Genomic DNA, 60,948 nt, shown 5'->3' on the forward strand with positions numbered 1-60,948 from the left:
GCCTTCTGACGGCCCAGACAAACAGCTGCTCTGTGGCCTTGCTTGCCACATGCTCTACAGATTGCAGAACGGAACCTGCAGTCAGTCCTCTTGTGGCGACCTCCACACCTGAAGCACTTGGGCACAGCTGAAGACTTTTCTTTGCCTTCCTTCTGCTTTCTCTCTCTGGATGAGTAGAGATGATCCACCTCATCTTCAGGATCTTCCTCTGAGCTCTCTTGGACTCCCTCGTGGTGCACAGAAACTGCTTCTGGGTTGTTCCTGATAGGCCTCATATTCTTGACTGCCCCACCTGCTGCCTCTTCTGCAGTGACCTCTCTCAAGGCATCTTGGAAGGAAATGTCTTCTTTTGCAAATAGTCTCTGTTGCAAGTCTCTTTTCCTAAGCCTGCATACAAATAGGTCTCTCAGCCTTTCTTCTAAATCTTTAAAGTCACAAGGCTTAGCTGCCCTTCTCAAGGCTGCAATGTATTCTTTGGCTGATTCACCAGCTCTTTGATCCCTCTGTTCAAACGTGTGTCTCCACGCAATAACAGACAACTTGGGCTGGAAATGTTCCTTCAATAACTTCTTTAAGTCTGTATAAGTGACAGACTCAAGAGGAGCAGGGGCAGCAGAAATGGCAAAAATTTCTGCTTATTTAAAGGATCATACACAAGAAAGATATATTACTGTATGGGGAAGGTGGATAGATTATATTCAGAAAAAATATGGAATTAAAAAGTTTTATTTATTTTATGAATGAATATCAAATATTATAGAGAATTGTTTTATAAGTTATGGAGTTAAAGGTTAATTATGATATTTTTTTCTTTCTCTCTTTTTTTTCTTTTTTCTTAATTATTATAATTTTCTTTTTCTTTTTTTTTCTTAACCCTGTATTCTGCTCTGGGAAGTGAAGGGAGGGGGGGTGGGGGTGGGAGGGAGGGTAAGGGGGGGGTTCTCTATTTTAAAATTTTATTGTATTTTTATAAATGATTGTATGTTTTAAAAAATAAAAATTTTCAATAAAAAAAAAAAAGAGGAGCAGGGGCTGCCAAATTTTCTGCAATTTCAAATGCATCTTGACCACAGACACACAGCAAAGTAGCGGCCTTTAAGCCATCTTCTCTAACTTGATTCACTCTGAAGTAATTTTCTACTCTAGCAACATAAGACTCCCATCTTACTGGGTGAGTAACATCGAATTCAGACAGTCTCCCTATCTTCGCCATCCTCGCTTCTTGCTCTAGGAAGGGGTCTATCAGCCAGCTTACCTCCAGCGACGCTGTACTGGCAGGCCAGATGCTGAGTTTAATGCCATCTTCCTCTCTCCAGGACTCTTGAGGTAAGCTTACAAGTCTTCTTCTTTAATCTTGCAAGCGATCCCACCCTCATCACCAGTGTTGAGTCCTCGAGTCAATGGCGAAAGAAGAGCACACATTCTGTTAATTCCAATAGCCTTTATTCTCAGTAGTTCTCTCCGACACTACTCTGAGGCTCGCAGGCCTCTCTGTCTCCTTTAATAGAATCCCCAGGCAAAAAGGTAACAATCTGGCGTGCTTCCGTGCCTTGCACATGCACGCAAGGCCGGCACCACTCAGTCTGGTCCCGGGCAGCTTGCAACAGTCCGGGACCATTGCAACGTCCCGAACCTGCCTTTGCAGGCTCAGGACACAACAGATGCTGTTTTGAGCTTTCGGTGAAAAGGCAGGTTATAAATCAGATCAATAAATCTTCTGTCTATGTCTTTTTGGAAGGATACATAGACAGTACAACAGGGGTCTTCAAACCTGGCCCTTTTATGACTTGTGGACTTCAACTCCTAGAATTCCTCAGCCAGGCACGCTAGTTGAGGAATTCTGGGAGTTGAAGTCCACGAGTCATAAAAAAGCCAAGTTTGAAGACCCCTGCAGTACAATATCTTTGGGTTTGTTTGTTTTCTTCACACCTGCCCAGCATGAATATCTTCATCCTGTAGACCAGCCTTCTCCAACCTCTTTTAGAAAGCAATACCCAGGAAGCACCATAGTGCACGGGAAATTGAAGCCACTCATTGGAAAATGCCCAGTTTCAGAAAATGTGTTACAGATAAAGAGCATAATTCAATACATTTCTACTGGGTAACTTAGCATACCGACTGCAGAAAACTCCTTTGGGAACTCCGTCAAGCCTGGTTTCCTTGTCTAATGCATCTCCATTCTACATTCAGCATTCATACATGGATTCAAGTCAAATGCTAATTCTTTTCAAAAGATTAATTTTTTCATATCTAACGGATCATTTTTCTCCTAGATCACGGGTGTAAAACTCGCCACGTCATGTGACGTGTCGTGACATATCACAATTCTTTTTGCATTGCTGGCAATGGGGTGGGCGCGGCTTTGGTATGATGAAACCGGCCCGTGGGCCAGCAGTTTGATACCCCTGTCCTAGATGCTAAATAGTACATAAGAGCTAAAAATGACTATACTCCAAAACAAGAGACATTAAGCAGTAGGGAAGGGAAAAGTATATGTGAGTCTGGGTGACTTGAGTGTAGAGGGGTCCAACCTTAGCAATTTTAAAATTTGTGGACTTCAATTTCCAAAATGGCTGGCTGCAGAATTCTGAGAGTTGAATCCACATGTTTTAAAGTTGCCAAAGTGTAAGGTATCTTATGTGTACACATAATGGAGAAAATTTATGTAGAGGAAAAAAAATGAGTTTGGCATCTAATGAGCATGCATTCCACATATACATTTTATTTGCAGGAAATAGAGGAATTTCTGAATGTGGAAATGTCCTTTGAGTTAGACTTTTAGAGGAACCATAAGTCATGAGAAAATTGGCTGAAAATTAAATCATAAGATTTTGACAATACTTTAATAAAGGATCTAGAATTTATAACTTGAAAGATCTATTAGATGGCCTCATTTATTGTTTCTTTTCAGAAATCCAATGAGCCAAGTTCAACTCATTTTGGAAATTGGTGTTGTTTTGCTTTTTCTAAGTCAACGTCTGGTAGTTTTATTTAGCCATCATTCATGGTTAAAGAGGTTCTGACTTCCAATGGGGACAATGGCAATTTAATCAACTCTAAAGGGAAATGGCATCACAGATTGTTTTGCCCCCTATTACTCAAGGGGGAGATGATGTTGTTGCTCAGGATTTAAGGAAGAAACCTGAAATCAAATGGTCTTTCTCTGGATTGTGATTCCTTGTAAGCAAGTTTCAGAAAAGGAGATTTCCCCGATCAGCTGGTGAGTTGAACATCAGGAAGGCAAGGTCTTCCATCAAGTTCCACCAACCTGCCTCCAGAAGTGGTGAATGCTCCAACACTGAAAGTTTTTAAGAAGAGATTGGACAGCCATTTGTCCAAAATGGTATAGGGTTTCCTGCCTGAGCAGGGGGTTGGACTAGATGACCTCCAAGGTCCTTTCCAACTTTATTATTATTATTATTATTATTATTATTATTATTATTATTATTAAGTTCACAGCTATGATACAGCCTATATTTATGTACACTTAAACAGGTCTTCTTCGTTTCTAATGCATTTTTGGATTATAATTTCTTCTTCACATACAGATAAATGTTTCTCTTTGGTGATTTTTATTATTTTTGCAATTATAACATTCAGAAACCTCTGAGAACTGATTTTTGCTTGCCTCACAGAAAGTTGAGAACTGAAATATTTAAATGGAAAGACAGAAAACTTCTCTTTTTGAAAAGTGAATTTAAAAAAACCCTCTTGTATGGGAAATGATGAAACAAACAAACAAATCCTTGAAAGTCAATTACCAGGGCACAAGATGGCTACCTTAAAGGAAATATTTGATCTATGTAAAGTGCTTGAACTATTTAGTCCTTTACTGAAACCAGAAGTTACTGATGAAGGTGAACAAATCCTTCTGGAGGCACTTAAGATGGATTTACAAATATAATTGGATGATCACTTAAAAATTGAAAAAGGCTTGTGGATTATCCTTTCAAGTTGAAATATAAGAGATTTATTGGTGTTAGTTCCTGAAAACTACAAGTGGACTTGAAAGATAAGAGTTTCAACAGAAGAGGAAATGATACTAGAAGAAAACAGAATCAGAATTTTATTTATGGGACTTAAGGATAGGGGGAGAGAGATAGAGAGAGAGAGAGAGAGAGAGGAAGGAAGGAAGGAAGGAAGGAAGGAAGGAAGGAAGGAAGGAAGGAAGGAAGGAAGGAAGGGAAAGAAAGAAAGAAAGAAAGAAAGAAAGAAAGAAAGAAAGAAAGAAAGAAAGAAAGAAAGAAAGAAAGAAAGAAAGAATATAAAATTGGTTTATGTGATAATGTCTGGATTGGACAGTGTTTCTTTTAGAAATGTCTAATGGGATAGTGGATTAGTCTTTGATATCTAAACAAATCTGGCTTTCCCCAATGATTTTGCTTGTCGGAGGCTGACTGGGAAGGTTACAAATGATAATCACATGATCCTGGGACAGTGCAACTGTCAAAAATACATGCCAGTTGCTAAGCATCTGAATTTTGATCACATGACTATGGGGATGCTGCAATAATCATACGTGTGAAAAACGGTCATAAGTCACTTCTTCCAGAGTTGTTGTAACTTCAACTTCAACTTTAACTTCACTAAATGGTTATAAGTTGAGGACTACGTGTGGTTTCAAAATCAGACACAAAGCAGTAGAATAAATTTATTCACAGTACTAATCTTTCAACTTTCAGCTGTGAACCGCAATTGAATGATAAACATTGTTCTTTTCCACAGGTTGCATCTGGCTGTAAGAAACATCAGAATAAGTTAAAACTCTGCAGTACAATGCAGACTAAAGATTAAGATATATAATTTAGGTGACAACCATGTTTCATTTGCTGTAAACGTGTCAGTTCACCCATCCCCCTTATCTTTATTTTGAATAATGTTCTTAGCACCAACTTGCCATCTCAACTTAGATGTTTATTGTGCATGGAATGAAATTTTCTGGAAGAAGAAAAAGAAGAAACAGATGATTTGCGATAGGATATAATAACTCAAATGGGACAAGTCAAGCAACTGCTTCTCCTTAGGTCTATAGGATCATTACCTTCACTGATCTTTTTTTTTTTTTTAACCAAAAGAACCCAGGAACAACCAAAGCTCTCTGCAGGAAAAAAATGTCCACTGGAATAATTTTTTTCCAAAGCACCAGAAAGCAAGACAGGAAACAATAGATGTAAACTAATCAAGGAAAAAAACAATCTAGAACTAAGGAGACATTTCCTAAGAGTGAGAACAATTAACCAGTGGAACGGCTTGCCTTCAGAAGTTGTGGGTGCTCCAACACTGAAGATTTTTTAAAAAGAGACTGGACAGCTGCTTGTCTGGAATGGTATAGGGCAGTGGTTCTCAACCTGGGAGAGTTGAAGTCCATATGTCTTAAAGTTGCCAAGGTTGGGAAACTCTGCCCTAGATCAATGGTTCTCAACCTGTGGGTCGCGACCCCATTTGGGGTTAAACGACCATTTCACGGGGGTCGCCAAACAACGCAGTCCACCATTTTTCCCCCTTTTCCTTAGCTGTGCTACTCCCTTTTATTCTATTGGCTTTTGAAAGGTCTCTTCCAACTGTATTATTGTGAAGTGAGTAATATTTTACAAAGTCTTCTTTATAGAGATATGCTGCTCCTACCACGAAGAGCTGCAATTAGCAAAGACCAATTGATTTTTGTGTTTCACATATGCACTTTATTTTCTGAAATACCTTAAATCAAAGAGTCTGCCATTCCAGAAATTGTTTCTCCTGTCCCACAATACACAACAGGCCCCAACTTTTGTCACCTTAAGAAAGCCTTTAAAACCTGGTTCTTTCCCCAGGCATCAGGGACTAGTTGAGTGGAAGTCCCCTGAGTGGTTGTTTGTTGTGTCCTTGGTCGCCATTTTACAATTTATATGTGTTTGTGTGGAGAAAGAGAGAGAAACAGAGAGAGATTATTATTATTTTGTAGATGGTTTTCTTTGCTATTTGTTTTCTTTTTGATTTATTCTCTGTTTATGTTGTATATTGCCTGGAGTCATACAGTCTGAATTGAGTGGCCTTATAAATCTTGAAATAAAAAAATAAATTCATTAAAGAGGCCAATAAGACTCCAGATGGGCTAGGTTGTTCCCTTCATGAAAGCCTGTTCACAAAGAAGGAGATACCTGCCATCAATGTATCTCTTCCATCGCCTGAGTTAATGAGTTCATCAAATTTTCTCAGAATGTTTAATAGTATATTGCCGAAAGACCATCTGGTCCTGTGGATTTATTCAATTTTAACTTCCTTTATCTTCTGTAATTGACTTCTTGAGTAATTTCTTTAGCTGGTTGTAAATTTTGTAACCTGTGTTGTATCTAAATACTGTGTGATTTTCTCCAAACCTAGTGTGGTTTTCCATATAGCCATGAACAGTATTTAATAAATTGATTTATCACCTCATCAGAAGTTGAAACATATTTCTTACCATCCCAATATGAAGTGTTACTTACTTTTACTTGTTTTTTTTTTCTCAGTTGATAATCATCAATTTATCAGGTTTTGTACCTTGGTACCTTTCTTGAAATATTTCTACTTTAAATAATGCATCTTCTTATAACTTTGAGTTATTTTCAAAAGATGTAGTTCAATGAATCTCAGTGTGTGGTCTGCAGATCCCTGGAGGACCGCAATGTCATCACAGTGGGTCCGTGAAGGCTTGAAGAAATGTTAAGTTTTGGGGGGCCTTGACTATGGTCGGTGGCCACAAAAGATATTTAAAGGGGATCCATGGTGAGGAAAAGGTTGAGAACCACTGTTTAGGAGCCATGGCAGCACAGTGGTTGGAATGCAATATTGCAGGCTAATTCTGCCGACTGCTGGCTGTTCAGTTCCCACTGGCTCAAGGTTGACTCAGCTTTCCATCTTTCTGGGGCCAGTAAAATGATTGTTGGGGGCAATATGCTGACTCTGTAATCCACTTAGAGAGGGCTGTAAAGCACTGTGAAACAGTATAAAAGTCTAAGTGCAATTGCCATTGTTATGTAGTTAATTACAATTCAATTTAATCTATATCAAGCATTGGATTCTACTTAGGTGTTAACTTTAATTGCTTCAAATCATTCAACATTATATCTCTCTGTTTTTGTATGATTTGCTTTCTGTTTGATGCCAAAGAAATAAATAATCTTCCTATAAATGAATAATAATAAAAAAAGCATTAAGAACTGAATTAGTTTGGAAGAAACTTTTTAACCCAAATTGGCACTTTGATTTGACATCTTGTAGTAATAAGAAAACATTTAATCTTCATTTTTAGGTACTCTGTGCAACTTTATAAAATTAAATTTTATTTATTTATTTGTTCATTAAATTTATCATTAAACTGTAGTCTATATAAGTAAATGCTGCAACTTCAATTCTATAAATTCTATAAATATAGGTAAGAGTGAAGTAGGCATCAATCCATATTCTTAAATAATTTTTATGGGAAGGAGAAAAATAAATGTAGCCTTCATTTCTCCCACAAATTTTGGCAACTTGCCAGAGTTCTTTTGGTATGAACCAGATTTATCAAGATTTGGGTAAATAATCCTATTCATATCTCCAAGAATCATACATCTCCTGCTAGAATTTGAAGAAAACTACTTTATAAAATGTTACTTTAATTTGGACCATGTTGAAGCAATTGTAATTTTTCTTGTTCAGTATGAAACTGTAGCAGTAAGAATCTAGTATAGTAGGAAGAATCTCCATGTTTCATTCTAGGTAACAGGAAGGAAGGAAGGAAGGAAGGAAGGAAGGAAGGAAGGAAGGAAGGAAGGAAGGAAGGAAGGAAGGAAGGAAGGAAGGAAGGAAGGAAGGAAGGCATTATAGAATAAGTGATTGGACTAATCAGAACCCGAAAATCAATTACAATGGTAACTGTTTAAGTAAGCATATGTAAGTCATTTAGGAGTGGTTAAGGACACTCCTAAAAACTGAACACTTCCTTCCCAGCATACACATTTATTTATTTCCCCATTTATATGGCCACCCAGCTCAGGCCATGTGACTTTGGGCAATATACAAACAGAGAAGGCAACGGAAAAAAGACACAATCAACAGCATATCTCATCAAAACAATAAAATGGCAGCCAGAACTGCAATCTTATGTTGGCCAATAGTTTCCCACAATCTTTGTCACATTTGTACCAATATGCCAGAATCTCAACCAAATCTCAGTTTACCCAAGGCATATTCATTCTAGGTTCTCTAATTTAGATATTTTCTTTCAAGTCCATGTACACATTCCAGAAATTAAGATGTATATATGATGTACTGTATTGACACACACAGTGTAATATGTTTTAGGGAATAAATTTGATGGGTTTGTATGTTCACATGAAAACATATTTATTCCTGCATGGTGTGAAAAATTGCTTAAAACATCATCTGTAAACAATGCATGGGAAGGACTGTAACTTGTATTTGAATATATTTTGTCATCTTAGATAATAGACTTTTGATGTTGTAGATATCAAATTTCCATCCTAAGGTAATTATTCTGGAAACTATTTCTAAGGAGGAAGAAGACTTAAAATATATAATTTCTTGATGAATACCTGAAAAAAATTAATTTCGCTTTGAAGGGGGTTTTTTGCAATAATTTTCTAGGATGATTTTTTTAAAAAAAGGATTTATATTCTGAAATAAATATAATAAAGTGCCATCATTTTGGGTTTGATCAAAAAAGCAAAATATTTATTATTGCAAGAATTGCATGTAGTGACAGTGACTCTTATCTACTAGCAAATATGAGAAAGATTAAACCGGTCCTAGTTCTCTTATGTAAATTTTCACATGAACACATTTACAGAGAGACTGATCAAATAATTGGTCTCAACTTCATCCAAGTCTTAATGGATGGGAATACAGCTAAACATATATAATAATAGAATAGAGCTGGAAGGGACCCTGGAAATCTTCTAGTCCAGCCCCTCACTTAAGCAGGAGAATCTATACCATCTCAGTGATGGAGCGCCCACAATTTCTGGAGGCAAGCTGTTCCACTAGTTAATTGTCCTGTCAGGAAATTTCGTCTTAATTCTAGGTTGCTTCTCTCTTTGTTCAGTTTCCATCCATTGTTTTTTGTCCTGCACTCTGGTGCATTGGAGAATAACGTGACCCCCTCATCTTTGTGGGAGCCCCTCAAGTACTGGAATACTGCTATCATGTCATCCCTGTTTCTTCTTTTCTTTAGACTAGCCAAACCCAAGTCCTGCAGCCATTCTTCGTATGTTTTAGTCTCCAGGCCTTTGATCATCTTACCCGTATATGCCGGCGTATTACGCGACCCGACGTATAAGACGGCCCCCGTCTTTGTCGCCGAGCCACATTCCTAGAACGTCATCTTATACACCGGAAACTACCAGTATTTCCGGCGTATAAGACGACTCAGCGTATAAGACGACCCCCGTCTTTGGCGCCGAGTTTAGCGCTTGCGGAAGTCGTCTTATACGCCGGCATAGGAAGTTAACTACAATGCAAATCAAGTTAACACGAATATTAACTTGTAAGATCAACGTGTGAGCAGTGAATGAATTGTCACTTAACTTAGAAAAAGCAGCCTGCAACAGCAAAGTCCAGCTGAGAAAGAACAGATGCCCAGCCTCTTTTTTCCTCTGCTACTGCACTCTGTAGTTGATAGTACAAGAGAAAATATTCATTCACTGAATGTTCATTTCTGCTTTAAGGTGGTAAATAGCAGCCTCTGTAACGTACAAGATCTTAGTGGCATGACTCCAATTAATATACGTGGTGCTGTTTAAAGCTAATTTGTGAAACTGGATACAGTTTAGCCTCATATTTTTAAAAAGATATGGGCTTTGATCACTAGCAATTACAATTATGAGCTGAAGTTAATTGTTTCGAACTACAGCTCTGCACAGGGATTTTGGATGTGCTTTATAGTTGCCTTTTTAAGGAGACCTTCCCTTCACATCACCTTTCTCTCACTTTTAAGAGAGAATCATGGCATCTATGGCCTGGCTTAACATCTATAACCAAAGGAAATTTGGACTGTTGTTCCTTCCCTCCTAAGATACATAATTAAACCCTTTTTTCAAATTGAAGGGTTTTTTTAAAAAAAGCAGCTGATTATGGTCCAGAAAAGGCAAATGCTGGTTTGTGTCTTCAACACTCTTCAGCCTCACAGAGTATTGCTAAACTGGCTGGGAAGGGAGTCAAAATCATCTGCAGAATACCAGGTTAGCTGTTTCAGCTTCAGAGCATTTATTTATTTATTTGTTTATTTATTTATTTGATTGATTGATTGATTGATTGATTGATTTTTATCCTGCCTTTCTTACTTTCATAAATGGCTAGCAATAACATCTTATTGACAACATCTTATTTATTTATTTATTTGATTTTTATCTTGCCTTTCTTACTTTCATAAATGGCTAGCAATAATGTAGAACCATTGACAACATCAATGAGCTTTTCAAATTTCACCCTAGCAACATACGAGTCCTATGATGAGTCACGTGATCTATAGATTACAGTGATCATAAAGCTGAAGAGGATGGATTGAAGTCAATTGCTGGAATCAAGAAATAAATAACATAAATTTCAGCTGTCGAGAGTTGATGGATGAGGGAAAGAAAGGAGCAGACAATTTTCAAGATCACAATACGAGAAAGTTTAGAAGATTACTGTGGTAAAAAAAAAAACAGTTTACCTGTCCCTATTTCCAAAATAACAAAATTCTCAAAAAGCTGGACAATAACTGATTTTAAGATTAAGCCTGCTAGGCATAGGATAGGAGGACAAGAAGGAGGATAAGTAGGAAAGGACAGAACTTTGTCTTTGCAATATGTTACAAATTTTCTTATTTTTATGCTTTGGCTACCTGAGTACATGTATATCCTTCACTGATAGACTGAAAACTTGAGGAAAAAATGGTCTTCTGACCAGAACACTTACATTATTTGATTTTTATACTACCACTAGGTGCACTATTTGTGTTGATATTCAATGGAGAGCTTTGTGGGAAATAAATCCAGTTTCTCTAAGGAATACAGATTGGAAGTTAGAATTGTTGGGAGGCCAATTTCAGGGGTTTCCCCCCCCCTAAAAATAAGGTCCATGATTTATGCCAAGCCTAAATCTTTGTTCCTTCAAAGTTTTGTAATGTAATGCATGAATGACCTTGGGAAATGAGAGGAAGAGAAGAGAGGAGTTAATCAATCAAGAGAGGGAAGAATCCCTAATGCAGAGGTCCCCAACCTTGGCAACTTTAAGACGTGTGGACCTCAATTGCCAGAATTCCTTAGCCGTCCAAGCTGGCTGAGGAATTCTGGAAGTTGAAGTCCACGAGTCTTAAAGTTACCAAGGTTGGAGACCCCTGCCCTAATGGATAAACAGTCAAAGAAAGAAACTTAGGAAGGAGTTTGTGGATCAAGCAATTAAAAGTGGTGTACCTTCAGACTTGCAAGATTCTGTTAAGGTAGCCTTAGAACAGTGGTTCTCAACCTGTGGGCCGGGACCCCATTTGGGGTCGAATGACCATTTCACGGGGGTCACCAAACCATGCTGTCCGCCATTTTTTTCCCTTTTCCCTAGCTGTCCTACTCCCTCTTATTGGTGCCCACACCCATTTGGGGGTCACCACAACATGGGGAACTGTATTATGGGGTCACGGCATTAGAAAGGTTGAGAATCACTGCCTTAGAATAAAGTACGATTGGTTCATCGTCATATTTCCTGTCTGGTTTTCTTGGGAGAGCTAACTAGTCACTGCCACCAGTCTGTTTGACTGAGGTGGGCTCACCAGTGACATTCCCATGCTATGATTTTAGTAGGAGGCATGACATTAGTGAGGCAATAAGCAGAGAAGAGTAATCATCCTAGCCTACATAGGATGTGATCATGTGAGACAAAAGTTAAAGAAAGAATAAGGGAGAAAACATTAGAGTCTTCCAGTGGTGGGATTCAAATATGTGAACAACTGGTTCTCTGTGTGGATGCCGCTTCCAGAAGTCCATTCTAGGTCTGGGCAACAAAAAATTAGCTACCGGTTCTGCCGAACTGGGGCAAACTGGCTGAATCCCAGAATCTTTCCTTCAAATATGTTGAACTGCCATTTTCTGAGTGAGTAAGCCTCTCCCAGAGTCGTCCTTTTGAACAAATGTCTGCAGCACACACACCCCCACACACTCCAAATGTGCTCGCCAGCCCCAAAAGTTTGCAGGTTGTCCTGCTTATATTCCACATGAGAATAAAACCCAACATCAATAGGTCCCAGAACATGCATGAAACATGTCTGTAAACCAAGTTCAAAGAACAGAGGGTCAAAAGCTGTGAATGCAGTCAGGCCTGATCTTCATAACAAGGGCTCGTGTACTTACGTCCACAAACATATGGGGTGCAAAGTACCATTCCATGTATTTTACCTCAGTTTATTTAAACTTTGTGAGTACAGTTTACTAGACTCTAGTTGCTCTGCATACCACCATGTTCTCCGTTCTCTGTAGAATGTTTCAAAAGTACAAGGGAAATAATTTTGTTTCTGAATGTTAATCTTCAGCTGTAGTCAAGTACGCATGTCTTTGTGGATTATGATATTAACTTAAAGTATGGCTGTGCTTTTCTGTTTCCTCTATCTAGTGATTTCCTAGCAAGCAAAACCTTGATTTCTTTCCATCATGTTCAATACCCCTGAAGGTCCTCAGCAATGGGTAGATTAGGTCTTGCAGCAGTCCTCTTCCTCTTCAGCACTCTTCCTTCAGATCACACCTTTGAACACTTCAGAGCACTCAGTGAACTAAGTTTTCAGCAGTGTAATCACTGCATGATCTATTTTAAGATGAATAGACACTCTTTCTCTAGATTGGAAACAACTATCCATCTTTCAATGGGCACTACCACTGTCTCAGTGCAGACTATGTGATGAAGTGTACTGTTGCAAGTATTAAACTCACTTAGCCCATGCTTGCAAGTACCTGGTTTCCATGAAGTCAGCAGAAAAGGGGGATGGATCAATTCATCTGCTTGACCAGATTCATCCTGATCTAAGACATCTAGAATCTGAAATTGTCTTTTGATTCTTTCCCCACACCTGCCCTTCTTCCAAGGAGGATTCATCCATAGGAGACATTGCTGGGAGCACAATGAATGCATTTCCTCCAAGGGATGATTGGTAATGCATAACATTTGGGGGATCAAAGATTTGATGTTATGAAGGGAGGACATTCAAACAACAGAGTGCAATCAAGACAAACTCTACCTTTTATTTAACTTTGCTGTTAAGTTAGATTATTGAACGTAATTACTCCCCATGTGTTCTGTAGACATCATGGCTAATTTACTGTTCGTGAACCACATTGATCCTGTTCATCACTTCTCCCTTCCAGCTGTCCCCACTAAAAAAAAAAAAAGCATGAGTGAGGATTTGATTCTATCTGACAGCCGATTCATTGACAAGTCCTGTGGTGCTACCATATTTTGTTCTATGAATTATAAGGAAGAGAAAACACATTGCCAAAAGTGACTGCATCTGTTGATCTCTGTGATGAAATGCTCCCAAATTGTTTATGAATTTAATATGAGAAGATAAAGTAAATCTGCTGTGCTTTCCCACTGCCGAGAGGCTTCTACAAACAAAACTGATTGATCCAGTTGGGTAGCAGGTACTTAACGTTATTTTCTCTTTCTCAAGTGACCCATTAAGGCATGTGCATTTTGCTGTTTCTCTGGGTTTGGGTATGCAAAATAAATACTGAGTAAACAGCAGTATTTATGAGCATGATGTTGAGGGTGCTATTAGCCTGTTTGTATATTTTAAAAATCCACCAATAATGCAGGAGTTGGGCAGAGCGGGGTTAGAAAAATGGAATAGACCCTCCTAAGTATAGACAATTGCTTATATCTAGCAATGCAAATTGCAGTGCTATGCAAGTCTGTTATGCAAAGCTAAATCCCATTCATTCACTGGAACTTCATTTCCAGCTCAGCTTAAGAAGTTCAATGCAGGAAGGAAACTTTTTTGCACAAACCTCACAAAAATAATGGCAAGTTTAGCATCTCATTTGATTGCACCCTAAAGATTGCACCTTTAAAGTTCTATTTAGGAAGTGGAATGCCACAAAAATGCAGAAGACATATGGGGAAATGGGATTGGTTACCCAGGGAACATGGAAATGGATGGATATGAATGTCATTGGAAGGGACACACTGTCCCAATAAAGCCCCAAGCAGGATATTAATAGATGATAGCCAGAGGGAACTTAACAGGTTGTAATGTAATGTTTTTAGTAGAATGTGGAATTTTGTTTTCCAAAATTGCACTGATTTTCTAGGATTATGCACGGTGAATATTAAACTAGATCCCTGCAATTTGTGAAATTCCTAATGGGCATTGGATATAGATGGGGATATATTCATTCGTTTTTAATCTGCTTATGTGTGTTTTGAATTCTTCAAGCTTTTGAAATGACAGCCCAATGCATCTTTTAAAATTATTATACTCAGGAAGGAAAAAGACAGCTAACAGTCTGGAGAAGAGCAAGCCAATAAGAAAAATATTGTTGGACTGACAGCATTATTTAAGACCCATTTATAAGCTCTGTTTCAGGTATTGAATAACGAGTGTGCCCATTTTTAACACAGAAGAACAAACCAAGGAAATTAAACAATGCCTTGGATAGTCTGCACAATGCTGCCTCAAATAGTATTTCTTTAAAAGGGCCGGAGTACATTTTATATACAAATATTTTCCAACGTTGGGGTTGTGGAGACCTCTCCTGGTGAAAAGCTTAAGAATTCAATTCTACTTGATAACTAAGAAGCTTTATAACACACAGGAATTAGGAAGGTCTAGTCTAATGAAAAGGACTAGGGGTGACATGATATCAGTCTTCCAATATATGAGGGGCTGCCACAAAGAGGAGAGAATTGACCTATTCTTCAAAGCACCTGAGGACATGACAAGAAGCTATGGGTGGAAGCTTATCAAAGAGAGATCCAACCTAGAATTAAGGAGAAATTTCCTGTCTGTGAGAAGAATTAATCATTGAAACGGGTTGCCTTCAGAAGTTGTAAGACCATATTTGGAATATATTGTGGTTGCCACAATATAAAAATGATGTTGAGGCCCTAGAAAGAGTGCAGAGAAGAGCAACAAAGATCATTAGGCTACAACATATGAAGAATGGTTCCAGGAATTGGATATGTTTAGTTTAATGAAAAGAAGGATTAGGGGTGAAGCAATGGATAGAAACTAATCAAGGGGTTGCCATCAAGAAGTGGGAGTCAAGTTATTCTCCAAAGGACCTGAAGGCAAGACATGAAGCAATGGATGGAAACTAATCCAGGAGAGAAGCAACCTAGAACTAAGGAGAAATTTCCTGACAGAACAATTAATCAGTGGAATGACTTGCCTCCAGAAGTTGTAGATGCTCCAACACTGGAGGTTTTTAAGAAGAGATTGGACAACTATTTGTCTTAAATGATATAGGGTTTCCTGCTTGAGCAGGGAGCTGGGTTAGAAGACCTCCAAGGTCCCTTCCAACTCTGTTATTCTGTTATTGTGGGTGCTCCATCACTGGAAATTTTTTAAAAAAGAGAGATTAGATATCAATTTGTCCATAAAGGCTTAGGGTCTCCTGCTTGAGCAGTGGGTTGGACTAAAAGACTGCTATTTTATTAGACGATATTATGTGTTATACTGCATGTATCTCAGTATACTTGATATAATCCTTAGATGACAGAGTGCAGACAACACTAGTCTTGCAAGTGTTATATTAAATCTTGATTGACCAAAGCCATGATGGGCAGTAGAGAACACTATCTAAAAAGTTCATCTGATGACAACTGCAGCACATGAAAAATTGCAACATGGGATGCCAAAGGAGTAAAAGGCAAGCAGCATGAAGAAATGAAGGAAATGAAAGAAGGAAAAACAGGTGTGTTTGAAGAAAATAAAGAGGAAGGGGAAAAAGTAATCGATCCAAATGAAGATGATCTATTTTATGGAGTGAAGATGATGAATGCAAAGAGAAAACCTGCTACAGTAGATCTGTGCCACAAAAGATGCACTGTCCAGAGATCACTGATCCAGAAAAGGGAAGTAAAGTAAAAGAGAGCTCACGTAGAACATTGAAAGATGTTCCTCCCATTTTTTTTCTCAGCCACCAGCCACTAACTTTTCATTAGATTTGTAGACAAATGGCATTGCCCTTTGCTCCATCCCCATCAAAGAGATAAAAAGGAAGCATTTCACACAACATGCCTTGTCAGCAAAAGCAGCAAAAGAACAAAACCGAAAAGAAACCTACTTTTTTGATAAAGAACGTAAGCATGGATTAAATCATCTGGCAACACTTTTTTAAGAGCTAGGTCTATCAGCCTTTTGAAAGATCACTGATCATGTGTTTTATATCAGGCCTAGCGGTCTTACAGAAAACTGTAATGCTGTAATGGTGCTTTGCAAAGCAGTTGTAAGTACCTCTATGGAAACCAGGAGATGTGAGATCCATCATGCAGCTAAGCCAGAATGGTTATGAAAGATAAGACCTTCAGCTAAGGCAGGGGTTCTCAACCTTGGCAACTTTAAGACTTGTGGACTTCAACTCCAAAGCTGGCTGAGGAATTCTGGGAATTGAAGTCCACAAGTCTTAAAGTTGCCAAGGTTGAGAACCCCTGAGCTAAGGGATGAGACACAACTGTATTTTATAAAAACATGAACAGATGTGTGCTTTTTCAAATAGATGTTGCCATATTGCTGGATCAGTTAAAATGATTTCCAACAAATAATAGATTTTATGATGCAACAAGGAGCATGGATAAAAAAAAAAAATTCATGTATCCAAATTCTATGTGACATGAAGACAGAATGAAGAATTGGAAGTTATTCACAGGTAACAAAAAACTGGAGTGAATGCTCCAACACTGGAGGTTTTTAAGAAGAAACTGGAGAGTCATTTGTCTGAAATGGTATAGGGTTTCCTGCCTGAGCAGGGGGTTAGATTAGATGACCTCCAAGGCTCCTTCCAACTAATAATAATAATAATAATAATAATGACATTGACAGACTTTACCTACCAGGGCAAATAGGTGGGCGTGGAATGCTGCAAGTACATCAGATGGTTGAAGAAGAAAAAATGGCTTTGGAAGAATAATTGAAGAACAATCATGAAGATGCACTGGAATTAGTATATCAGGAAGGTTTATTGACTACTGGAGAAATCAAACTGGCCTACAAGAAAGACCAAATGAAGAACAGAATAGAGGCATGGGAAGACAAAGCACTACATGGCTAATACGTTAAAAAAAATAGCTGGGAAAGCAGATAATAACAAGACCTGGCAATGGTTAACAGCAGGAAAATTGAAGAAAGAGACCGAGGGACTAATTCTGGCTGCACAAGACCAAGCCTTAAAGACAAATGCATATAAAGTCAAAATTGAAAAGACAGCAACAGACAGTAAGTGCCGCCTATGCAAAGAAGCTGAAGAAACAGTGGACCACCTGGTAAGCTGTTGCAAGAAGATTGCACAGACTGACTACAAGCAGCGGCATGACAAAGTAGCAACAATGGTGCATTGGAAGATCTGCAAAAAATATTATTTGCCTGTAAGCAAAAACTGGTGGGATCATAAAATAGAGAAAGTCATAGAAAATGATAAAATTAAACTGCTCTGGGACTTCAGAATTCAAACAGACAAGCACCTGCAACATAACACCCCGGACTTAACAATTGTTGATAAGAAAGACAAAGTGCCTGGAGACAGCAGAATAGACGAGAAAGAACTGGAGAAGATAACAAAATACAAAGACCTACAAATAGAAATAGAAAGACTGTGGCAAAAGCAAGCAAGGGTAGAACCAATAGTAATAGGTGCCTTGGTGCAATCCTAAAACAACTGGAGCACCACTTGAACACCATTGGCATTGAAAAATTCGCTATTAGTCAATTGCAAAAGGTGGCCTTACTAGGAACTGCTTCCATCCTGCGACGATATCTGTAATACCATCAAACATCCACATCTGCCTATCCCAAGTCCTGGGTAAGGACTTGATGGGTAGACAAAATGCCAAATCCAGTCTGAACATCTGGCTGACTGCGATGATCCATGATGATGATGATGATGATGATGATGATGATGATGATGATGATGATAATAATAATAATAATAATAATAACAACAACTTGGTAAGATGGAAAAAATGAAGAAATATTAAGAAATAGAGACCATACCTGGAATACTGCAACCACTTTTGGTCACCATACTACAAAAAAGATGTTGAGACCTTGGAAAAAGTTCAGAGAAGAGCAACTAAGATGATCCAAGGTCTTTAGACTAAAAACATATGAAGAACAGCTGCAGAACCTGGGTTTGGCTAGTCTAAAGAAAAGAAGAAATAGGGGTGACATGATGGCAGTATTCCAGTATTTGAGAGGCTGCCACAAAGAAGAAGGGGTCAAATTATTCTCCAAAGCACCAGAGGGCAGGAGAAGAAACAATGGATGGAAACTGATCAAAGAGAGAAGCAACCTGGAATTAAGGAGAAACTTCCTGACAGTGACGACAATTAACCAGTGGAAAAGCTTGCCTTCAGAAATCATGAGCGCTCCATCACTAGCGGTTTTTAAGAAGAGACTGAACAGTCATTTGTCTGAGATGGTATAGGTTCTCCTTCTTGAGCAGGGGGGCTGGACTAGAAGACCTCCAAAGTCCCTTCCAGCTTCTATTCTATTCTATTCTATTCTATTCTATTCTATTCTAAATGCAAATGTGGTTTTCCTTTCCGCCCTTTTACTATATTTTATAGCAAGATTACAAACAATGAACAAAATACAGAAATATAAAAGTAATAATAAACAAACAATAAAGTGCTAAAACATTTAACTGAAAAAGTAAATCTAAATAGAACAGAAACATAAAGAAAAAAAAAATAAGAGGAACCCAGAGTACATTTTAAAAATCCCAATATTAAACACCCAAAAATATATATTGAGCGTGGAAATCACTGGTTTACAGAAAATAATTTGTAATACTATATTATTATAAAATAGATAATGCACACAAATTCCAATAGAAAGGTGGCTTATAAAAAGAAATAAAAAATGAAAATTTGGTATATCAGGAGAAACATAAAAATACACTGAATGTGCTAGGATTTAATTCCCTCTACAGGGGGAAATCTGGGAGATGAAACTCACACATCTTAAAGTTGGCAAGTTTGAGAAACATGGTATTAGAACACCAATATGTCTTATGTTCAACCTTTCTAGGTACACTAATAAGGCACAGAAATGTGCTGTAATGCCTCCTGCCTCTACTTTCCATGTCTAAGCTTTACAGCCTCTGAAAAATGTCCTTGCTCAGAAATGAGTGGCAGCTGTTCACAAGGCAAAACTTCAATTCTCCCTTACCTTCATTCCTTATTTTTAAAGGCCAGAACCAGCAAGTAGCATAACTGTTTAATTGAAGGAAAGGTGTTAGGCTAAGATTTTTGTGATGAAAGTGGGAGGCTGTAATTACCATGGCATCCTGTGAGAGTCCTACCCTCCACTCCGGCTAGGAATCATTAGACTAATCATGGGTTTCTAATGAATGCCCCAGTTATCTTCATAAGTGACAAAGATGCCAGAAGGTAGCACTGTGTAGCTAGCAGGAAACAGCAGGGATCTCATTTCTTTTCTTTTCCTTTATGTTTGAAACCTGGCCTATCTCAAAGCATAAAATGCAGCAAAAGAGGAGCTGAGTGTGTCATTACAAAATCAGTTCCCGCCCTATCATCTAATTCTTGTTCTGCTTACTATTCTGGAACAAAATTGCCATTTTCCTTGTATAGATGCTGGGGGGACCAGTCCCGAAGCCTGACTTGAAGTGAATTTTGAAAATGTGGATGAGTGTGAGTGCTTGCAGTTGTATGTGTGTGTCTGTGTGCATGTGTGTGTGTTCTGCATGTGTTATCAATGCAAATTTCAATGAGTCCTCCCTCTGATTGTAGAACACTGGCAAAGCCATGTCTTTGAAAAAAAATATCAACCTGAACAGGTTTGGTACTACAAATCACATAACATTTTTAATATGTCAAGATGTTGTCAATTTGGGTATGCAAGAGATCTGAATCATTCATTTGCTGATTTTCTTCACCTAGCTTCCTGATTACAACTACTAAATTTCTCAGAGAAGATGATCATATTGCAAGATTGGCTCAAATAATAAAGCAGACAGATGATTTAGTCTTCATCAATCCAACCCAGTAATAAATTGGAAACACTTTGAATTAATAAGTTTACTATTACTCGTCTATATCAACCACATCATCCTTATAGTAACTTATAAAGATCACCAGTTCAACGTTGGCTTTCTAGTTAGTCTGATTCTGTCTCCATCTGCTTTGGTGTTTGGGATAAGCCAAAGTACAGAATTGTAAAAATTTTCTCATTTGCATTTTAAGTAGTCTAAGTACATCGCTGACAGCATAATAACATTTTCTATTCCTGCACTGTTTTCACTCCCCAATCCCTGCTAAGTATAAAGACAATTTGCAATAAGAACTACCTAGCAGCTAAACTAAAATATTGCTGTTTACCAATCAATATTCTAGTTAACCCCAGTGTTACAGTATAGTTATAATATACAAAAATCAAAAAATGGCATTGACATACTATTTTTTCATCTTTATCAATGAAAACTGCAAAATCATGTACTCTCTTTATAAATCTGGGACACTAGGAAATATTTAACCTAGAGGAATTTGTCTACATTATATTCTCTAAATAGACAAAGAGAAGGTGGTTAAACTACAATTATTAAAGTTTCATTCATAAACTCTTAAACAGCTAAACATTTATTTCCATACATCTTTTTTCAGAAATTATTTGATTACTTCATTTAGATATAAACCTTAAGAACTCTATTGTCAGGAAGAAAGATACCAAAACTTTTTTTTTAATTCAGTTAAGTTAAAAAATAAAGAATACCAGACAGAAGAATAAATCCACATTGGAAATAAATGATGCGAAGATATTTAATGCCTCATCAAGAGCCTGAAAACTGCTAATTGAATACTTTTCTTTCTTTTCCATTGAGACAACTAAAATGGCTGCTGGTATGTATATTTGTGTAGCCAGGCACAAAAGCAACAGCCACAGTAGAGTCACAGAAAGTGGGAGTCCAATTTTCAGGCTAAGAAGCTTCTAAAATCAACATTATTTGCTATATTAAAACAAAATATCAATTTTTAAAAAGAGAGTGCCTGGGCATCCAGATACAGTATTACATTATGGAGTTACACTACAGAATATTTTTGTCTTGTTACACCATAGATAAAATCTATCTATCTATCTATCTATCTACCTATCTATCTATCTATCTATCTATCTATCTATCTATCTATCTATCTATCTATCGTCTTTATTATTGTTAGAAATAACTCATGGTGGTAACATACTTAATACTTCTTCCTCCTCCTATTATGCTTTAGGGTAAGAAGGGAAAAAAAAACATGCATTTCCACCACCATCTGTGTCCCAGATATGCTGGCCTCTCTTGCTCAGTTCATTACATATATGAGAAAGTTGAACCTTTTTATTACATCTCCACTTTGCCTCTGCTTCGAAAACTAGCAGCTACGCAGACAAATTGCATCAATTCCACTTTTCTGAATGGGAGAAGGCCTAGGCCCTCCAATTTATTCCCACTAGCTAATTTGCTCCTCTGTTCTGGTTGTCTCTTGTTCTTCTAGGTAGGGAATACACGTCATGTGTTATGAAAGCAGAAGAGGAAATTAATGCAAACTCGGATACAATCAAAGGTATAGATGGAAGCTATTGGGTCAAGTAATAAAAAAAAGTGCATCTGAGTTTGATGCTCAAGTCTACTTGCCAGCAAGCACTTTTGCATTGCATTTTAAGGCCCTCTTTCTTTCTTTCTTTCTCTTTCTTTCTTTCTTTCTTTCTTTCAAGCTTCCTTGGGTAAAAGGTGAGTAATACCTCAGCAATCACTGCTATGTACCTTTCTTATTGTATTTTTCATTGGCATTAGCATTAGCCTTATCAGATAATGTGGCATTTGTGTTGTAAATCTACCACTTTCTTAATTTTGTGGGAGAGAAGCATGGAAGACTTCCTTACTGACAGTTATCAGTCAGCCATTCCATCACTTTTCTGCTTTCTCTGCCGCTTTTCTGAGTCCCTTTGAATTCTAATAGGAGAGGACAGTTTCCTTTCTTTTTCTAATGTTACAGTTTTGTCACCTCTCCATTTTTACATGATGCAACATTTCAGTTTTCAAAGCTGAAAGACCAAGCAGGGACCAGGTATTCTTGTTCATTCCCTGACAAGCCCAAAGGCCACCATCAATTATTTTACAAGGTCCAAGTCTTCAGAAGTTGATCTCTTTGTAAGGTATAAGCCAAACATCTTTGCCATTTTTGATGGGCTGTCTGCTAAAAGCAAGGTTACGGCATGCACTTGAAAGAAAACCGGGATGCCCGCAATTGTGGAGTCTGTTTGGCAAGAACAAAGAATGTTTATTCACAGATAATATACATGTGTAAGACTTGTGACAATTTTAGGTGGTTAGAAGTCTTCTAACCCAACCCCTGACTCAAGGCAGGTGATCTTATACCATCCTGGTCAAATGGTTATCCAAGTCTATTTTTTGAAAATCTCCAGTAATGGAGCAGCTGCAACTCAGGGAAGCAAGCAATTACATTGATTAATTGTTCTCACTGCCAGAAAATTTCTCCTTGCTTCTTCTGCTTCTCTTTAACAAGCTTCCTTCCATTAGGTCTTGTCTTGCCCTCCGATGCTTTGGAGAATAAGACAGTCCCCTCTTCTCCTTGACAGTCCCTCAAGTACTGGAAGAAAATGATCATGTCCTCCTAATCCTTCTCTTTGATAGGCTAGATATATCTAGCTCCCTCAGCTGTTCATCATACAATTTAGCCTCCATACCCTTTATCATCTGTGTTGCTCTTCTCTGCAACAAATTGATCTATTGGGATCTAATAGAAGCCATTCAGTGCACCTGGCAAAACAATTAAAAAACCCATTTCTTCTACATAATGGCTTAATAAGGCATTCACCTGTAGTTAAGAATAAAAGATAATTTGGAGCATTAATATGCCATATTAATATTCACATATGTGCATGTGCTAGGGGACACTGCTTAAAAAGGGGAAATAACCATTAAAGATGCATACAAAAATGAATGGATCAAGCACATTTATTAAGGGGATATATTTATTACTTGGAATTCTAGGGAAAATTGAATTAGTAGCAAATATTGCACGCATAAAGATATCTCTTAGGGAAAGTCAATTTATGTAGTTATTGCAGTCCAGTGAAAGGAACAGACTTACGAAATCAAGATGCAAAATTGACACAAGGTAAAATGGATTCTGCTTTGCCCATGCCTGCCTTCAACAAGGGTCAGCCCCATCTATTTCACTCAGCTAAATTAAAAATAAAACATAGTGACATCCATTTCCTGTTTTCCAGAAAGAAGGGAAGGAACAGCTAAGTATATCTTCAAGCTGCATTAAATCTCTTTGTGGCCATGAATATTAGTTGGAAGTGAGAAAGGTCAACTGGCATAAGCAAGCCAGCATTTAGAGAGATCACAACAGGTTCCAACAGCATCATGAAAGAGAACGGAGAGATATTTGTATGAGAAAGCCAGGGATAATGCATCTTCATTAATTTTAATGACAGGGTAGTTTAATGAAGTTATTAATCATGTAGCTCAAAATTAAGATGCCATTACTTATTCCCTTAATCAGTGTCACAGTCAAACAGCCACCAAAGTTTAGCCGAAGTTTGTAATTGTAAGCTATTAGAAATGTATGTTTGACAATCATTTCATTAACATGCCTGATGATGTATGAAGACCAAACTGTATCCCTGAACTTTATTAAATCTAACACTAGCATGTTCCCAGCTTGACTCTTTTATCTCCCTGTCTGTCTTACATGACAGTAATAATTTTTCATATCCAACATCTGGAGCCCATAGAATCCATGGTCAAAAAACAAAAATAAAGTAGCCTCTAAGCTATTAATAGGAATAAAAATCTTCTTCGTGTACCATATATTCCGGCGTATAGGGCAACCCGGCATATAAGACGACCCCCGAGTTCGAAGCTGGGTAGCAAAAAGATCGATGGTGAGTCGCAAGATGATCGACGCCGAGTCGCATGCCTAGAAAGTCATCTTATATGCTGGAAACTACCGGTATTTCCGGCGTATAAGACGATCGACGCCAAGTCACATGACTAGAAAGTCATCTTATACGCCAGAAACTTCCTTATTTCTGGCGTATAAGATGACTCGGCGTATAAGATGACCCCCGAGTTCGGAGACTGTTTCAACGCTCTCAAAAGTCGTCTTATACGCTGGAATATACGGTACTTATATGCCCTCCAGTTCCAGGCATTCAGATTCTCTCCCTTCATTCCTCCCTCTTGTTTCCATTAAAAACTTGAGTTTTTAATGTCTAAAGGTTGCATCCATTCAACATAGTTAGAAATTGCACAGTCAGTTGATTAAAAAAGTATTGAAAATTCTCAAGGTATTACAGAAGCCTGCTGTAACACCCAGCATAATGTTACTAAAATGTGCTCAGAGATCTAATCTATTTACTCAGTCTAACTATTCATTTCTACATAAAATTTTTACTGCTCTTACTTGATTTAGTCCTGGAAAATTGGATAAAGGATTATAGTCTTCATATATTTTGTTGCCTTTTTTTCTAATGGAAAATTAACAATAAGCAATTTGAGAGCTGTTCTACGAATGGAGAAGAACGAGATGTGAGAGTGATGGTTCAATTACAGTGCAGTGCCCAACCATAGTTTGCTACTTGAGAGGGTGGGGAGACCTTAAATAGGTAATAACTACTATGATAGGTATAATGATTAATTTTTAGAATTCAGAGTGAGAATAGGAGCCAATCACTGTAATAATATCATTTTATGATCTCCTTAATAACAGAGACTAGATCTTTCTAACCATATTCAATATTAAAAGATAGTACAAGATGAGCTTGGGGATTAGGTAACAAGGTACTTACAGGTAAGACCCTCTTTATGAGTAAGAAATTTTTACTGATTTTTAGCCAAGCTCAGCCTAGACCAGTGATGGCAAACCTATGCCAGAGACGGCACTCAGAGCCCTCTCTGTGGGCACACACACCATTGCCCCAGCCCCGCATCCCCCCACAGCTCCCTCCTCACCAGCAACCCCCCGGAGGAGAGTCGCCCTCGAGCACGGTCCATGTGGAGCAGCGCAGCCAAGATCATGGCAGCCGGGTAGTGGGGACAAGACTCCACCCTCACGTCCCGTCATGCGCAGTTGATGCTGCAGGGCGCGGGTAGAGGACGTGGCCACCATGGCACTGTTGGGACGCCTGGGTGATCTGTGGCAGGTCATGGAGGCAGTGGGTGGCCCTGTGGGTGGATGGGGCAGGGTGAGGGTGGGATGCAGTGGGGCAGGGGGGACAGGGAGGGGGGACAGAGCTGGAGTGGGGGCAGAGTGGAGGCAGGGGCAGTTTTGGGGCACTCGGTCTCTAAAAGGTTCTCCATCACTGGCCCAGGCTGTTTGCTGCTGGAATGTATATTCCAGTCATCTGTGGTTGGTCACGTTCAACCAGCTTGATATTGTTCTATTGTACTCATGATTGTCTTTGAATTTCTGATGCAGAATTTAAGATTGTATCGAAACTGACACTCATGACTTGAGATGAAAGACCTCTCAAAAGACTTTGAAAAGTCCTGATTTATATCAAGGAAGCTTCACACTGCTCCATTTATTTCAGAAGTCATATTAGTTTCGCATTCGGCATAGTTTTGCTGTGATTGAAGCCATTCATTAAAGCTGCTGAATCTGGGGGTGGGGAAAAAAATCAAAATCATCATTAAAACTAGAATCTTCTGTACATCTCTGTTGCTATCTAGTTCTTGTCTGGAGTTTTGCACTCCAGGTCTGGTCCCCCTATGTTAATATTATCGTATTTAGAGATAAGTATAATTTTTGGATTTTCTTAATCTAGGCTGTTGAGTAATAGTTTTACATAATATGTTAAAAAATAATCTGAACATCTGCTGACTGCTATTTTAGCTAAAAGCAAGTTTCAGAAAACATTCTCTGCAGTACAGATTTCACTAGGCAAATCTTAATTGAAATGTTAAAGGGGTGCTTATCGATATAATTGATAATGCAATACCATAGAATAGAGTTATTGCTGAACTACAACTCTCAATAATCCAACATAGTATAGTTAGTTTGGCATTTGTAATTTATCTATATTTGGACGACATAGCATCCAATTCCAGTAGGCATTATATCTGTTATTTGAATCCCGATCTCCATGGCAAATTAATATCTTCCCATTCTATATTGCCACTGCTCCTAAAATATCATGATCATCATTGACATAACTCATTGCAGATTAATTATTACTGATTTTAAAAATCATCCATCTCTCAACTGCATAATGCTATATCTTCCCCAAATTTCCAGATCCATGTTTATCTTTTAACAAAAAGAAATGGCAATTAATTTAGGCTCTTAAGTATTCAGACTAATTCTTTGATTCTCTCTACACATTAAACACAATGTCTTACTATGGGAAATATGGATAAAATTCACGAGGATATGTGAAAACTTACAAAGAATGTTCCCAGATCCCTGAATGATGTGAGACTAGCTGAGGTTTGTGCATTTCACCCGTAGGACATTTATCTTTGGATTCCAGGAGACAAAGGACCCTATTTATACACTTACACAACACATGGCACATGAGAAAAAGAATTTTGCTCTCCATAGCACGCAGATTTTCCTAAAACACTTCTATTCTTAAAGTTATTTAAAATTCACACCTCTTGCTGAACATGTTGTTAGCATCTATTTTTGCCTGTCAGGTATTTTCTTGAGCCTTTGGAAATAACTTTGCCCATGCTTGTATAGTCAATTTCCCATGCAGCCACCTGTATGCCCCTTTGGGGGGTGGGGGGAATGGAAAGAGCTTTAAAATTGGAAAAAGCAATTTGAGGATAGGTGGACAGGCAGGTGGTGAATATTTTACCTCTCATCTAAAATGAGCTGCCTTTCCAGTATACATATATATATATATATATATATATATATATATATATATATATACATACATACATACATACATACATACATACATACATACATATATATATATATATATATGAAAAAAGAAGTGGAATGTACAAACATATAAAAACAAATTAGCATGAAGAATGCAGCGCTATCCATGTAGATGTGGGAGTAAACAGGACAGTCTTCTGATCAGGCAACGATGGTGTTTCTCTTTAAGGGGTACAAGATTATCATTTTTATACATGTCTATTCTGCAGTAAGCACCACTAAACTCAGAAAAGCTTCTTATAAAGTACAGGAGGCATAGGGGACTGCCTCTGTCCTTTAATCCTGGGATTCTAAAATTGCAACTGCCAGCTTTCCTGCTACACTTGGCTTTTTATATATTTTAAATAAGGGTTAATTAAAGATAGTAAGAAGGGGGGATATTGCAAAGCAAAGCACTATCTGCCACTGTAATCTTTATCTCTAATGGGGCCTAGGAGGGTTGTTAAACTTTACATTTTCTTTAAAATACCAAACTGTGCAGTTTTGTTTTGTTTTGTTTTGTTTAAAAAAAAGCTGAACATTTCATTCTGATCCACCTTTGTGACATTACAGTACTAATTTTTTGCCAAGCACCCTGCAGGTCTTCATGTTAACATGTATAACTTAACATGTGTAATGAAATAAAATAATGTGCTGGTTTTAACTCGGGGATATGGCAACACAACAGTTATAAATGTAGCTTTATAGCTGGCTTAACCATAGTGATTAAGAGTAATTAAGTCTGTAATGGCATTGATACAAAATTCCTAAATTTTTCATCCTAAGAAAGGCAATTTCTATTAACCCAATCCAGGCAAAGAATTTAGAGATTATGAATTTCAGGTAGACTAAAGTTAGTTAAACGGACATACCTTCATCAGGTTATTTGTCTTAAACTGCCATGAGAGATTGTTGACCATAGAGAGTTTTGGCCCAGACAGAACCCACATCGGACATCTTTGGAGAAAGTATTAAGATACCATTCACTAATCTGTCAGCCTTCAGGTAGTTAGGATTTTCTCCCTTTGAGATCATGCTGGCTGGGGATTGATTGACTAACTGATTATGAATCATCAACTCTTAGCAACAACATAGAAAGGCCTTCTCTTGGATGATCTGTCCTCAAACCTGGCCTTTCAGGTCTTTCCTTTCTTTGGAAGGAAGTCCATCCACCTCTACCTTCGGCAATGCTTTTGAAAAACAACAAGCATTGGGAAAATTAGGTCTTTGAATTTTGAAAACTCCCGAATAAACGTTGAGGTTATAGAATAAAAGATCAAATCTTTGTATAGACCAGGGGTAGGCAACCTTGGCTCTTTAATGACACGTGGACTTCAACTCCCAGAATTCCTGAGCCAGCATGGCTGGCTCAGGAATTCTGGGAGTTGAAGTCCACGAGTCAAAAAAGAGCCAAGGCTGCCTACCCCTGGTACAGACCAATAACTAGCTTGAGCCTAAGAACAGACAGTTCACACAGTGCAGTTTTCACAGCAGTCTTTCCCAAGAGCAAAGAGGCAGCACAGCCTGGAATCTTTGGTATGTAGGAAGAGACCCAGGGTGGACCCTCCCTAATCTTTCACAGAGTATATATAATAGTTATGCAGATTTGTGCTTTAGTCTAGCAAGTTTCCTGTCTATAGGCAAGCAACAATAAACTGTTCTAGAGTAACTCCTGATGTCCTTCTTGCTTTCTTGCACTTGACACACTGTGAAGTGTTTGAAAAAGTTTCTTCTAAAATGGATTAAATGGGAATTTAGTGGAGAACATTCATTTCAATGGCTATTAGTCATGATAGCTATATGATATCTTGGGTCTGAGTACAGTACAGTTTCTTCTTGGTAGGAAACAAGACATTATTCCCCCCATGAAAGGCTGCTGACCTGATAGCCTATTAATGGGATTCTTGAAATCACTGTGACAGGTATCAACTGAGTATGTTGAAAATCTTAGGATGTTTTGAAATTTATGGCATCTTCAGTTGGGTAGCTTGGGCTTCACACACACACACAAAAGAATATGCAGTCTATGGTTCCAATATTACACCCAGCCCTTCAAAGCTTGCATGAAAGAGCTCTCCGAAAGTTCCCTTTGAAGCATCATATTTAATGCAATAGAAGATTATTAAACATAAGTAGTATGTTAGAACAGTTAATGTTAGTAATTTAATGTAAAATAAAATTATATTATATATTTATGTTTCATTTTGTCTAAGCTTCATCCATGCTGCACCCATGGCTTTCTAGAAAGTAATTCTCAGGACATCATGCTCAGGAATGAGCATGCCCATTGCAAGAAAGAAACTTCTCATATCAGATCATAAAAGCCACCTTAGTTGAGTGCCCTCAAGCATTCTCTGATTCCACCTGCAAGCCACTGAAGTTGACAAGCCAGCCACAAGCTGGGTAAGCCAGTTGTATGCATCCAAGAAGTCATTAAGCAATGGATTGTTGTTGTTTCTTGAGTTGTTTTCAGAAGGACAAAACCCGGATGCATTCTAGTTCAGTAGTCTAACCAGTTCACAGAGTCAGCAGGTGTGAGCAAATGACAATTGATGCTAAACCAGCAGGATATATGAATATAGTCAGAATCTTAAATGTTTGTCTTTTTTCCCTTGAGAACTGTATTAGATACTGCCTTCACTAATGCATTTATTTAAACAAAAACAACTGCATGAAAGTTCGGATGCATTGCACCTGGAGGGAGGTACCAACTGCAAAAAACATATGTGTGAAAGATTGGAGGAGAGATCCAGAGAAAAATAAGAGACTAGGAGTAAAATACAAGGAACCGTAGAAGAAAACAAGTGGTGATAGCATCAGTCTAAGGGTTGCTCATACAACTGTTCCTAAGTCACTATAACATAAGTGTTATGTCCCGAGCCTTGCAAACGGGCTTGGGGCGTTTGCAGGCAGTCCTGGGCAGGTGCAAGCTGCCCGGGACCAGACAGGCTGTCACCAGCGCCTGTGCGCATGCGCGGGTGCTGGCGCGGGAAAAGTAACACATTGACCCAGGAATTGCCTATATAAGAGGCTGGGAGCTTTTGGGTGTTGCTGAAGCCCTCACCTGTAAGTTGAACACAGAATAAAAGGAAACCTGAGAACTACAACTGCTTCTTGTGTCTGCTTTTCGCCAAGGACTCAACACTGGCGACGAGGGTGGGATGCCTTACATCGCCTGGAAAGGAAGAGGTGTAAGTTTACCCAAGTAAGTCCTGAGCGGCAGAACGGCGTTAACTCGGCAGCTACCCGCCAATCCAGTGCGCATTCGGGGGTAGGCTGGCTGATAGACCCATCTCCTGAAAATGACAAAAGTTGGAAGGCTTTCGGAATTCGACGTCTCATGTCCAGAGCGGTGGGAGTCCTACGTAGCCAGGGTGGAAAATTACCTCAAGGTAAACCAAGTGAGAGAAGATAGCTTGAAGGCTGCCACCCTGCTTTGTGTCTGCGGTCAAGACGCCTTCGAAATCACAGAGAACCTTGCAGCACCTGTCCCATTAGAGTCTGTCAGCTACGCAGATCTAAAGAAGCTATTGAAGGAGCACTTCCAGCCCAAGATGTCCGTCATCGCATGGTGCCACACCTTCGAGCAGAGGGATCAACGATCCGGAGAGTCGGCCAAAGAATACATCGCCGCATTAAGGAAGGCCGCCAAGCACTGCGAGTTCAAGGACCTCGAAGAACGACTGAGGGACCGATTCGTGTGCGGCTTAAGGCATCGAGATCTACAACAGAGGCTTTTCGCCAAAGAAGACTTGTCCTTCCAAGATGCCTTAAGAGAGGTCACCGCAGAAGAAGCAGCAGGCGGCGCCGTCAAAAACATGCGGCCGATCAGGAACAGTCCAGATGTTGCATCCGTGCACCAAGAGGACGTCCAAGGGAACTCCAAGGAGGATCCGTACGAGGAAGTCGACCGTCTCCACCCCACGAAGGAAGGGAATCAGAAAGGAAGCTCTGCACCTCCTCTTAAGTGCATCGGCTGTGGAGGTCGCCACAGGAGAACTGACTGCAAGTTGCGCTCCGCTATCTGCTGGGCGTGCGGGAAACAAGGACATATTACAGCTGTGTGTCTGGGCCGACGAAAGGTACAACCTCAGGAAGAACTGCGCCTGAAAGGTACCAGGGTCCCCAGCCAGAATAGGATAGGTTTTTGCGCTTCGCGAAGAAGCATCTTCAGGACAGGCACACACAAGCCCATCAAGAAAAAGCTGTCACTCAAGGTGAAGCTACAAGGGGTTCCATTAACTATGGAACTAGACACGGGGTCTGCCCTTTCAATCATATCCTTACATACATTTAGGAAGATTTGTTCCGGCAGTGGAACTCAGGCTAAATTAAGGCTTCTGACATTGTGTTAACAGACTTTCAAAATTCGAGAGTGTGTGTTAAGGGGGAGGCCACCCTTAACGTACAGTATAAGAATTTTGAAGGTCCACTAGACCTATTAGTAGTAGGGGGTGAACGAACGAGTCTCATAGGACTCGATTGGTTTGAAGCCTTGGGGATACACGTCACGGGGCTCAACAGCTTACAAACACTCGACCTACAGGAAGTCTGCAAAGAATTTGCAGATGTCTTCAGCCCCCAGCTGGGCACATTCAAGGGACCCCCTGTGTCCTTAAAACTAGACCCCACTGTCACTCCCATTAGAATTAAAGCAAGAAGGGTCCCTTTTGCTTTAAAGAGTAAAATTGACACTGAGTTAGACAAACTGATCCAACAGGGAATTCTAGAACCTGTTGATTCCAGCCCTTGGGAGACCCCCATTGTCACGCCTCTAAAGGCAAATGGGGACATTCGCATTTGTGCTGACTACAAATGCACTCTTAATAAGGCATTGCAGCAACATGCCTATCCTGTTCCTGTGGTCAGTCATATTCTGGCCTCCCTCAAGGGGGGGCGCGTTTTTGCAAAGCTTGACCTAGCTCAAGCGTATCAACAGCTGCCTGTTGATGATGATGCTGCTATAGCTCAGACTATTGTGACCCACAGGGGAGCCTTTAAGGTAAAAAGGCTACAGTTTGGAGTGAATGTCGCTCCTGGGATTTTCCAAAGCGTAATGGAAAACACACTACGGGGCATACCGGGGGTTTGCCCCTACTTTGATGATGTCTTAATTGCAGGAGACTCCACACTCATTCTAGCTGAAAGGCTAAGGGCTGTTCTGTTAAGGTTCAGGAAAACAGGCCTCAAGCTCAAAAAAGACAAATGCAAAATTGGGGCACAGTCCTTGGAAGGCACCAAGGCGTGATAAGGAGAACAGGCTCACGTCTCCCCTCAGTCAGGGAACACCTGTCAGAAACCCAGAGCTGAGAAGGTCACAGAGAGCAAGGAAATCTCCTAAATACTTAGAGGATTACATAACATTGCTGGCCAAACAAAAGCAGTAAACAGTAGAAGCACTGGGGAGTAGAACATTGCATCAAGAAATAATTGTATGTTGGTAGTAGTCTTAGCCCGGGGGAAAGGGGTGTTATGTCCCGAGCCTTGCAAACGGGCTCGGGGCGTTTGCAGGCAGTCCAGGGCAGGTGCAAGCTGCCCAGGACCAGACAGGCTGTCGCCAGCGCCTGTGCGCATGCGCGGGTGCTGGCGCAGGAAAAGTAACACATTGACCCGGGAATTGCCTATATAAGAGGCTGGGAGCTTTTGGGCGTTGCTGAAGCCTTCACCTGTAAGTTGAACACAGAATAAAAGGAAACCTGAGAACTACAACTGCTTCTCGTGTCTGCTTTTCGCCAAGGACTCAACAGTAAGGGTGAAGATATTGAACTAGGACTGAAGTGAACTGGATTTTACTCTGCCTTTAGGCATAGAAGTTCATTTGGGGGTAGTTATGTTCCTTTAGGGTTTTTATTGTGTGACAAAAAAGATATGTGTGTTTGTGTGTGTGCAAGTATTAGGACAGCAACTGATTAGTGGTTTTCCAGGTTCAGGGGTTTTTTTTACACAAAAGGAGAACATAAAACAGACACACTAATAATCCACAAAGACTACCATGAGAATAAATCTGAAGATACCAATTTCTCCAGAGTAATGTCAAGAATAGAATTTTGAAGAAAGTCTTGACTCTTCCATCTGGCAAATGAAAAATGTCTAAATATCTGTAACGGGAAAGGGAAGCCTCCAAAAATATCTTGAGTAATGCAAAATAATGCAGCCTTTTCAAACCTGGAATTCTTCAGCTGTGTTAGACCTGCAGCTTCCAGAATTCTTGTCTGTTTTTGGAAGACACTAACTTTGAGAAACTTTGCTGAAATGGAAGAATGAAATAAACTCCAGAAAGTGTTTCCCTTCCCATCATCTTTAAGAAGCAACCAATCCTAATTTTTGTCTACAAATCTTTTTAGACCAGACATGTCAAACAAAAGGCCCGGGGGCCAGATGCAGCCCGCAAAGTGGTTTCATGTGGCCCACAAAGCCATCCTGGAAACAGTGAGGGAACAGCCCCTGCTGCCTTGGCCCTGGCCCAGGCTGGCCGGGAGCTAAATGTACAATTTTGTGGTGGCACCACCATCCAGCCCCCCCCTCCCCCGCATGGCCTGAGAGGAACAGTGAGGCTCCTCTGTGGATCATGCCTTGGCACTTGCCCTGGTCCCACTCCCTTCTGCCAGAGACCCTCAGATCTGTCCCACTCCTGCCCAGGCCCCCACAGGCCCCCTTGACATGAACAATGTAGAGCTGGCCATGCCCAGCCAGTAAGCCACATCCACCTGGCCTCCCAAGGGCAACCGCAATGCTTATGCGGCCCTCAATGAAATTGAGTTTGACACCCCTGTTACCAAGTAACTTAAAGTTACCAAGTAACTTTAAGTTACTTGGTATTTCTGGGACAAATCAAAGACAGAGTGGAAGTTACAAAAATCTTAGGAGCCTTGGAATCCAAAATTTTTCCTACTCAACCTTAAACTTGCTTCCAACTTAACATATTGTGGTTTTCCAAAGCCTGTACAATCCCATGTGATTTTTTTTTTCCTGCTCCTTTCTTAGACCTCCTACATGCCCATGGTTGGGTAGACTTGTCCTGCTCAGTCTTCTATCTATTGTTTATCTTTAAACCATCTTCTGTGTTTCACAGAAAGCAAAAAGTTCCATTTTTGATTGATGGTTTATCTCTGCAAATCAGAAAATTACCTGGTGGCTGAATCCAACTTTGAAACAATCTAATTGCTGAATTACAAAGGCATTGTTTGCTAACTATGCCATTGCATAAAAGGATTGTATGGGAGAGGTTTGCATGCACTGTGCAAAGACCCAGCTCTTGGGGGGAGGGCTCTTATGTTTGGAGAGATGGAAGGAAGAAGAACAGAGGGAACCCTTCAAAAAGGTGGATGGGCTTGGTTGCGATGGCAATGAATGTACCATTGAGAAACTTGAAAAAACAGGGGGAGTCTAGATTGTCATGGAAAAAAATATATATGCATGTGTTCCCTAAGAGTCAAAACCAACTTGATGGCACATAATCAATCAATTTAGCAGGACAGGGTAAATTCTATTTATTTAGGCCTTTCAGCAAGGGGTCCACTTATCAGATGCCTTAAGGAGACCCTTATTCCATAACAAAAAAACACACACAGAGAGAGAGACAAGGGTTTTGTTGCACTTGGCATAAAAACTACTAAGCCTCTTCAGTGTGGGGTTCTCTGTTTTCATTGCAATTACTTGCCTGTGACATTTCCTAAAACTTGTAAAATCACAAGATCAGCATGAAAAGCATCATGTGCTGCTCAGCTACTTATTGAAAGAAGTCCATTGAGGTAGAAAAGGATTAGAAGCATAGAGAAAGAGAAAGGGTTGTGCCAAACCAAATAGTTGGCAAGGCCAGGATTAGAAAGCAGATTATCCCAAACAATTAGCACTGCTTGGTTCGGGAATAAAGAAACAAGGGGAAAACAGGGGAATGAAAGGAAAATTCTACCCAGAAGGGCTCAAGACATCTGTAAATAAAAAAGGTAAAAGGCAGAGATCTTGGAAAATATATATCGGAGAGAAATTAGAGTGATAAAGTGCATAATGTATGTAATTTATATTTGGAGCAGGACTATGTTTATTGGAGCAGGAATGTTAAAACTATTAGGTAATGTAAACTATTGTTGTGATTCATGGAAAGATTTCTTGCCTGATATACTTGGAAATACAATTGGAGGATTGGGCACAATGCAATTGTGATCATTTATGTTGCGAAGAGGGAGAAGCAGGAGACAGGAGGACAGAAATATGTGGATTGAAATAGATTGATTATATAAATATAAGGATGGCTGCATGGATCTACAGCTTCTGCTTTCTCCGGGAATGATGAAAACAATGTTTAAACTTAAAGGATGTCGTGGTTCTTTTGGATTTGCAACAAGTGTGTATGCATCTTTTTCTTCAAACCCCATACTGGGGCTTATAGTGCATTGAGGCAAGAATTATTTTAAATGATCTAAAGTAACAACATTTTTAATTACTGTTGTTCTGAATGTTGATATTGATAACTGTGCACTCTGGAAGAATGTTGCATTCTGATCTCCCCCCAAAAAATTGAAATCAAGGATTCCTTTTCATTGGTGAAATAGGAGTTTATAGTATTAAACACATGGATTTTTACATCCTTTTTTTCCTCCTGTATTTCAGAGCCCCTTTTCCTACAAAGAAATTAAGAGAATATCCCAAATACCTAGAGACACAACCTTAGAGCTTTGCTTTGGTGGGATCTGAAAGTTACTATGCATCTTGCAATAGCGTTACTCCTCCTGTTGGAAGCAATTAATGCTCAGTTTCCCCGAGAATGTACTACAGTGGATGCACTGATCCAAGGTGAATGTTGCCCAGACCTGTCTCCCGGAGTGGTTCCTGGTTCAGATCGCTGTGGCTCATCTTCTGGAAGAGGGCAGTGTGTACAAGTGATAGCAGATTCCCGACCCCATGGACCTCAATATATGCACGATGGTCAAGATGACCGTGAGCAGTGGCCTCTTCGTTTCTTCAACCGAACTTGTCGGTGCAACCACAATTTTTATGGATACAACTGTGGCTCGTGTCGACCTGGCAGGACTGGTCCCACCTGTGATCAGCAGATTAATATAGGTAAGCACAATAGCAAGAAAGAGATCACATTCTTCTTTCTGTTCTACTTTTCGGATCCCTGGTGCTTCTTTCTTCCACTAATAATACTGGTGTTTGAAGAATGACTTCATGAGGTACCTGCCTGATCATCTCAAATGACAAATGTGTTGGCATGTATCTTTACATCTTTACATCTCTTGCTCACCCAAGCCTAAGTCTCTAAAAGAAAAGCAGACTTTAAAAAAAAGAAAAGAAAACAAATAAACCATAAGTAGATATTTGGGAAATGCATGGATGTTCATGAGTGGATTGGCAGTCTGGTGCTAACTTGTTTCACAGTGATGTAGTGGACCTTCCAACTTCACACTCCTTCACCATTAAAAAAAAAGGTGATGATGATCAGAACAAGAAGATCTGAGGGAGGAGGAATATAAAAATCAGAAAATATATATTTAGTTTGAAAGCTTCTTGGTAGTAAGGTCACTAGAAGATATAAACAGCAGCTCTATAGCAATATATTTCTGTTCAGGCCATTAGGGATGATTCTAAATGAGGTTTTCTATGTCTGATTTCAAGAAATGGCTGTTCATTTGTCTTTCTAATGCTACCTGGAATTTGAATACTTCCCAAGACCAAGCATTCAGCAAGATGAAAGAATGTGAGCGCAATATTTAGTAAAAAGAAGGCAGTAATGCACAGGGCTTTTTTTGTCATAGAACGCCCAGAACGGAGTTCCAGCACCTTTTGGGGATTGAACCTTGTAGGGTAGGCAAGGCGGGTTGTATGACGTGTGTGAGTTCTGGCACCATTTTTTTTTTTTTTTACAAAAAAAGCACTGGTAATGCACGAATTGAGACAATCTCCTCAAAAAACAGTAAAAGAATTTGTTTTCAACAGCATTTTGTATTCTTGTTAGACCATAAAAATGACCCCTCTGAACCCCAGCATATGATTTAATCCAATAAATAAATACTTTGTGTTGAATCAGAAAACCGAGGAAGAAGTGAGAATTCAGGGCTTTTTTTTAAGAACAGTTCTTAGTTCTGTATCCCAAACCTTCAGAGGTTACATTTGGTATGTTGGGAAAGGCAGCAGATTATCTGGATTTCTTTTGGTCAACATTCAGGCTTGTATATAGGACAGAATCCACTTTCATTCATCCTGGTGGATGATCTTTTATCAGGACCTGGATAAGAGAAGTGCATCCTTCCTGATCCTTTTGGACCTCTCAGCAGCTTTCAAGACTGTTGACCATGGTATTTTTCTGCAGCATCTATAAGATTTATGAATGGATTGCAGGCACAGCTTTACTGTGCTTCCTCTCCTTCCTAAGTGGACAGTACCAATTAGTTATGGGGAAGAAAAGTCATCCAGGCAGCTATAGTTTGATATTCTCTGTGGCGGAATGTGCACTTGCAGCAACAGAGTGGAAAGGATTTTGCCAGCTTTCCCCCAAAAGGCTTGGATCAAGAGTCATAATTTGGATGGGGAAGGAATGAAGAGGTTCAGGTTATCCACATCCTAAAATCTGTCAGGATATATTTAGGTTCAAGCAAATTAAGGGTTGGACTCAATTGGATCTCATTATCTCATCTCTTGGCTTGGACCTGACATCAATGTGTTAGACATCTAATAGACCGAATCTTGTCAAACTAAAGCTATAAATTTCTAATGTATTAAATATAGCCTGAGAGATTCTAGGGTGTGGTTGCCCCGAACCTCTTTCCTCCTCCCCTATCTAGCTCAGGACTTGATCCAGTCTCTTTCTAGGAAAGCTGTGAGCCGCCAAAATCCTCCCGCTCTGCTGCTGCAGTGCACATTCCATCACACTCTTCTATCTGTTCTTTAATATAGATATGAAGATGTTTGGAGAAGTCATTCACCAGTTTGGGTTGAAGAACCACCAGTATGCCAGCTATACATTTCTCTTCCCAACCAATCCAGGACTGGGGTGGAAGTACTAATTGGCTGCAGCCCAATAGAAATTGGATGGGTAGAAACTGAGTTTGAATCCCTGCAAAAGAGGGTTATTGTTTGTCCAGAAGACATCTGACCTTTTTCCTGCCCCAGTAATAATAATTGGGGAGATACTGTCCCTAAAATAAGAAAGCCATGACTGGGGATCCTTCTAAAGGCATAACCTCGCAGCTAATACTAGATAGACAGTGGAGGCTATAGCTAGAGCAGTGTTTCCCAAACTTGACAATTTTAAGGCATGAGGACTTCAACTCCCAGAATTCCACAGCCAGCAACGCTGGCTGTGGAATTCTGGGAGTTGAAGTCCACATGCCTTAAAATTGTCAAGTTTGGGAAACACTGAGCTAGAGAAAGCTTTGTCTGGCTTCAGTTCTTCCTGAATGAGATCCTAACAGGTCCTTTATCATGTTGACTGAAATGTGTTTTCCATGGGATTAGAAAGTTGCAGCTGGAGCAGTTTGGGAATCTCTTGCTGGCAGGTGACAGCTACCCAAGTCAAAAACAGTGTTTTTGGAGTGCCACTGTAGTTTCCAATAGGCTTCTGAGAATAATATGCATGGTGTCTGGGTAAGCTATTGCCTCCTGCTATGTGCATTTGTTGTCCCAAATGCTGTGTTTAGAGATCTTTTCCATGTGCAAATCTGGGAAATAAGGGCATGATATTTTTTACTTTATGAGTTATCTCTGTGAAATAGTTTCCTATCGGAGTTTCAGATGAAGTCTTTCAATGGGTGGACTTCAGAAGTGTAATCACAACTGATCTCCTCCATAGAAATTGTAACGAAATTACCAAGATGTTATTAAGATGTTAATAAATTTAAATGTGGCCGTTAGACATGGACACCAAGATTAGGTTGTGATTTTATAGAGAGAGCGACTGTGATGGAGATATATTGTTTTAACTGTTTTTATTAACTCGATGAAAGATCCTTCTGGAACTAGTGATATACAAATACCCCAAAGAAATACATAAAGCAGCTACATCTTACCAATACAGAGTAAAAAAAATGTTTCCAGATTGCAATGTGCATGCAAGATTTGCAGAGTGGCAAAAGTATTTTGTTGACTTTTTTTTAATGGCCTAGGTGCCAGCCCCGTTTGCTTGTTTAAGTGAAGGTAAAATGTCAATTACTATAACTTTCCCTTAGTAGAAACTTCATTCCAAATAGGCAGTGTGGGAAAGTTTCTAAAAATTGTTAACTAGTGAATGATGATAATGAAAATGTGTTTTTCATCATGCAGTGGGGATGCATTTTCTGTTGCAATGCAGCTCTAAATCTTGGTGCATCCTCTACTTCCGGAAAAAGTCTGAATTTATCATGCATTCATTTCACCCAGTTATCCTTTGGTAAGATGGGTGGCCAATTAATCTGATAAATAGATAAATTCATCAAGAGGCATTTTACCTACATCCACATTTATTCACGTTCAAGGGCGTATTAATTGATAAGCCAATTCAAGATATGAAGTGAAATGTGGAATCCAGAACCCTCTTATAATTGATGAGCTTCATTAAATACATTTTTTGGAAATTCATGAGATGATGTTAACCTATGTATCTGAAGAATGGCTCATATATCTCTTTTTGCTTCATAAATGGTATACCAAATCAAAAGCAATTGCATTAATAAAAAGACCTAAACACAAGGTATTTCCTCTGTTTGTAGTGAGGGGGTGAGGGGGTGATATATTAATTTAAAACTTTTTATTATACCATAGAAAATCTGAAAGGTTTCATCAAAAGGGTATTCCAATTCCCAGCTCCCAAAATAGTCACATTATTTATAGAAGTAAAAAAATAAAAGAATCCCTGTGGATTTCACCCCCTAGTCACTGCCGACTATGAGGGGCAGTGTTCATCTCCATTTCAAGGCTATTGAGCCAGCACTGTCAAAAACATTTCCATAGATCAGGTCAGCATGATGTCACAGAGTGCTGTACCACCGAAGTGGTACTTATTTATTTACTTGTACTTGCATGCTTTCGAACTATAGAAGCTATAGAAGCCTGCTTTAGAATCTCTGGCTTTATAATTTATAAACTAAATTGAATTAAATTATATGACATAATAGCCTATACTTCTGTGCAGTCCCAATTCTGGTTTTATATTTTATTTCAAAATATTCAAGTATTTTTATCCATCTTCTCTAGGTAGAACACCTTGTTGAAACTTAATTTGATTTGAGATCTTTTTTTAACCAGGTTGTTGATAAGCATGTGTTTTCAGTCTTCTGTTCATGTTATCATTGTTCCTTTAATATGGCTTTAATTCTATTTCCTTGATCTCCAGTTAGACAAAATCTTCTGGACTTCAGTAGTGAAGAAAGGAGAGAATTTCTAAGAGTCTTACAGCAAGCCAAAACAACAACACACCCTGACTTTATGATCGCAACAAGGAGACATGAGGAGATCTTGGGTCCTGATGGCAATATTCCACAATTTGAAAATGTGTCCATTTATAACTATTTTGTGTGGTCTCATTATTACTCGGTCAGAAAAACTTATCTTGGGCCTGGACAACAAAGTTTTGGTGGAGTAGATTTCTCCCATGAAGGACCAGCATTTCTCACCTGGCACAGATATCACCTGCTACAACTGGAAAGAGATATTCAGGTAAATTATTTGTATTTATATTCCCTAGTATCAGATCAAAGGACAGGCAAGCCCTTTCTCATTTTCAATTAAGATTGACGATGTTCCCTTGCCTAAAAGAAGCTACTGGAAAAGCTACTGTAGATCTGGGCTGTTCAACCTTGGCAGCTTTAAGACTTGTGGACTTCAACTCCCAGAATTCATGGCTGGCTGAGAAATTCTGGGAGTTGAAGTCCAAAAGTCTTAAAATTGCCAAGGATGGACACCCCTGCTATAAATAGTTAATATTGGGTGGCCTAGGCAACCTGCTGTTTGACAATTATTTAAATATAAAACCTTTCAAAATTCCCATAACCATACACATATCCTGAAAAAATCAGATTAGTCAGTTTTAGTTCAAAACATCTGAAAAGCACCAGGGACCTATCCGGGCTGCAGATACTCTGAGTATACAAGACCACTCCCGATGGATGAAAATAGGATATGTTTTTTTCCACACAAATGTCTCTTATTAGAATAAGAAGTATCATATTCAGAGCCATATATTCAAAGTTCCAACTTCATTATGGTGCTCTGCTAGAGAAGGAACTGCCAAGAATGATTTGCATTTCCCTGTGAATTGTGTGGTTCTGTCTGCAACACAGCATGGTTCATCATGAATCCCATATTCTATCCACCAGGATATGCTACAGGATCCTTCTTTTGCCCTTCCTTATTGGAACTTTGCCACAGGTAGGAACAGCTGTGACATCTGTACAGATGATCTCATGGGATCCAGAAGCAGCTTTGATGACTCTCTTATCAGCCCCAACTCAATCTTCTCCCAGTGGCGCATCTTGTGTGAGGCTATTGAAGACTACGATGTATTGGGAACCATTTGCAACAGTAAGCCTAGATTTGTAGTACTATTTAGCTGCTATCACAGTTTCCTTAAGACTAATAAAGATATCAAATATGGAACCTAGCAAGCTTAATTTTATCTTTACCTCAAATTGTACACATACACCCAAAATGTTATATATTTCATTCAGAAGACATGAACACTTTTTATCATTGATCAAGATCACTGTAATGTGAAACACTTCCAGTTTTGGATGTTGAGGAAAATTCGGCTTTCTTCCAAATATATGCCTAGTCTAATGAAGGGGAGAACTAGGAGTGACATGATAGCAGTGTTCCAATATTTGAGGGGCTGTCACAGAGAGGAGGGACTCAACCTATCCTCCAAAGCACCCAAAGAAGTAACAGGTGAAAATATATCAAAGAGAGATTCAATCTAGAACTAAGGAGAAAATTCTTGATAATGAGAACAATTAATCAGTGGAACTGCTTGCCTCCAGAAGTTGTGGGTACTCCATCATGAGAGTTTTTTAAAGATGAGATTAGATAGCCCTTTGTCCAGAATGATATAGAATCTCCTGCTTAACCAGGTGATTGGACTAGAACAGGGCTTTTCAACCTTTTCACCCATTGTATCACTTTTAGGATATGGCAACATCCGAGTACCACCAGTTGCCTAGCAAGGTGTCAAAAACTTGATGACCTCCCCCCCAAAAAGGAAAAAAGTGATAAAGTACAGGTAGTCCTCGACTTTCAACAGTTCACTTAGTGATTGTTCAAAGTTACAATGGCACTGAAAAAACCCATAGCTGAGCAAGATACTTGCCTGCCCACCTGGTAGCGCTCTTCCTCCTGTCTGAGGTTTTCATTGTTGTGAGCATTTATGTTGAGGATTGGCAGCAGGGGTGGGGTGGGGAGGGTGTTTGGTTTTTATTCCCCCCCATCTGCTGGGTGGTTGCAACAGGTTTTGGTCACTTCACATGACCCTGGGACACTGTGACCGTCATAAATATGAATCAGTTGCCAAGCATCTGAATGTAAATCACAAGACCCTGGAGATGCTGCAACATTCCAGCTGATTGGTGCTTCTTCAGGGCTCAGCAGAAGCACCAGGATCAGCGCCGAGCTCCAGCTGGAACCTGGTGCTGATCCTGGCACTTCCACTGAGCCCTGACAGTCCCAAAAAGCGTCGATCAGCTGGAAAGCGGCACTGATCCTGGCACTTCTGCTGAGCCTTGACAAGCTCAGGCTTGTGCAGTGCTGCCACTGATTCAGCTCATTCCCCTCCCCTGCTATCACTTTTCTAGGATGGTCGTGTACCACCTGCCAGGTGCCAATGTACCACAGGTGGTACCCATACCACTGGTTGAAAAGCCCTAGACTAGAAGACCCCCAAGGTATCTTCCAACTCTGTTGTTCTGTATTCTCTAAATTTCTTCTTAGGCTGCAAATAATGAGATGTTTGGCAAGCTGCATTCCATTACCCTGGTTAAACTACTTTTTGCCTTGCTTTTCTTGTATAAGGATCTGAAGATAAATAGAATCAGGTCATGCAACCCATCACCCAGCAAGAAGAAAAAAGTTTCTTTGATCTGTACAGAAACATAGACTACATGCCCCCTAACGTCTGGCTTGTCTTAAAGTATATTTAATCTAACAATTTTTGTCACTTTATTTATGTGGCTGCTTCAGTGTTTAGAATAGAGGAAGTCCTTCTTAGTCAATGACTCCATTTTTAATATTTTTTCCCCAACAACCAAGACCTGTAGGAGGTGAAGTAATTATATCATTATATTACATGTTATATATTTCTGATGATATATTTATGGCTTTTGCTTGGTTGGGCTTTTGGGGAGTGGTAACCTTTTCTTTTGTTTGTCTCAATTTGCAAGAAATCTCACTTCTAATTTTTATCTATTTATTTTGGTGATTTGCTCTTGAGTTCTTGAACAAACTCAGGGGATTTCAAGATCCTGAAAAAAGAGCTTATGGGTTGCAGGCAGATCCACATTGCATAGCCCTAGGTTCAATAAAAAAAAAGTAGACATCTCACAGCTCAGCAATTTTCATCCCATTTTGTAAAGCCTTCCTTTCCTAACAGAATAAGCACATGACAAATATTATTTAAAGTATTTTGTATTGAGTATTCTGTAAAACAATACTATAATGTCAGATAATATTATTTTTGCCATACTGAGAAGATGAGGGAAAGTAGTGGCTTGCAAAGCCAGTCTATGGGTATCTTAACAGATGTTAATCATTCTTATTTCCAGGAAGACTGTCTCAGTAAATGTGAATAGTTATGTATGCATGTATGTATGCATATATGTATGTGTGTGTGTATATGATTGTTGCTGAAGGCAGAATGTCTAGCTTTTTTCTGGGACACATTGGTTTGAGATCCACACTTGGAGGTCCCAGTTCAAAAACATGGACAGAGCTCAAAAGAGAAAGTGGATAGGTCCAGAAAAAAGCCATTGGTTTTATTAACTTTAAAAATATCTTAGCTGATATGGTTCTTCCCTGTGTTAATTTTTTCCCCACTACTTCATTAAAAGTTACAATTTTGCAACATTTTGCAGAGGCTATATGTGCTGTGACCAAGAGGTTGAGGGAGACAAATGGGATTCTAGCCCAATGTTTCTCAACTGTGGCAACTTTAAGATGGGTGGATTTTAACTCCCAGAATTCAATTGAAGTCCATCCTCCTTAAAATTGCCAAGGCTAAGAAACATTGCCCTAGTGCAGGGACTCTTCACACTTGGCCCTTTTATGACTTGTGGACTTCAGCTCCCAGAATTCCTCAGCCAGCCACACTGGCTGAGGAATTCTGGAAGTTGGAGTCCACAAGTCATAAAAGGGCCAGGTTTGAAGACCCCTGTCCTAGTGTCTCAGCATTACATCTGTAATCTAAGCCATTAATTTAATTAATGGCAGAGGCAAAAATTAAATAAGAATCTTTCTGACTCAATTTCTTAAAAGTAGGTCTTAATTTTATATATCACAATGATTTCTATTACGCTTTATATAAGCCTAAATGATACTGCTGTCACCCTCCTTCTACTACCATACAAGAGCTCCAAAGTAGCAGAGAAAGAGATCTATTCAAACTAATGTTTTGTGTTTAAGTGATTCAATTTACCCTCTTCAAACGTACATAAAAACCAACATACCTTCTATATATCAATAGCTGCACATTTGGAATTTTATAGTTTAATTTACAGCTCATACATATTGGGAAACAATGTATATGCAAATTAATACCATTTATTTTATTTTATCCAGCCTGCTTTGGGGGAAACCAATGCATAAATAGAGTGAAATAAAGTTCCAGTTAAGGGAGAAAACATAACAATTGAGCACAAGCAGATCATGTATAAATCTCCTATATATTTTCTGGAAAAATAAAAGGACTTCAGCAGGTTAGGTAGTAACATGCAACATTAACTGTGAGTAGTTCTTAGCTAAAAAGGAAAAATATGGGATTTTTTCTCCCTAAAATGCCTTCCCTGCATTATTTCTTAGATTATGAGATTAACCTGATAATCCATTAAATCTTATTCCCCCTGCCTCATGCCTGTTTTTTTTTTTTTTCAAATGTCAGGCACAGAAGGTGGTCCAATTAGACGCAATCCAGCTGGAAACGTAGCCCGTCCCATGGTGCAGCGCCTTCCAGAGCCTCAGGATGTTGCTCTTTGCTTAGAAGTCGGATTCTTTGACACGCCTCCATTCTACTCCAATTCAGCAGACAGTTTCCGTAACACCATAGAAGGCAAGTCACTCCAAAGCAAACAAATAAACTCTTGAAGCCAAAGGTGAAATCCACCATACTCCTAACCCACACTGAAGTGGGTAAAAACTGTTCAAATCCTTTTGTGGGAAAAGAAATGGTTTAGGACAAGGGGTAGGCAACCTTGGCTCTTTTATGACTTGTGGACTTCAACTCCCAGAATTCCTGAGCCAGCATGCTCTGCTATCTAGGAATTCTGGGAGTTGAAGTCCATGAGTCATAAAAGAGCCAAGGTTGCCTACCCCTGTGCTAGATCATGCCCAACTGGCATTCAATCCAACCAAACACAAATGATTAAATCTGAAAAGGAACTGCCAGTTATTGGTGAAATTAAAGCAAATGTTGGCCTTATCAGCATCAGCAGCAATACTATTGGAGGCTAAGATTTACAGTACTTTGTCCAGGAAATGATTTTTTTATTATTATTAAATACTTCAAAGCATAGCATATTCTTGATTTTATTAAAAGCAGTGATATTCTCAAAATGTCCATCTCTCTGCATATTATATTATATTATACTTAGAGGCCATACACATAGGCAGAGGAATATAGGTCATAGCAAATGTCTTATCCATCATTAGATCATGATTTATCAAGCCTCAGGGTAGCCCACCCCTAAGAGGTCCAGGGTCAAATGGAAACTCCCAACTTTCTGGTGAGCCCAGGAAACCATTTTGAGATGTCTCTGGAAAATGAAAGGCTAAAATTGGGGGTTGGGGTGGGGTTAAATGTGGAAATGAGATGCACGCTGCTAGAATTCCCATCCTTTAAGTTACACACAAACTTGTGCGCGCATACACACACACACACACACACACACACACACCATTTCAGAAAGTAGGCCCAAAATAGTCCTCAGGGTTACTTTAATGTAAGAATGGGAACATGACGTTTTAGGGAGATAAACTACTACTGTTGCTATCCTTCAAACCCTGTTAAGACTTGAAAACCCCTTTGAAATGCTGCTGCTGAAATTCTGCTATTTTGCCACCAGGTTTTGGTAATATAATCTTAGTTTTATAGTAGGCATCATTTTTTATTGTGCAAAGTGGACTTTACTAATGTACAAAAAGCATTCTAAATAAAATTAACATGACCTTTCCCAATTCATTAAATTAAGCGGCTCCGCCAATCAACTTTGATTTAATTAAATAAGTTGACTGAATACAGTTAAATATAATATGGGCCCAACTGGACAAATCATTTACACAGGCCCAGTTTAGGTGATATACTATCCTTATATTAAGATATGGAGGCAAGTCAGAAAAGAACCACCGACAGCAAACAATTCAGAAACTCAATTCAGCAGAAGAAATACAGGTAGTCCTCGTTTACTGATTGCTTCATTTAACAACATTGGCTTTTTGTCTCAGAGGAAAATTATCGTGGTTAGTCTAAGCCATCATAACAGGCATGTCCATGGGTATTTTTACTTGTATCACATTTGGAGAAGTCCCATTCAATACAGTATTACAGCTTAGTATTTGACATGATCAAATAGTTCAATACATTTCACCTACATTTCACCTACAAGACTGAACGGTGAAAATATATAATCCCGTACCCTATTTCAATTGATGAGAATGTCATCTTGTCCTCAATCCTACAAAAAAGATAAGTATATCTGGGAAATAATTGGTTGCATCATCTTTCCTTATGTTATTGCATATTTAGAATAACATTTTGGTACAATTAAGCTGGTTTCTGCAGTTAAAGTGTACCAACACCTGATAGGAGAGTGTGAACTCCCAATTATTAGTTAAGTATGCGGGTTCTGGCATTTTGCTTAATTGCTTTGTATTTACTAGCATTGAACAACATGGATATTTTATTTTTAGTTTTTTTTCTTTTCTCTTTTTTCTTTTCTTTCTTTCTTTTTTTCTTTCTTTCTTTCTTTTTTTTTTTTTGCCAAGACATGGCAAACATCAGAACATCAATAGCAAATGGAGGAGAGGTGGAAAAGAAAAGGGCTGAGAAAAATTAGCACAAAGTTATTTATGTGGATTTAAATTTGGCCACAGGCACTTCAGTTGAGTGGAGCATTTTTTTTATATATGTATCTGGTACTGACTATTTTTTGGTCTCCTATAAAAACTCTTGAGCTCCTGATGAGAGTGAGCAGGAGAATATTTCTCTCTCTTTCTTTCTTTTACTCTCTCAGATTTTGATGAAGGCTAAAAACATAGTCAGCACCAGATACATATTTAAAGACAGAGTTTTAAGAATGAGAAATATCCCAGAACCTAGAAAGGGCTGTTCCACAAGTGCGTTTAAAAAAAAAAAAGCATAGTAATATTGCAAGAATGAATTTGCAAGGAATTAATATACAGGATGCTGGATACACTGTACTAAATACTTAATTTTATTCACCCGAATTACAGCCACCTAACTTCATCCTATCGTTAGGCTGAATAACAATTGAGATTCATACATGCCAAGAATCTAGAATGCTAGAACAGTTGGGTTTTTCAGAAGCCCAAAGTCACTTCACACATGGAGAACTGAAAAAAATATCTTGTTTGCTGGAGAGCAGAGGAGCACCCACATTTATTAAATGCATACAATAATACAACTATATTATTGCCAATTTGATACAAAGTAATTGTTTTATTCAAAGATGGAAAGCACATTCTCCCTCTTCCCTTCCTCATCACTTTCCATGTCTTCCACCTCATTTAGTGCAACAAACATCTGAGCCCGGCATATTGTAATATGTTGCTAAAAATCACTAATCTCAAGTTTATCTGTTCTTGGGAAACAAGAAGTTATATCAGGGCTATGGGATGATCCGTTTTTTTATATGTATAATTGGCCTAGCCTTTTCGCAATGCAATTTCTGCGAAGAAAATCAAGACAGTTTTCTGATGTTATGCTAGGCAGGATTGTGCTTAGCTAGGACAGGCAAGAGTTCCAGAATTGCTTCTCAATTGTTCCTCTTCTTTATTCCTATGTCCAGGCTACAGCAATCCTTCAGGAAAGTATGATCCAGCAGTGCGAAGCCTTCACAATCTGGCTCATCTCTTTTTGAATGGAACTGGAGGGCAAACTCATTTATCCCCAAATGACCCCATTTTTGTCCTCCTCCACACGTTTACAGATGCTGTTTTTGATGAATGGCTGAGAAGGCATAATCCTGGTGAGATGTCTGAATTTATGATATTCCTCTGTATAAAATCCGAGGTACAATCCATACCCAACACAATGCTTGAGAAGATGCTAAGATCCCATTGCAGCAAGGCAACCAAATGCAATATCATCCTTTCTCTCTTCTTACTAGAAGCAGAATAAAATCTAGTCCCCAAAAGGAATTACTGTATATACTGTTGATAAAGGATAAACCATACCAGAAGATCATAAGCTCTTCTGGTATTTCCTTGTATCAGCAAATCCAAGAAACAGAAATACTAACATTTTTTGTAATCTCCTAACTTCACGAATGTGTAGCTCTCTGTTTTTCCATCTCCCAAAAGAAAAGCAAAACAATACACATTCTGTTGTACTGTATACATTTGAAGATAATCTTTAAAAAAAAATCTTATGGCAACACTCTCTGTGTGTTTTAATAGCAAGTCAGATGGCATTTCTTTATTTTATTTTATTTTATTTTTAACCAACAAAACAAAGCAAAATATAACACACATACACACACAGTATATACTCCTCCCCCTTTTTTTAACAGCGATTACATAACGGCAATCTTCTATTATTTACATTTTCCCCCTTATTCTTCTTTAGAATATTTGTCCTTATTGCCCCGTTGTTTCTTATTTACATTTTTCTTCCTTCATATTCTACTTCTTACTAAGAATAATCCATATTATTATTATTATACATTATTATACACATATTTTCACTTTTGACCTTTCCATATTTATTCTCCTCTATTATTTCTAGTCTCCAACCAGTCATACCACTTGTTCCATGTTATATAGTACTCTGTGTCTTCCTTTTCTTTTATCTCTTTTGTTAATTTGTCCATCTCAGCACAGTCCAGGATTTTTCTTATCACTTCTTCCTCTGATGGTATATTCTCATTTTTCCAGCACTGTGCATATGCTATTCTTGCCACCGTTATTATATGTAAAATTAAGTACCATATTTCTTTACTATATTTTGTGTTTAAAATACCCAGCAAAAAGATCTCTGGTTTCCAGTCTACGGGTTGGTCTATTATTTCTTCGATCCATCTTCTTATTGTAGTCCAGTATTTTTTCGCAACTGGGCATGTCCACCATAAATGATAATATGTTCCATGTACTTTCTTACATTCCCAGCATGTTGGTGAATTGTTCTGGAACATCTTGGCAAGCTTTGCTGGTGGAAGATGCCAAATGGCATTTCTTAATATTCATATGACTGTTCATTGCTGCAGGAGAATTCCTTAAGTTCATGCCATGCTTTGCTGAGCAATAACAGCCAAAAGGAACTGGCACCATAGAAGTTAAATGGTTCTTTGTGAGTCTTGCAGAATAATAAAATGATAATAAAAAGAAAATTGTAGAGACTGTACCATGAGAGCAACAACTTTCAACTGCACTGAAAGATAGGAAGGCATGATGAGTCTCACAAGATTATGTCAGCAGAAAATTAATACAGTAGTTGACTAAGAACTTGCTCAGTTTTATTCATTGCAACCATGATCAACGTCCAAGCCTGAATATTCAGCATGAATAAATTTTCAGCTTCCATGAAGCAAAAGTGACACTTTGTGAATATCACAAATATTCACAAGCCGTTGTGGCGCAAGTGATTAGAATGCAGTAATGCAGGCTACTTCTGCTGACTGCCAGCTGCCTACAGTTGCCAGTTTGATCCTGACAGGGCTCAAGGTTGACTCAACCTTCCATCCTTCTGAGGTCAGGAAAATGAGAACCTAGATTGTTGGGGGCAATAAGCTGACTCTGTAAACTGCTTAGAGAGGGCTGTAAAAAGCACTGTGAAGCAGTATATGAGTGCTATTGCTAGTCATGAGTGGGGAAAATTCCTTAAAACCAGAATAACAACCTGGATTTCAACTCCCATCAGTTTCAGTCTTCATGGTCATTGTCAAGGGGTTGTGGAATTGATGCTCAAAACATCTGGAGTATATCCGATTGACCATCCTTACTTTAGAATGGGTTCTAGATTACTTTTCAGTACAAAAGTTCTGTGGAAGGTTCACAGGGAGACTCCAAAGTATAAGTTCAGATTTTCAGATGCTTTAAGGCACCTGAATGGTTTAGAAATACACACACACACACACACACACACACACACAATTGCAAATCTTTGATTCACTCAACAAACAACATTATTATAGAATATTGAGTGGTCCTATCTGTGAATCTATTCTAAGCTTTGTGTGGTTTTGCATCTATAGAAGGATGTGTATATATATATATATATATATATATATATATATATATATATATATATATATATATATATATATATATATTGTTTTCTGAGGTTTTCGCGGGTATTTGTATGTAGGTCTTTGGTTGTTCGGGTTTTCTCCCACGTAAAATTGGAAGTGTCTTGGCGACGTTTCGACGAAGTCCCATTCGTCATCTTCAGGCTGGTGCTTTCAGCTTCGTGCCTCGAGCACGCCCCTAACCAATCAGAACACACCTCCACCCAATCAGAACACAGCCAAGCTCCCACCCAATCAGTTCATACCCCCACTGGCAGTTAAAAGGAAGAAACAGCTAAGACCACACATTGCTGCTCGAGGCACGAAGCTGAAAGCACCAGCCTGAAGATGACGAATGGGACTTCGTCGAAACGTCGCAAAGACACTTCCAATTTTACGTGGGAGAAAACCCGAACAACCAAAGACCTACATACAAATACCCGCGAAAACCTCAGAAAACAAATATATATATATATATATATATTTCCCCACCCATGACTAGCAATAGCACTCATATACTGCTTCAAAGTGCTTTTTACAGCCATCTCTAAAAAGTTTACAGAGTCTCTCACACCCTGGCGGTCCAGCCCTGATGATGCCGGCAGGTGACGGCGAAAGCTTGGCGTTTTTAAATTAAACTTTTTATAGTTTTAATTAATACCTTGGTCTTCATTTTATTTTGGATATATATATATATATATATATATATATATATATATATATATATATATATATATGTAGGTCTTTGGTTGTTCGGGTTTTCTCCCGCGTAAAATTGGAAGTGTCTTGGCGACGTTTCGACGAAGTCCCATTCGTCATCTTCAGGCTGGTGTTTTCAGCTTCGTGCTTCAGCTTGCTGCTCGAAGCACGAAGCTGAAAACACCAGCCTGAAGATGAGGAATGGGACTTCGTCGAAACGTCGCCAAGACACTTCCAATTTTACGCGGGAGAAAACCCGAACAACCAAAGACCTACATACAAACACCCGCGAAAACCTCAGAAAACACACACATATATATATATATATATATATATATATATATATATATATATATATCAGCATGAAACATTGATTCAGGACTGAAAGCTTCACTTTATTTGCACATCACTCTTGCCTCTATTAATAAAATAATTCATAGATTTTTCAGTCCATTAATTAACCAAATAACACTGGAAGCCAGGGAGTATTAGGTGAACATTATGTTTGGTCCCATAGTCAGCCTGTTAAGATTGGATTGGGCATTTTTGTCCATCTATCGAGTCCTTCCCAAAGACCTGAGGTAGGCAGATACTGCTGTTTAATCTAACATTTCGTATTGTTTTATCTGCCACAAATAATGTCAAACCTGAAAACCTATTTAAATATTTAATTCCAAGTTTTCAAATTGTAATAGTTACTTCCTTTTCTTTAGATAACTCAACATACCCACTAGAAAATGCCCCCATTGGACACAACAGACAGTACAATATGGTACCATTTTGGCCTCCTGTAACCAACGATGAGATGTTTGTTACAGCACCAGAAAACCTGGGCTACAGTTATGAAGTTCAGTGGCCATGTAAGTTATGTATTTTTTCTTTTCATCATGCAGCACATTTTTTTTCACTTAGATCAAAAGAAAATGTACTATTTGCAGATATATCATGTGCAAAATAACCATCATGGGTTGTACTGATTTTTGCAGCTGCTTTGACTTGTTTGAACCATTAAATACTAATCAGGCTAAGCATCAAATACATGGTTTTTAAAATTGGAATATCTTGGTTGATCTGTTTAAGAAAAAATATTTGATAAATGGTGAATGCTCCTTTTTAGAATCAGCAAAATACAGCAAATAAATCTACAAGACAAATCAATTAAAAATTGCAATGTCTTGATTTGATGAACAGCCCGATTTTTAATGACGAAGAACAAATTCTCTGAGTTGACTACATGATATTTTCTAGTAATATTACCAAAAGCATTCATTTCATTTCATGAGTTTATATTTCAGAGTAAACAGCTAAAGGTTTGAACTGAATTCAGACTCTTATAGGATGCATTCCATCAATTCAGTATTTCAATTGGCTAAAAAAAGAAAAAAGAATGGTTTTGGGAACTGGGCAGCTTAGAAATGCTTAGAAACAAACAACACATAAATCCTATGATTTTAGATCTATGGCAATTTAAGGGGACATTTTTTAAAAAATAGCTATTTCTAGAGGGATAAGGCTCCAGTCAATAAGATTCTGAAATTATTGGAATAAGGTTCATTTCCACATTGTCTAAAAATAAATTCCCAAGTGGGTTAACCAGCATACAAAACTGAAACTCTCTTTGTGTTTTTCCCCCATTTCTTTCAGCTCCAGCTCTCCATGTGACTGAAATCATAACGATTGCAATAGTTGCTGCTTTGATCCTGGTTGCAATTATATTTGCGGCTGCCTCTTGTATTGTATATTCTAAGAGACAGGAGGAACATCAGCCACTTCTCACGGATCATCATCTGACATATTCAGATGATTATGACAGCATTCCAACTCCGAGGCAGTCAAATGTGTGAAGATAAGTGACTTATCTGCATTTGATGGCATCTGTTGTGTCTGATGCAAGCTTTCAAAAAAGCACATTTCAGAGTGAGAAAAATCTTCCTTTATTAGTATTTATATCTCAAATCCATATTCTTTCTTAGACCGGTTCAACGTTTCTGCTGATTTCACCCACTTCAATCCTGTTCTAATCTACAGTATGTTCACATTATAAAAGACTAACAATGAATATTTTACAGAAGATAAAGTAGTTATTAAGTGTGTATTAACTGCTTTTATGTGGAAGATGGTGCAAAAATTAAGTTTATGCTGATCTTGTTCTGAGAGCCAGTTTGATGTAGTAGTGAAAGCATCTGGCTAGAAACCAGATCATGAGTTCTAATCCCAATTTAGGCATTAAGTTAGCTGGCTGACCTTCGTCAGTCACTCTCTCTTAGCCCTAGGAAGAAGGCAATGGCAAACCACTTCTGAAAACCTTGCCAAGAAAACTTCAGAGACTTGTCTAGGCAGTCTCTGAATTGGCCATGATTGAACAGAAGGAAAAAAAAAAACTTGTGGTAAGATATCACAAAATACTACTAGCACCAAGGGAAAAGCTATCCTGTTTTTTAGGATTCAGTCACGAGTTAGTTTCTCTCTGTACACCTCAATAGCAAGCTAATTCTAGCATCTCAGCAACCTATATCTATGTGCTTTTCTGGAACTATGTTTATATTGAGATATGCCCAAATAAGGCTCTGAGCATTTTTGGGAAAGATTCCCTCAAAGAGATATTAATATTGTAACTCCTGAATCCCAAAGATCCATCCACATCCATCCATCCAGGTTAGGCATTTGTCCAATCCACTGATTATATCAAAGAAGATCCTCTCAACCTCCTCAGGCTGAACAAGATCCCTGTGTAAGAGGTTACCTCACTCATCATGCTAGATCACGCCCAGCTGCATTCAATCCAACCAAACACAAATGACTAAATCTGAAAAGGAACTGGAAGACATTATCTAGAGCGGGGGTCCTCAACCCCCTGGGCCGTGGCCCACTATCGATCTGCAGCCTGTTCAAAACTGGGCTATGCAAATGGCACTTTGCCCATAAGCACTCTCTGTTCGTGCGAGTAGAGCTTCATGTGCAAGCACAAACTCTGCCAGCCGCTCACACCAGTGGAGCCGTGTGTGCATGCGAGTGTGTGCATGCCACACACACACACACGGGCTTGGCCGGGCCACCAATCTGGAAAGGATGGGGACCGCTGTGCTAAAGTATGTCTTGCCTTTCCTGCCGTAACATATCTAAGTAATTCTGAGCAGGTTCATTGGACAAAGATGTAATAAGAATGCAGAACTATTCATACTTTGCCATTCTTATCATGACAGTGGAGGCCCAAATCTGGATTCAGTCATATTCACTCCAGGATTCCTTTGCCAATATCATTCCAGGCAAATCTATGGTGGCTTTATTCTCCAAATTGCCTCAGTAAATCAAAGGCACCCCCCCTTCCCCAAGGATAAGCAACTGTAGAGAGGCACATGGGAGCAATCTTGTCCAATGCCCTAATCATTTCTATACAGGTAGTTGTTGACTTAAGACATTTATTTAATACCCATTCAAAGTTATGATGGCACTGAAAAAAGGGACTTATGGCCATTTCCCACATTACAACCACTGCATTGTTCCCACAATCACATCATCAAAATTCAGGCACTTGGCAACTAGCTTGTGTTTATGATTTTTGCAGTGTTCTGGAGTCATATGGTCGCTGTTTGTGACCTTCCCAAGCGGCTTCTGACATGCAATGAGGAAGCCAGAGAACCCAAATTGGCTTAATGATTCACTTAATGACCATGACAATTTGCTTAACAACTGTGACAAAATTCATTTAATGATCATTAAGCATTGGAAGTTCTGGTCCTAACTGTGGTGATAAGCTGAAGACTACCTATATTCCAAAGATATATGATGAAACTGTCTTTAAAATCACTGGAAAAATCCCCAAATGCATTCAGAAAACCCCCAGGATCCATCAGATATCTGGCTTTGTACCATCTGAACTAGTCTCCCATCTTCCCAGACATAAAGAGTACCAACAATCTAGAACTTGATGAGAAAATAAGTTTACTGCAGCACAAAACTGATATAAAAATATAATCCATCCTCAGATTCTCTACTGTGATCTAACACACACCTCCTTGCGTGAACTGGGATTTAAGATCAGCTGGGATAAACCCATAGTTGCAAAAGAGCCCCAAATTCCCAAATCCCTCTGAATATAGCAGTCCCAGAACAACGAATATGACAAGATGTTTTGCGGGGGGGGGTTGTTTTTTATTCAGATAATCTGTGCCTTTTCAGAGGAAAAAAAATCATTAAATCAAGCACATTCTTAAACTGTAATATGAACCATTACTTTGGCTGTTGAGAAAAAAAAGAGAACACCCATAGCTTTTGTATGTGTGCTACTTATTCCTTTGCTTCTATTTCACTTTTCCTTTAGAACCTCAGGGCTGTATATACTGTATTTCCTCTTCCCTTTTCCCCCCATAACAACAACTCTTTGAGATACTTGAGCTGAGAGAGAGAGAGAGACTGGCCCAAAATCCTCCAAGGTTTTCAATGGCTAGAGTGGACTACAACCTCGGTCTCCCCAGATTTGTCAACAGATATGTCAACTCGCGACATCACGTGATGTCACGTGATGTATTGGGACTGTTTTGCCATTGCCGGCAATGGGGTGGGCACGGCTTCCATGTGACACATCCAGCCCGTGGGCCAACAGTTTGACACCCCTAGTTCAAGCTCATTTAATTTTGTTCTGATATCAGTACATCAGAGATCAAAGGTTTCTTATTAACCCTACAACATTTGATCTGCCCAGAGAAGAGCAATTTTAGTGGGTTAGCAGCACAGAAAATCATGTGCTCATTAATTCTGGTGGACAGAATTCTTGGCTTTCCTTAGTTATGTTGGCTGAACCATAGCGCTGAATTGTCGTGTCGAGTTTATGCACAGCTGATATAATTTCCAGTTTTGAGGGGAAGGGGGTTGTTCCCTCTTCCTGGGTATAGATTTAATTATATTATTGTGATTATATTCCACAGCTAGTCTACGCTGAAGTGAATAAGTTCTGCTAGGTTCAGTTTAGTTAAGTTTAGCATGGATCAGCACAGGGCAGAACAATAAGAAAATAGTTTCTTGGATTAAAATTGAACTTAAAGATGGTAATATTTGCATTGTTCTTAAATAAATGGTGTGAGATGTTAAAGTTCATACATGATTCAAAGGGATTGTGAAGTTCAATGATATTTATAATTCAAAGAAAACAGGGCTTGCATTGTGTATGTGCTGTCAAAATGTTACATTTCTGATGATTAAATAAAGGACACAGATGGAGAAAATAGATGATAGAGAAATATATCAGAGAGTGTAAATATTTATATGAGGAAGAGCACTGACTGTGACATTGACCAAGAAGCATTATATTTGATATTTGGGGATCTCACTGGCAGTGATATTTCTTAGAAGTATATATTAATTGCTTTAAACACAAGTCACATACTTTCTCTTTTGCCATCATGAAGCTACCTGACTACAAATGAGCAAATAAGATCTACACAGTTGATTTAGCCCCGGGATTACAAGCCCAAGAATGAACAATTGTTTATCAGTTGTTTAAGTGCTCCAGATTTCCTACAAGGAACAGGCTAGCTGGCAATAAAAGTAGGAGCTTTTTTATTTTTTTAATAAAGGAAAAATCTTCATCATGATCCAGTCAAAGCCGGGAATAAACAAGATGGCGACTGCTTTAGAAAGAAGGTTGTAAAATCTTCATCAAATAGCTGAGGAAATAAGAGGTTGGCAGATATAGCTAGATATAGCTACATCAATTTTGTAATGGAATAGGGTTGTCTTAGGGAAAACTTCTCCCAATTACATCTGTCTGTCCCACCAAATCCAACAGAGAGACAATGCTTCTGGTTCCAATAGTTAGGGAGCTACATTTGTTGGGCTGTAGGCAATGAGCCTTTTCCGCTGTGACCCCATATTATGGAATATCCTCCCCATCTTGAAGTGAGGCTGGCTTCATCATTTTTGACTTTCCAAAAATCTCTCAAGACCTGCTTGTGCCATCAGGCCTAGGAACCCCAGGGCACTAGTGAATTATTGAGGTGGCTCTGTTATTATTTACATCACTTCAACCATTTTTTTTCTTTTTAGCTTGTTTTTATATGTTTACAACAATAATAACAACAATAATTGTTTGATAATTAGTAACTAATTTTTTTAGCCTGGTTGTACACCATCCAAAGTCACTTGCTTTGTAAAATGGATGGCTATATAAATTAGACAATAAATTTGACAATAAATAAATTGCACCCTTATTCCCATTTTTCATTTCCATGTGTTACTTAGTGACATTTTCTCAATATTTCTTAACATGTACATATAACAATATTGGAACATTTGGAAAAGTTAGGATTAACTTTTCCAAACTAAATATTTTGGATTATAACTCCTTACAATCATGCTAACTGCTGTGGTTAGACAGTAGTTTAATCAAACATAGTTGTCACGAACCAATTCCAGAAGAGACTGGAATAAATTATTTTCATTCGCTGAGAAAATACACCTTAAAATATGTATGTTTCATTATTGTTCATGTAGGTTTCATGTATTGCCAAGTGTTTCTTTTAATTCCTTGTTTGGAGAAATGCCAATCCACATCCAATCTTGCTAAGTTAAATCAATTTCTCTGGTCCAAAATCCTTTCAACTTGCATAAGTTATAGCTTGGATCAGTTTGGCATACAGAGTAGAAACATTTTAGATATTTGAATGAGTCTGTAACTGTTCCTATTATTTGCTGTCACATTGGCTTCTAAGCTTCCACTGGCACATCAAAAATATAAAGAATCCCATTTGGGCAAGCACAGAGGGAGGAAAAAAAAGGAGGAAATGGACACTTGCTAGAATTTACACTTTGAATAATGAGAAATAGATTTCAAAAGAGTTACAGGATCTTGTGAATTGAAAAAGAGTCATAGAAATTGGAATGAGCCCAACAGATTCTCTTGTTCTGCATTAACTGTGGTTATTGTTTGGTCTCACTTGCATAGCACTCCATAAATTCTAAATTTGAGCTGCTATTAGTTGTAATTTCTAACTGGGCAAATTATATATTTTAGTGCTGTGTCTAAGGAAACAATCATTTTATAGCTTAAAGACATAGCACTCCTGTAGGTATTATTATGGATCTAAGGCCTACCTTTGAAAGTTGTATAATTATATAGTTATATACTTTTTAAAGCACACAAAGCATGCTGAATGCCTATACAGGATATGTGTAGCTTGGTAAATAAGCTTTCGTTTATTTATTAGATTTGTTTGCTGCCCATCTTGCTTCAAGGCGACTCTGGCTTCGAGGCAATCCTTTCATGATGGAATCCAATCTATATTACTTGTTTCAAGGGTCTCCAAGTATTCTTTCTTAAGTATGCTTAAGAAATGTGGAATGAAGAAAAATTACAGCAATGTTTATATTACAAATATCCAGATGTAAATATGTTGGAAGACATATAGGGCTAGGGTTACACTTAAGGTTAGGGTTATTTTGTTCTCAATTGTCCATACCCATCAAATTAATTATTTTTACCCCCTTCATGTTCATTTAATAAAATATTCTCAGGCTTCAGGGTAGCTTTTTATACTTATACAATAGAAAACACATACACAATGCTGTATATATATATATGTTTTTATATTGATGTTTTTCACTGAACTATTTCAAAGATGGCCTCAGTGAGAAACAGAGTGAGGTCCAAGAACTGATCAGTCATCTGCAATTATATAGTGCTTTTGATCACAATTACCTAACAATATATTGGTACAGCTATTCTATAAATATAAAAATAGGAATGAACAAAAAGATGCGCAAAAAGTGTTTTGGCATCTTTTCTCAAACAGAATACCTTAAAGCAGTAGTTAAGTAAATCTGAACCTATCCATAAAAGTTTATGGAGTTTGGGAAAAACATAAACCTCTATTTATTACAGTTTTCTGAAGAATTTTCAGAAATTTTGAGAATCACTGAAAATGATTTTAGCTACAAACCTGTACCTGCTTATCTAAAGTAAATCTCATGGTATTGTACTATTTCTGAACAGATATATATACTGTACATACATACACACATATATATATACATACTGTTAGTACAGTTCATCAAATATCACATTTCTGAAACACTAAGTATGAAAAAGACCAGAACTATGCAGAGAGCCACATTGGTGCAATATACATCAGGAAACTTGAGTTCTAGCCCAATCTTAGCAACAAGGCCAGCTGGGTGATCTTCGGCCAGATAGTCTCTCTCTTTCAGTCCTGGGAAGCAGACAATCCTTCTGAAATTTTGCCAAAAAACTCTGCAGGGACTTGTCTAGGAAGTCACAAGGAGTCAAGACTGACTCAAACATTAAAAAAAAAAGCAGTGCCCCTGTATACATGACCTACTAACAATAGTCAATGATTAAATATTAAGAATTGCTTTCTGAGAAATACAGTAAGTGTGTAAATTAGTAATTTGCAAGGTAATAATGGGAGCCTTGCTCTGATGTTTTGACTTGGAATGATTCTTGATTTTTCCAAACTCCATCTCAGCATTTATTTATTTGTTTGTTTGTTTAGCAAAGTGGGTCCAGCTAGAAGTAAAGGCTTTTACTGCCTACAGTAAATCAGGAAATCAGGAGGAAATGGATGCACTTTTGGATGCCATGATGTCACAAGAGGCAGAAATACAAGAGTTACAGATTCTGAAATGCCATACAGAGTTGTGGGCATGGAACAATACAGGCAGCAGTAATTCAACTGCAGTTATGACAGCTATTGTGTAGCAGTCACTGGGCACCTTTGATAAATCAGCCTAAGTCAGAATCATTTAAATCTCTTTCTAATTGGTCTTATGGAAGAAAAAGGACCCTCTTGAGCCAAAGGAGATGCTGTTAGGAATACAAGTTTGTTCCATATTTTCCCTTTAGATGTCCTGGCAACCTTTTGCAAAAGATTCATGCTTTGAATGGGTTGAAAAAAAGGCCATTTAATGAACATTTGAAATTATTATAGACCACACACCCCCAAAAGTCCCATATATCCCCATTTCAAAGTTATGATAGCTGCAGGGGGCCTGCAGTCATTTGCCCTTACCACTGCAGCACCTTTTCACCTTTCTCTCCCAATCCCAACCTGATCCCCACATGCCTCATACTTACGTTTTGAACCCTCCAGACCTCAGGATGTGGAAGAAAGGCCATGTGTCCTTGGGCCATACACTAAAGATGTGGTAGGATGAAAAAATTGCTTCATTTTTCCGCCTTAACAAGGTCACCATAGTGCTGCAGAAGCTTCTGAAATCTTTCGCAGCACTGTGCAGACCTTGGTAAGGCAGTAAAATAAAGCAGGTTGTCCCTGGCCTTTGGGGCAGTAACCTTAATGCGGCTGCCATTTTGTCCTCCCATTTGTGGTCTGGACAAAATGGCGGCCACTAGACAAACTGCCTTAGAGAGGTCTCCACAGTCCTATGAAGCTTCTGAATGCTGCAGAAAACTGGAGACCTTGTTAAGGCAATAGAACAAAGTAGTTTGTCCCCAGATTGTATAACAGCAACTCAGATACAGCCACCAATTTGTCCCCAT

The 60,948-nt window shown here is 38.7% G+C and overlaps 1 protein-coding gene across 1 annotated transcript; it reads left to right on the forward strand.

Moving 5' to 3' along the window:
• Positions 1–34,891: 34,891 nt before the first annotated feature.
• Positions 34,892–57,632, forward strand: TYRP1 (tyrosinase related protein 1). The gene is made up of 8 exons (XM_039348650.1): positions 34,892–35,051; positions 35,716–36,168; positions 40,415–40,737; positions 41,397–41,601; positions 45,161–45,328; positions 48,303–48,482; positions 52,151–52,297; positions 53,082–57,632. The coding sequence occupies exons 2-8, from the start codon at positions 35,808–35,810 to the stop codon at positions 53,279–53,281; spliced, it is 1,584 nt and encodes a 527-aa protein (XP_039204584.1). The 5' UTR covers positions 34,892–35,051; positions 35,716–35,807; the 3' UTR covers positions 53,282–57,632.
• The last annotated feature ends 3,316 nt before the right edge of the window (positions 57,633–60,948 follow it).

This window comes from Crotalus tigris, unplaced genomic scaffold, assembly GCF_016545835.1.
Source record: "Crotalus tigris isolate CLP2741 ecotype Arizona unplaced genomic scaffold, ASM1654583v1 scf7180000018167.688565, whole genome shotgun sequence".
In the NCBI taxonomy this organism is placed as follows: Eukaryota; Metazoa; Chordata; class Lepidosauria; order Squamata; family Viperidae; genus Crotalus; species Crotalus tigris.

Coding starts and splice junctions, on each gene's coding strand:
- TYRP1 (XM_039348650.1), top strand. CDS start 35,808: ATGCATCTTGCAATAGCGTTACTCCTCCTGTTGGAAGCAATTAATGCT. Junction 41,602..45,160: donor ATTGGGAACCATTTGCAACA/GTAAGCCTAGAT, acceptor TTCAAATGTCAG/GCACAGAAGGTGGTCCAATT. Junction 52,298..53,081: donor TTATGAAGTTCAGTGGCCAT/GTAAGTTATGTA, acceptor CATTTCTTTCAG/CTCCAGCTCTCCATGTGACT.